The sequence below is a fragment of the Agelaius tricolor genome, unplaced genomic scaffold, assembly GCF_023055355.1.
Source record: "Agelaius tricolor isolate 1412-34295 unplaced genomic scaffold, bAgeTri1.0.p SCAF_4, whole genome shotgun sequence".
Classification (NCBI taxonomy): Eukaryota; Metazoa; Chordata; class Aves; order Passeriformes; family Icteridae; genus Agelaius; species Agelaius tricolor.
The window spans coordinates 10,681,210-10,742,157 of record NW_027269264.1 but is presented as its reverse complement, the minus strand read 5'-3'; the positions used below and the strand labels follow the sequence as shown (position 1 = coordinate 10,742,157).

The 60,948-nt window shown below is 39.8% G+C and overlaps 2 long non-coding RNA genes across 2 annotated transcripts in view; both read left to right on the top strand.

Moving 5' to 3' along the window:
- Positions 1–648: 648 nt before the first annotated feature.
- On the top strand, positions 649–24,522 carry LOC139588828 (uncharacterized). Its single transcript, XR_011678833.1, has 3 exons — positions 649–968; positions 2,664–2,925; positions 21,865–24,522. It is a non-coding gene; the product is annotated as an uncharacterized lncRNA (long non-coding RNA).
- Positions 24,523–44,953: 20,431 nt separating this feature from the next.
- LOC139589471 (uncharacterized) overlaps positions 44,954–60,948 on the top strand; it is a 22,875-nt gene continuing 6,880 nt past the window's right edge. Inside the window, exons 1-2 of the long non-coding RNA XR_011679023.1 lie at positions 44,954–45,062; positions 60,749–60,798. This is a non-coding gene — a long non-coding RNA (uncharacterized lncRNA). The remainder of the gene's footprint in view (positions 45,063–60,748; positions 60,799–60,948) is intronic.

The following is a 60,948-nucleotide window of genomic DNA, read 5'->3' as shown; positions in this document are numbered from 1 at the left end:
AATGAGAGGATAAACTCAGATGACCTACTTCTTACCCACTGCCTTCAGGCAGTAGTGTTTCTGTGCCTAGAAACCTTGAGGGCAAGCATCCCACAGCAACCCTGGGTTAAGAAAGTGGTGAGGTATTTTGGGGGTTAAACATCCTGATCAGGAAGAGGGCTGCACCTTCTGAAAAGAGGTGTGGGAGGTGGGGTTTCTGGACTTTGCCTGATGTTCCTGGGGAGTTCTGCTGAGGAGTAGCACTTTCAGGAATTTAGAGATGGGAAGGAAAATAGTGTTTTGTCACAGGCATTTGTCACGAAAATAAGTGAATTAAGCCAACACACCTGTACGCACTCTGAGGAGCAGATCCAGAGACCTATTTACTATGGTGGCTTACTTTTGTATCACTCTGTAATTCACCCTGGGGCTCTGAAGGTAATGTAAATGAGCAGCAGTCATGACCATAGCTGTTCTCTGAGCCAGAGGTGGGGGGCAGAGTGCAAACTATCCTGTGTTTCCACTGAGAGGGTTTAAGTATGCTTTTGGCTGCTGCACCAAAGGAGGATGGCAGGAGAAAAGGAGCCTCTCATGGCCTCTGCTCTTTCCCTCTGCATCTACCTCTGTCCATCATGAGGAATAGATAGCAAGAGAGACTGCAGGAGAAGAACTGAGCAGACTGTCTGCTCTTGATCCCATAAATAATACACAGATATGTATAGTTTCAGCTGATAACCCCAAAGTGTGATTATGGTGAGGAACAGGGCAGGAAGGAGGGTGTTTGGTGTCTCACAGTGCTGCAAAACAGACCATGGTTCCTCGTGATGCTGCTAGAAATTTCTGGCTTTGTCTTCAGCAGAAACAGGATCTCACTTTAGAAGAAGAATATCTTCCTTCAAGAAGGATAAAGTTTCATGCCCCAGCACTTGGTAGCAGGTCCTTCACCTACTGTTCCCATTTCTTCACAGGAGTATGAAGAGGAAAAAAAGGTAATTAAAGTTACCATCATTGCTTTTGCTCAAATACAGGAGATGGGGAAAAGCCTCATAGATTCAAAAGCATTTTTCTGCTTGCTTTAAAAGTAGATATTGTCATATTAACCTCACTTTAATTATAAATTGCAACTATTCTGAGGGAAACTGAGGGAAAGATACCAGTAGAGTATCCCTGGATAAATGTATTTTTAAAGGCTCTTTTTAAAGGCTGAAGAACAGCAGTGAAAAGATGATCATATTTCCTTGGCAGGAAATATAACCTACATTTTTTCCATTTTAACCAACATACATCCATAACCTACATTTTTTCAGCTTCTTCAAGTTACTAGGACTATCACTAGTACTAACAAATTGAAATTCATGTGAAGGACCTGGTTTCTTTCCCCCTCTCTGCCCCCATCTCTTCCATTTCCCTCCCTTTTTCCCTTCCCCTTTCTCCCATGTTTCTTTTTTTTCTCCCCCTTCCCTCCTCCTCTCCTGGCTCCTCTCCTCCTCCACCCACCTCTATTTCCTTCCCTTTTACTCTTTATCTTCTGCCCCCTCACCTCTTGCACGTTCTCTGTCCTACCTTTTCTCATAAGAAAACATGTTGGCTGGCAAGAATCTTTCTGAAGAACTAATTCAAGAATAAAGGATAATACTTATCTGGCCACAAGACATTTTCTTTCATTCAATTTGAAATAATAAAACATAATTTATGCAACATAAATAATGTGAGCTTTCAAAATTCTATGGGAGAATTGCAGTGTGTCTTTGCTGAACACAATCTAAAACCTCTTGTGTGAGCTGATCAAATTAAATGAAGCTCCTGTACTGTAAAAGTTCGAATCTACGTGCGTGCCAACATTCATTCTTCAGCTCCATATTTAGCTTTGCAGGCAGACAAGGTCAGCTGTATCTGATTGATTCAGCTTCTGTCTTATAGCAATACCAGACGGTTGTTTCTCTAAGAAAAAGGGTGTTTTCCCCTATTTTCCTCCCACAGCAGAGCAGCTGATTTGGTCTCATTCCACCAGATGGCAAGCTTTAACCAAGGGAAAAAAAAAAGGTTTTTTGCAACTATCCATTTACCTTAGGGGAGAAGGAGAAGCGAGCTGTGCTTAGTGGTTGTTTTTGCTGTTTTTTCCTTCTGTTTTAAAAAATGTTTTTACTATAAGAGGCTCACATCCATCTTCTGGCATGATTTGTAGTGTTAGAAAAATAAATCAATAGAACAGCATTTGCTGTCAGCTATTGAGTAACTGACAGGTGTCATCAAGAGAAGCAAAAAATAGTTTAGAATATGTGCTCCATCCCCAGATTTCACCTAACAGAGACAGAATCAGTGCTCCTAAACAAAAAAATGGGTATAGTAATTCCAGTTAAAAAATGAGATGATATTACTAAGCTCTCAGTGCTGCATAACCAACTCTGAGTTTTGGATATCCCCAAACCCCACATTAATCCCTGCCTTTGACTCCCAGGAAGGAGCTGCTCTGCCCTGTATTTCTGCCGTTATAACCTGTCCTTAATGCATGAACAATGCACAGAGCAGAGAATTCTGCTTGCTCTGCTCAAGCTACATTATCTTTTTGGTCCAGGGCAGCCTATGTCTCAGATCTCCTGGGAATGGAGCTAAAGTCTGCTTGTATTAGTGCAGCAGACTTTATCTGCTGTGTTAAGGTGCTAATTTTCACTCATGTTTTATAGACTGGCTATTCCAGCTTCACGGGGGAAGCAGTTGTGTCACCAGGTTTGGCTTGGCATTGGTGACCCAGCCATGGAGCATTACAGTGGTGTGTGAGGACCAACTCTCCCAAGTCCAAGCTTAGAAATCTGGCCCTGTGGATATGGAGATATCTGCTCTGTCTCCAGCAACAACAACTCCAGGGGACTCTGCAGCCTTCGGATTAGAAAATCTGGCACAGGAAAAATCACAGTTGCAAGTTCCTTCATTAACTACTCTTTTACGGTTTGTGTTTTGTTTTTTCTTTTTCTTTGTTAGCAGTTCTCTCCTCCCTGAGGTCATGGCTCCATCCCCTCTTGGTAACTGGGCTGCAGGTAAGTAGCATGGTGGGAGCCTCCGCAACTCTGGGGGTTGCTGTCCCCATCCCTGCAAGCAGAAAAGTGGTACCCAGTTGTTCAAGAAGACAGATACGATTGGCTAGCATCATGAAAATCTTAAAGAGTAGAGGGGAAATCAAACATACATTTCAGCTGCTGACCTAATGACTGGAGAAAAAGAGTTCCCATTTTTTCCTGTAGGTTCTTTTCAAGTAAATTACTCTTCCACTATAAACAGGTTTATAAGTTTGAAAATAGCTTTGCCTGTGTCTTTATATCTATTTCTTAGCTCTTTCTAAAGAATAAACTTCTAAAAAGTAAATCAATGCCATAGACATTTGTAGGATTATGCCAGATGAGCCTGAGGAAAATTTATGCAACAAACACAATTATGTGGCAGTTTGTGGAGTAGTCAAAACTTGTGAGCTTCAGTTCTGAGACTGAAAAATAAATACATACATTTTAGCTATTTTTGCAATTCCTTCATAATTCATGGTTTTAATCTTTTTCTCAACATCATGCGAGGTTGGAAGCCTTTGTTTTTCCAAAAGTGGGAACTCATTCTTCTGTTCTGACTCCTAGAACTGAGGCTTTACAAAAGGCTCAGGATTGATTATACTATAATGATTGGAGAGCTGCAGCAGTGCAGTGAAATGGAACAGCTAAGGAGTACAGGCTGTAGGTGTTTGGCTCTGTATGTATGCTATAAGGTCTTAGCTTGTGCTTCATTTCTCTCAGGGAGAGGATTATGTGCTTTGGAGTTTTGTACTGTGCCTGCAATTTGTGTAGGTTTTAGATTTTTTTTTTTCCTTTTGGATAAAGCTCTGCAATTTCATGCAGTGCCTCTGCCAGAGTTCCAGGCATGCCTGGGGAAGTCATGAATACCCTCTGTGACTCGGGCACCCATGACACACACATCTCCTCTCTCTGGAAACAAGCAATATCTCTCCAAAGCCATGTAGGTTTGACCAAGAGCACTACCCATGTCACCTTGCTTTGCTGTCACTCGCCTTACTCTCCACTTACTTTTCTGAATTAAGGGAGCTTTTGAAAGCATCACACCAAGGTGACAGAAGTGTAGCCAGGTAACAACTGTTTGGTGCTTCCATAGGCAGTTTGTCCTCTGAGAGATATGGGAGCCTCCTGCCCTTCCCAAGCTGCTCTCAGCAGAGCAGTAGTGTGCCAGCTTGGCATGCTTCTAGGTGTAAGGACAGCAAGGTCGTTTTTGAGCTGGGCCTCCCTTCTCTGCTGCTACTAAAAATGCCACTGCAGTGGTATACAGAGTCACAAGAAGATTTTTTTTTATTTCTGCTCTTGCTGTGGGCTTTGGCTCTGTGAACTTTGCTTTGGTTTTCCCAGTGTGAATTAATTTAGAGATCACTTGTTTTTGAGACAGAATGCAAGGGGATGAGACCAGTGTGATGATTTTGGAACAAGACCACAAAACCCAGGCCAAAATTGCCCAGAAAGAGAAGTATTTTTCCTTAATCACATCCAGGAAGTCTGAATACTATACTAAAGTGAAAGTCCCCCAAAACCTTGAATGTATTAATGTCTTTTACTTGGTTTTAATTTTAGTATTGGTCCCATATGTGAAACTCCGCTGAGTCTGAATTTCAGCTTTTGTTTTATAATTCAATTGTTGATATACAAACTGAAATAAAATCAGATTCTTTTTCCATATTCATAATGGCTCTGCAGTTCTGAAAGAACTTAACTGTAATAAACCAATGCAAATCAAAATTCTTTTCTCTTCTGCTAAGAAAATTCTGTAATAAAAGTTCAAGTAAATGTAAAGGATTGAACATCCTCACAATACCTTTTCAAGGGTAGGAATAGATTTTGAGGTCATGCATCTTAGTTAAAAAAATGCTTTCAGTTCCTCTCTGAATGACATTTTGCAACCTGTAGGATTTGTTTAAGTACTAATCTGTCAAACATGGAGAGAGCTGAGATCACTGGTCTAAGTAATTTGTGGAGATGAGACAACCCTTCTACCTTAAATAAATCTGAGCTTTCTTTGGAAGAATTGCTTGAATCAGAAGTGCTGGGCTAGCAGGTGGCTGAATCCACATGTGATGTTTGATCTCAGATATGGGGAAACCAGGCCAACAAAGGTATATAAAAGAGGTATCTGCAGTAGGCTCAGAAAGATTCCAGTGCTGCAAATGAAGGTGTGGTTGAGTTTTTGAGGAAAGTGCTGGGTGTATTTGCCTTGTGCTCAGTCTTTTCTGGGATTCAGCTTGCAGTCAGGCTGGAGTCAGGGTCCTGAAGTAGATGAACCTTTGGTATGAAATGTATGGCTTCTCTCATGTTATGTGATTGCAAACTTTTTCTATGTTGTTATCTGTTGACAATATTCTGAAATCTCTTATTTTACTTACCGAGATAAAAAACTTTTGCTACTGATGGCAGGCTCCTACTCAGTCTTTCTTCTTCAAATAAATGTTGTTTTGTTGTTACTGCCTCTCTCTGCCAGTGCTAAAATAAATCAGAATCCCCATCTCAATGCCTGTAGAGACAGGAACATTTAATTTATAGCAATTTCCTTTTCTCTTCATGGTTTCTACTAAACAGAACACGCTGGGTCTCAACCTGCATTTGCATTCATGCTAAATTACAAGCAGAACAATCAATACAAGTCCCAGCTCATGCTGCCCACAGCTGAACAGCAGCAAAAAAAGAAAACTGCCAAGGAAATCTTTTCCACCCAGCCAGCTTGTTACTTGTTTCTTGTTAATTTACTTTAACAGATGGCAATTAGCCATCTATTTATTTATCACGGTGGTCTTGGAGCACCTCCCAAGAGTTGTGGAGATGAAAAGAGTAGCTAATCCCTAGACACCTTGTGAAGGCAGTAAGGCAGTCCCAGATATCCACTTCTCAGGGCAGGTCAGACAGGCAGAGAGGGTGTCTGGGCACTATCTCCCCTCTGAGTGCCCAAATAGATGAAGACAGGACCTCCCTTCACACAGGACTGGTACTGGTGGGACCTCCACTGGGGTGGTTATTGCAAGCATTCATCCCTGACAACTGCAGTCCCCCTTGGTATGTGTGCGCCTGCTCTGCCCCTCAAGGACGAGTGAGCAGGCCCAGAGTGACTGGCTACAGGAGTGATCCTAGTGCTGGGAGGCTGCTGACCCTGCGTCCTGCTGTGACCACTCCAGCCCCTGAGTGACATCCCCTGTGTCCTGCCACCCACCTGCTGTGCTGCTGCTCGTGTGGCTGAAGGCCCTGCTAGATCTCTGCCAGCCCTCCTTGCAGAGCACACGGGGAAGGTGTTTGCAGCTTTTGCCTTGGGACCCATGCTGAACTTAAAACGAGCAGAAGAGCATCTCTGTAATCCTGCAGATAGCAGCCATATCCTGCAGAGCCACAGAGACTGACTGAATTGACAGGATTAATGTGACTCCAGGGGGTGTCCCTGCAGCTAATCAGAAGATGTTGGTCCTAATGAATGAAGCACAGTGGAGACAACTGGTATGCTAAAGGCAGTGAATGTCCCCTTTATTGTAGTTACAGTGCTAGTGATTAACGCATTACTCTGTGGGATGCAGCTAACTCTCATGCTAATTCTCGAGTTGAAGCAGGAGCAGCTCATAAAATGTCAGCTGCAAATGTAATGGCAATCACTGCTCAGGACACTTGTATTTTTTGATCAAGGGTCGTGCTGTAATTGATGCAGGTTTTGGGGACTATGACTCCAGCTCCTGCCTGTCTCCCATGCAGCTTCTACTCAGAGCCTGCTCCACGTCTCAGAAACATGCAGGTTCAACAGAAATTAGATGAATTAATCATTTCCCCTCCATAAACTGATGCTTATAATCCTGTCTGTGATTTCCTGTTATGTCTTCCCTTCTGCAGAGAACTTTATTCCCTACTGAGATGAAATAAAATGAACCAAACCATTGTCAAAACAATTCAAAGCGCTCTGCTCCTTTGAGCAGAGGGATCAGCTCTATAGCCTACTTTGCCTGTTAACTCCTCAAACTGCTGAAGAAACAGATGCAGGAAAAATGATAGTATGTCTAATACTATATATTAAATTTAATTGATGCGTTGATTTTGCTGGTTACACAACATGGTGTGCAATACTCCTCTCTGTCCCGGCAAATGCCCCACCTTAGAATAAATCAAAATCTCTGTGTACCTGCAGATTATTGGCCAGCATCTAAATGAGCTATTGAATAAACATATATGAAATATCACATAAAAGACACACAAAAAATAGCAGCTGTGAAGAATGGGCCCTCAGTCTCTGTTCAGTCACACAGTTAGACCAGTTGCTTAAACCAGTGCCAATCACACTAAAGGTGCAGCACAGCTTCCCAGAAGGCATCAGCCTGGGGTTCTCTGGTCTGATGACACAAAGTGTTTGTGGGTAGGTTTGGGACAGAGCCCCTCATAACACACCTTGATGTAGTGGGTAGCCAACCAGCCAGGGTCCTTGGTCAAACAGCAATCTCATGGTTGCTGAATTATGTATGTATGTAAGACCAGTAAGATTTGTTTATTTTGCACGTAAAGGCTTTTCTTTTTTTAAAAAATTTATTAAGTTGTTTCTTCCTATAGAGCTCCCTTAGCAGCTCCCATTCATCTTTCCCCCAAAATCCACTAAGCCCGTGAAGGAATAGAAAAATCTATAATTTTGAAAAAGGCTAAATATGATAATGGTCATGAATGTGTTTTTAGCAGGGAATAAAATGTTATTATTCATCCCATCTTTAGCAAAACCTACTTTTCTCCTGTCTTGTATTTCTAGGGGTTCTTTCACTCATTATCTATATTATGCTAATTAGTTCCTAACTTCTACTTTCTCTTTTTCCCTCTCTCCTATTTAATTAACATGGTGGATGTTGTCTTTTGTCTTATGGCTACAATGAACAAGGCTCCTGTGAAAATGATGTTTTTTTTAAACCTTTTAAATTGAAATGGCATGAATTCAAAGATTGTCAGGCAGTTCTAGTAATTTTGTCACATGAATGCTGCTTTGGAGACTCTTCCCCTAAAGCACATTTAAAAACCCCCAAACTAGCTTTTTGCTTAGGCAGCAACTGTTGTGTGAAGGAACATATAAAAAGATGAGGAGTTAAAGAATAATTAAATATTTTCTAAATTTTGGCAGTTGCACATAGAATGTTGCATTCAAGTGTGGATGCACTCTATTCACACAAATATCCTTCTTCTAAGGTAGAAAATAAGCCTGAGATACAGCCTGCTTTTAAAGATTGGTGCTAGGTTCCTGTCCAGTGTGTATTTCCATATGTAGTTTCCATAAGTTCTTTCCCCATGCAATGAAATCCTTCTCCTTACTGAGTGGGCTCTAGATATTTTGCTCCTGCAGGTCAAAGCACTATCCTAGTTACCAGGATGAGGAGGTGCTGGGGTGAGCAACCTCTCCAACCCCACTGAAGCTGGATTACTCATCCATGTGGGAAGCAAACTACCGGCTGGGGAGGACAGCAGGGAAATGACAGCCAGATCTCAGCCAAGAGGGGGTGGATGCTGATGGGTTGCTCTCTTACTTTGTTGTTGTGGCTCCTGTGATTGCTCACCCACCTCATTTCAGCTGAAATTTCCATGGCTTTGCCTATTTGTCTATATCAGACATTTTGTTCTCAGAGGCTGCTCCTGCTTCTGTGGCGTTTTCACTTTATTGTCAGAGCCTTCCACCTGTGCATGTGTAGTGCATGACATTGCTGAGGACCTGTGGGGCATAACATTCATGCAGAGTGTGGCTGTCCCTTCATAAAATACATCAGCAATTGTTATTTAAGTTTTCACTGAAAGACAAATCTGAGCAGGTTGCAGTAAGAAGTTTAACAACAGCTTGTAGTAGATGCTTTGATTTTATTTTTTCTCTCTAGCACCCTATAAACAGCTGAAAAACTCATTTAGGCATCTTCTGCTTTAAGTGTTACCTAGCACAGGGTGCTGGCTGCAGAGAGGAGCACCAAACACAGGAGATGAAATGCTGCAGTACGTTTTTCTCCACTTATACTGCTAAAGCAGTTGGGATTTGTTGTGAAAGAGGTCCAGGGTGAATCTCCTCAGTGTGAGCTATAGACCATAACTGCAGAGTTTCATTGATGCTAAAATGTCTGATTTCAAATAATGAGTACTGCCTTTACCAAAAGCACCAACAGCTGCACCAGCCTGCTTCATTTCCCCTTTCCAGAATCCAGGCTGGCAATCCATAAATCTCCTGGGTCTGGTGCTGATACCTTTGTAACAGAATAATAACAGTGGGCAATACTAAATCAAGGCCTCAGTCCAGTCATTATCACAGTTACTCACATTCTGAAAAAGTGTAACATCATGAATATCTATAGTGGTTTTTATCACAGAAAAAGCCATGGAATTTTTCAACTGCAGAGATGCTTTGTGGTAAGTCTAAGATTTGCTCCAGACTTGTTTTACTGCAGACACGCTCTGCAGACTTAACTTAATTTGATTCACTAATAGTCATGCCAGTTATAAAGTGGAGGCATTTAATTACAGTGCCTGCAGCTTGTGAGTTCTTGATTCAAAGCCCACCAAAGACAAAGGATGCTTTAAAGCTGAATGAAACAAATTCAAAGGACAGAATGGATCCCAAAGTAAGCTGTGACTACAAAATCAAGGTTGGAAGAGACCTTTAAGATTATCCAGTCCAATTGTTCACCCTTCACTGCCACTCTAAGCCCTGAGCCACTACACCACATCACCCAGCACCAGATCAAGATGCCTCCTGAACACCTTCAGGCATGGAGATTCCATCACCTCCCTGGGCAACCTATTCCAATATCTATACATTTTCCAAAAAAAGAAAAAAAATTCTGTTAAACAGTGCTTAAGTTTGGAACTGTACTTCTAATAATTTCTATTTAATGGGCTTCTGGCTTCTCCTTCCTTGACATAATTTTTTGTATTACAATATTTGTTCCTTAATATGTAAGTACCTTTAATTTATTCAATAGTGAGAGTGCTCACAAATATTCTACACTGGATATTGGTGGATTTCTTGCAATTCTGAATTTAAACAAGTTGCTCTTAGGAACTGAAAATTTTATTTCATGTATATTCTAATTGAGTTACACTTACTCAGCACTGGAACACAATGGGTATTTGCCTTCTATTCTATTTTATGTTTTTATATTTTATATTTTATGGTTTCTTTTCTCCAGGTTATTGTGTTTCAATAATACAACATGATCATAGAGCAGATTAAAATGCATTGTGAAGGTCTTGTACTTTGCTCTTTTGAACAGATGGCCAGGATATGGGTTAGTGTTTATCAGTGCAAACACAGTGAAACCAGTGGGAAAAGAGCATTTTATAGATACACTTTCTAAATATCTCAGAACTGTGAGATGTGATAAGGCTGGACACTGTTCTTGGTTACATCTGCCTTCTGTAAGCATTTATACTTGAAGAAGGGGCATGCAGGATTTCTACAGGATGCTGCAATTCTGACTGGGTAGAAGGTTTACTCTCTGCTTCTTTTAAAGACAGTGACCTGACCACAAGGTGGCATGAAGTAGACAAGCTTTGACAGCAAAATATTGTGATTCTGGTTAATTTTCCAAATCTTTCCTTATCAGTAAATGAGATAACAATGAGTAAAATGCCACATTAGGGGAGTGGAAAATCCTAGTTTTGACCTTTGCACATGGAGCAGTGATCCATAACTAGGAGAAGTAGGTGCAGAATTGGGTGGTGTAACTCTGAAGAGATTGGTTTTACCCCAGAGATTGGTGTGTTACAGCTGCTCCTTAATGGGCAATTTTTGTAAAAATGGGACTGATCAGCATTCCTTTGGCACACTGAAGGTGCTGTGGGAGAAGAGTCTTCATGGTTTTCCACATTAGAGACCTTCTCTATTTTTTTCTAGTCTGACTACTGTGATATCCTCAACATTTCTCCAGTACTATTACTGCTCTGATATTTTTTGAATTGTGTATTGAGTTACTGCTAATCAGATGGAGGCACAGAATTCATCAAATAACCCAAGCTTCTTTAAAAAGTTATGCTAATTGTTAATGCTACCACAGTAAGGAACCACTGTACCTTGGACTCACCCTTGAAGGTATGAAGAACTTCCTTTAATGTTGGAAGCCAGTACATCAACTTAACTGAAGTTATTTTGTCTTTTTTTATCTATGGGTTAGTAATAGCAAGTAAGTTCCTGCTGATTATTTAAGAAGTTGGAACTCTCATGATGTATCTTTAAACAAGTTTTTGCTTGGGCTTACACAATTAAAGCTTATACTTTGATTTGTGCAATGCAATTCTGCACAGTCCCAAAAGCTGGAAAGACTTTTGTATCTAGTACCTCTTTACTCTGTGAGCTGATCTGCCTGTGCTCTCTGGATGGGGAAGGGGAACTTGGAAAATCAGGAGACAAGTCTGTAGATCATCGCCACATATTTAGCTAGTGTACTCTTCTGGGAGTGGAAGGAAGTGCTTGATGAAGCTAAATTTGTTAAATTTAATTTGAAAGATCTCATGTTTGTAGAAGTTATTTACATTTTCCATGTTTTAGAAGTAGTTCTGCTATCTTTCATACCTAAAGCCTTAGCAATTGTACTGTGTTTGAGTTCTGTAACTTAAATCATGGCAGAGATACTGTGAGTTATCACCTATTTTGCAAGGATTGCAGTTAGCTATTTTTTTATAGTAAAATAAAGCAAAAGTTACTCTATATTTGTCTGTAACACTACCTTTTAGACAGTCTGTTTCATAGGCAGTTACTGTGGCCCAGTTCCTTTCAGTGTCAAGACATGTACTTAGCATGAGTGACGTAATGGAGCCATCAACTTTCACATCATGAAACTTACTTTTTTTTATCAATACTGCCAAGGGTGAGAGAAAGTTCAGTGATTTACATTGAGTCTGGTATCAATAGAGCTGTTTTTTTCAGAGATGTGCCTGTTCCTGTAGCTCTTTTAGGAAGTGGGAGCATGAAGAAGTTGTGCTCTGCTTGATTTCATCAAAACAGCATTTGATTGAGGATTGGACCTCACACTGTTTTGATAGGTGTCACTGCAGCTGAGACAATCTGGCTGTGGAGGGATCAGAGCTGTGAAATTAGTTTCTGCCTATTGATTGAGATTGTTCTGAATGCCACTAACACCCTTAAGATAAATAAATTCTCTAACACTGTGAAAAAAGGGAACAAGCATTGCTCTCAAATTTTTAATAATTCTTGATGTTTCCAATATTCACATCATTGACTTACAGGATGGATTGTAAAAAGGGAAGAAACTACCCTCAATATAATGAAGAGCAACTAAGAACTGCAGAAGTCTTAGAGTAGTACTTCCTACCTGTTCTCTGCTACAAGAAAGATCTGAAATTAGGAAAAGATAGGGCAATATAGCAGTACAGCTTGACTGAGACATTGAAGTGTTCCTTTTCATTTAGAAGTTGAATGAAATTATAAGGATTAATGTAGCTTCAGGTGTAATTAACCTGATGCTGTTTCATAAACATTAACTCCATTAATCTTTGGACTGGAATTAACAAATGTTTGGGCTTGTAATAAAACAAAAAAAAATTATCTCAGTTTTATGTCAAGATAATTTTAAGCAGACAAAGATTACACTGTTTCCTGGTACATGAGCTGTAAGAACACAGGTTGGAATGTTCTAAGAAAGAAATTGAGTGGTATACTCAAAAAAATGGGATAATTGCAATCCAGGGAAGAAGTTCCCTGTAAAATTGAAACTGCATTCAGTCAAGCAAAGTAAGCAATGACATCTCCATAAAAACACTCATATCCAAACTGATGTTAGAAAGCTGAGTATCTATATCCCATTTCCTGAACCAGACTGTTGCAGTGAAGCAGCAATGCAGAAGCATGCCCTTGGTACAGCATTCAAGTTCTTACATCAGTCCTTGAGCAAGATGAGCCCCATTACAATTTTTTTCCTGCTAGGCCATTTCACTTCCTTGGAATGTTGGATGAATATCTATGAACAGAGCATTAGGAAAAGATGTGCTGTTCATACTTGCATCTCCACAGATCTAGGTTTGCAATAACCAAAGGGAACTTTTAAAACATACTTTCTCATGTGGCCTGTTCATGCAAGAAATGACAGATGGGCTTGGTTACTAAGAGGAAAACCAGAGAATTGTGAGGAAACGTGCATGCAGACAGGTTGGGCTTACTATGATGTGTGGCAGGTGTATTGGGACCAGTACCTCTGGAGAGGAAATTTGGAGAGGAGGCCCGTAGTGAAAGGAGAAAGAAGCCATCATGAATGGACATTTATTGACCCCAAAGTCAGAAGCAGGAGTTATGAAGGTGATGATCTAAGCTGGGACTTCCCCTGCTCACAACAGAGCATGCTTGTATCAGCTCCGCTTGTCATCACAACTAGTGGCAAAGCGAGCACTCTGGAGACAGCAAGGATGAGAACGAGAAAGGCACCACTGCTTGAGAGCCTAATTTGGGGACTCATGAGATGTATTTTTCACAACACTAGAAAAGAAAAACTTGTGCTAAAAATAGCTAAGCAAAAATGAAAGATCCGTAGTAGTTTGTATGTGTAGTAAGAAAACATATATGTTTGGTATCAGTTTGGTATCACTGTGCTATGTCTGGCTGGCACAAACTTATTAGAGTCAGGGAGTTTAGGGGTTCTTTGCCTGCTTCTTCTCTGCTCCCGGATGCAAAACAGCACCTCCACACCATGATAAGTCATACTGCTTGACTGGCCACCAGGTCCTGAGGGAAGCAGTGCCTGGCTCATTAACATAGTGGCATTTTCCTTGAAAATATCCAAACTTAAGACATGTTGCAATTTTTTGGCAAAGTACTATTTGCTAATACATTGAACTCTGGAAGAAAAAAGCAGGCTTTTCCTACAAGCAGCTCTCTGTCTGTGGAGTTCTTTTGGAAAACTGCCTTGATGAAAGCTGGGAAAATCTGGCTCAGTCCCCTCTGTCATTGATGCAAAAAGCAAATTTCTTCCATGTACCTGGTTGTTACAGAGACCAATGACAAATGTTGTGCTTACTCAGACAGCCTGGGTTAGGTCTTTTCAACTGTGCACAGCTCTCTTCTGTCTCCCCTGAATCTGATGAACTGCAGTGATAACACATCTCATTTCTTCCTGTTGGTGCAAGGCTGAAAGATTAAACTGGGCTAAATGCATAATCAGCCCCATGACCTAATGGCAGCTTCTTGCATTTTAGGGTGAATATATATGGATGTGATTTGTTTGCTCAGGGAAAGCACTCACAGGTTTCAGCCTATGGACTCCCCTTCAGATAGACTGGAATGGGAATTTCCATGAGTAGAAACAGCTGGATCAAACTCTCTGTAAGTAATTAACACACAGGAGAGACAGTTGCGCTTGCACTTTATCAAGCCTCTTGGTAAGATTATGTACTCCAGATAATTAATCATTACATTTCCCTATACACATAATTACCTCTACTTTCTTGCTCTCCCACCTCCACACATATAAACAATTCATATGCATGTATTTACAGAGTAATTACAGAGTGCATATGCTGTGATTAAAGGCAATATAAACTGTGTATCCCTAATTACAAGAAAAAAACAACAACAAAAAATACCCAAACAAATGAAAGCTCAAGCAGGAAACCACACCACTTCTTTAACTGGATCAAATCCTTTTCTCTTCAGACTAATACAAAGAAAAAAAGAAACTCAAATATTCTGTGCTATGAGCCTGGCAAAAAGATGAGTGTCAGCCAGCCCAGCAGGTCCCTTGGTTGTAAATTATTTAATATATGGGACATAAATCAGAAAGCAATGTTACTTGGGACAAGATGAAAGAAATTCTGCATCTCAAAGTTAGAACACCATTTGGGTTTAGTTCCCTTCCACCAAATAAGAGAAGATCCTGCAGGTATAGCTTTGGTGGAAAACATCTGCATCCCACATGAAGTGAATACAGGCATGTTTGCCTTCTGAAAACCTTTGCTGGCTGTGTTTACATGAGGTGATCTGATGTGGCTCTTATAAAATGAGCAGCACTGCTCTCTCCTGCTGAAGTCTCACATTCCCTCATGATATTTTGTCTATGACCTGTGTGTTTTCCATGGCAGACTGCTCAGATTTCCCTTCAGAGATTTTGGGCCCAAAGCACTCCAGACTACTGGCAAATGAAGTAATTCTGTGGCATGGGGAGAGCAGGATCAAATGGATTAATTCTGTATTTTCTTGGAAAATACCCTTTGGTACCTGGTGTGACTCTTGAGGATCATCCTGCTGAGGGTCAGGACTTTGACTTGATGATCCTTGTGGGTCCCTTTCAACTCAGTGTATTCTGTAATTCTGTAATCCTTTTTGTCTGGGCTTCATGAGGCAGGATAGTAGGAGTAGTCAACAACAAAGAAAGAAGGAGATATTGAAAAGACAAATTGCTTAGATTTGTTTCATCTGGCACAAAATACAAGCTATTGTAAGCTATGCCTGAAGAGGTCCTGGATACCAACTCCAGGAGTAGGTCAACTTGCTTTCTGGCACAAGAGGAGGACTAGGATCCATTGTCTCTATGGATGTCAATGAAATTGTTCTCTGCTATTCATACTGGGATACCACACTTATTGCTGTGGGCATTCTCTGGACCTGTCTTTGTAGAAGTGGATGCATTGCCTTGTGTTTTGAAGTGCTTCCTGTGCTAACATCCAGGAGAATTTTAGTGTGGTTAATGGAAGTCTTAATGCTGACAGACAAAATGAAGTAGATGTGGGACATAGCAGAGGAGGATCAGAAGCACAAAATCCTAGGGCTGTTAAAGAAAAAGAATGCCACAGCAGAAGATTGGCAAGGAAGACAAAGATACCAGACAAAGAAAGAACAGAAATTAAGATGAACAGAGACAGTCTGCTGGCACAGGAGTAGGGATGGCTTTGAGCAATTGCAATGTGCTTATTGCTAGAGACCATAAAAAACCTTAGAGTCCCAGCATCCCCGTTGTGTCAAGCAACAGGGAGTTAAACACCCTGGTGTCTTACAGCAGCTAGCTGATGTTGATGGCAGAGCCTGCTACAGACACCATCTTGCGTTTTATCAAACTGAGTTTGGGCAATAACTCTCCACACCTTCACACTGCCTGTAACACTGCTCCTGGGGTGTGGGGGCCTCTGTAGCAACCCAGTGAATGACTGTGAGATTAAGTCATACCCTTCCTTCTTACCAGAATACTTTGCAGCTAGTGGCAGGAAGTTAGGGCTAATTCTCTGACCTTATTCTGGCATGTACTTTGTCTCTGAAGCCTTTTAAGTTAGTTTAAAGTAGTCATTACAACACCATTTCCTGTCTGTTTAAGAAGATAAAAAATATCTCCCTGGTTGCCTGAAATTCAGAGCCTGATTCAACTTTCCTGCAGACCATGCAGCTTTGGATCACCACAGTGCCAGCCCCAACTCTTCAGTGTCTGGCCTGAGTAACACTGTCTCATTAATTAATACACAAGCTGTGAAACGGGATTGGAGCCAAGTGGCTTGAAATTCTGCAGCCTTTGAGGGGAAATTCTGCACTGTGTAAGGCTGAATATGCTGATGATCCCAGCAGAAGAGAAAGTGAAGGTGTCTGTCTCCAGTTGAAACTATGCCTGGGATGAAACTCTTCTGTTTGAGCCAGGGAGGTAATTTAAGGTGATTTAAGAGTGCCATTACCTGAAGTGCAATTTAGCCAGGAAACAAACCTCCACTTAGAAAAAGCACTTGATGGTCTTTAATTATAACAGCAGGTCTGGACCTCAGCTTTCAATCTCATCAGGTGAGTGTTTGCCCTCTGATATCAGGCTGAGTCACTGGCTGAATGAAGAGGTCAGAAGAAGGAGAAGGTTTGTGCAATGTCAAAAGACAGAACATCTTCTTACAGACATCCTCTGTCTGAAGGGAGATTGGGACCATTCACAAACAGTAGTCTGCATCCCTTGAAATAAAATTCATTGGTCCTGTAGGGTCACTTGTAGCATTTGTGATGCTTTCAAAGTATTCAATAATTGCTTATTTGTTCACCAAGTAAATACATATTGGACATTGTATATATTGTTCTGTATATTTCTTTGCTAAGTCCTGTGTTACAACACAGAGTTTTATTTGAAAAATTTTAATAAAGCTCTTGTGTTCCTCAGTGCATAGGAAAAGTCTCCTGCATACCAATACCTTGTATAATAAATTCGTAGTGAGTAAATTTAAAAGGAAGCAAGGTCACCTTCTGGCTTGCTACGGTATCTGGAGTGAACACTGTGCAGAATTTGTGTTTCAGGGCCTTTGCTGAGGCGGTGTGATCTTTTGCCAAATGGGTCACAGTGTGACAAAGGCCCAGGCTCTTTAGATCACATGTAGCCTGGGTCTTGCTGGGGCACTAGAGCAGGCTCAAGGTTAACAGACTTGGTTTGCAGAAGGAGCAAGAGCCTCAGGTGTCAGCCTGCCCAAATAGATATCTTGTGCTCACAGCTATCCTCGTTGTCTAAATTAAACATGCATTCCACAAACCCACATATACTAACTGGGAATTATGTCAGCTGCAGACAAAGCAATTAGGCTAATTTTCTCAGTGCATATGGCATGTCAGCAGCTGGCAAACTGTTTGCAGGAGGGCTCCTAAAAGTGCTACCATTAGCCAAATTATTGTCATGGATAATCAGAGATCAGTTTCCTTACATTGCCAATGTAATGCACAGTTTGGTTTGGCTTTGAGATGGGAAATTTAATTGCAGCAAGAAACCTTTCTTATTTTACAGGGATACAGTAATAAAATAGTTTACCTATGATTGATCAAGGACTCCCTTACCTGTGTTAAATCTGATATCTGGACATAATAGCTAGAATTTATTTTACTGGTAGCAGTTCTCTAATCCCTTCATTTCTTCTGCAAAATATAATTTGCTCACTGTTCTGTCACCTAAACTGTGTGACTAATGTTCTAGATTAAAACACTGCCCTGTTATTCTAACAGCCAAAAATTTCATTACAGTTATAAGTGTGACGCCAGAGGACTAAAGTTAAAAATATCCCTTTCTTTCTCTTTCCTCTGAGACCTTCAATCCACAGGGATTGTATCCCATTAGACAAAAGGCGCTGGGCTCAGCCTCATTGAATCAAAAGGGAGAGAAAGGGAAACGGGGATGGGAGGCATAGCTGCCTGAGCTGCCTGTATTATGTGTGTTGTACTATTAAGTTTGAAATGCATTGCTGTGGAAAAGAGGACATTTGTTACTTGGAGTACGAGTCTTGGTCAGTTAATGAATGTGACTGGGGCTGAGGGAGCAGTGAGGAATACTTCTGGAAGGGTGCTGAGCAGCACTGAGTCACAGGAGCAAGGAGCGAAGAGAGGATTCTGCCTTGCTTCATCCCGAAATGCTTTTTGGGTGCTATCTTCAGGTCAGCCCTTCCTCCTTTGGCTTTCAAATGTGGTGTCCAGTGCTGCAGCTGTGACTCAGTCCAAGCAGCAAACAGTTCTCACCTGGTGCTGTGTCTTTACTGGCATTGAAAATTGCAGACCCGTGCATTCACAATGCAGAATAGGCAGGCTGAACTCCTCAGTGTCTGTTTGATGGCATAACACTCCCTACATTTTGGGTGATGACCTGCTAGTCAGCTTACCACCTCTTGTGTAGTATTGTGTAACATTCTCACATGTGGGCTCTTGTTACATGATGGGGCGACATACAACGAGGCATCCTGGCAAGCCCCAGCTGAAGAAGGCTGCATAAATTACTGCTTTGAGTCCAGGCAGGGAGAGATCATAAAACACAAGCTCAGAAAAGCTCAGGTTGTGCCTGTAAGAGCAAGATAACATTGATAGAGTAGGATTTGTGCATAGTTTTAAAGGACTTCTCCTTTTTTACACACTGGACTGAATTCAGCTCTAGCATGCCAGTGATCTCAGTGCCACTCTTACATGATAATAATTGCTTGGGCTCCTTGAAATGGATTTGGGGAAGAAAAAAAAATGCCACTAGGTTCAGCAGGTGTGCATTCAGCTACAACACTGTATTTGAAAATGTTGGTTTGTTTGTCATCCTGGCCCCTAGTTTTCTCATGGTTATTTTGATCTTCAAGGGACTTTACAGTTATTGATTAATCTCAGAGTAGACCTGTAAAATAGTTGCAGTGAGTAACTATCACTTCTGCTGTAGAGGCTGCAAAACTGAAACAAAGGAGTTTCAAGTGCACAAGAAGCTGAATTGGCCACTGTAAGATCTTGGCTATCTACCCTGGCCTCACATCTCTTGATCATATCTCTGTCAAATAAGTATTCTACTCTTTCCTCCCCTAGCAAATATTTCTTTTGGATTAATTCTTGATCCCATGGGACACTGAATCCAATATCAATCTATTTTTAGTAGAAGAATTAACATCTGGAGTTAGCTCAGAGTGACTGGCTAAAGTCACCTGAACCAGATTACATTGTTCCTTCTCTATTTACAAGGAGAAGGGGTGTGGGAGGGCACATGCATAACCAAACAGAAACTGATGAGGTTTATTTGGGCATTTAAATTCATCTGCCAGCACCTTCTTTACTGGATATAAAATAAAATTCTCTGTACAAAGTTGTGAATTATACACAGAATATTGTATTGCACTGAACTGTGCAAGCAGTGTGTTGGGACAGTTAATGAGAAACACTATGAAGCTGATGTGTGATTTGGTAAAGAACCACAAAAAATTTGCAGGCAGCTGTCTTTTGTTGAGAAGCAGTTTTGCAGTGACCTCAACTGATTAAAAATCTTTTATGGGATGAAGATATGGGGAAGTAAAAAAACTAGGAAAAGGAGCAGAAAAGTCAGTGTTTGGAATTGACATTTTGGAAGAGGTGCTGGTTTCAAAACATAGCTAGATTTTACTTAAAAAAGGAAAACCCTGTCAAAATGACTCATCTGTGGCTTCTTTATTGTTCCCTGGAGAATTCTGCTACCTATATGTTAGGCTTTCTGTTGTGGGGAAGTCATGAGGACATCTCACTTTGGAGGTTTTGATGTTACAGAATGAAAAACTTGAAGATGCCAAGAGGTATCTTCCAAGAAGAACTTTTAGCTGGTAACAAACTTAGCTTCTTTGACAATAACAAAACTTAGCTTCTTTGACAAATAACAATCCAGCTCCAAAGAGTTCTGGTAGTTGGCAGTTCTGGTGTAGGTGGTGTTTAAAAGTGATATTTCTTAAACTGATGCACCCTACAGATGTTTATAATTTCATCTTTCACCTAAGCTAATGCCCAGAGAAAGCTAGTACAAACCTTTCCTCTGAGTTCCCTTTTCAAGGTTCAGATGAGTAGTTTGCATTAGGTGATGATGAGTGATCTTTTGCAGCCAGCATACTACATTGAGTATTTAATTTTAATGTAGTATGAGTATCATTAGTAATCATGCTAATTATGGCACTACAGAATTACTTAAAGCTAACATTAAGGAAACACTTATATTTTAAAATAATTGGGGTAAATCCTGATTGGACTGATAATGGTGGAGAAATCTCTCAATAAGTGAGATTTGGTGGTTTGATTAAAAACAGTTTTCTGTAATCCGTGAAACCCTTTGAAGTCAGAATTAGAAAAATCTAGATTTAAGCTACAAGTAATCCTATAAGTCTTTTCAGGTTTTATAACTCACGGTAGTCTGTGAGGTTTTTGACCGTATTTACAGAAAATGAATTTGTTTGCAGGATATTGTAAAACTAAAAATATTTAAGGTTGGCAGCCTAATACATTCATTCAGATATGGTGATGAGATCTCTGGATTTAATAATTACATTCCCAGCAATCACAATTTTAAAATTATGAATATTATGCTTGGAGATAATAATGTGAGGCAGATATATTCTCTGTTGCTACCTGAATTTCAACTGGCTCTGTATCATTAAAGTCAAAAAATATTAATTAAATGCCTTTCCCTAACATTAATTTCTCTGAATACATTTTTGTCTCCATTTTTCTTCTCTTTTTTAGGAATTATCAAATGAAATATATTAATAAATTCAGAAATAAGTGTTTTATTAAGGGTATTAGGGATGTATCTGAAGAGTGGATATTAAGAGTGTAGCTGAATATAGTACCACAGGGAAAAAAAAAAAGAAAACCAGGTTTTTAATTTAGAAAAAAAGAGAACATTTTTTCTTTATTTTTTTTCCTAGAAAAAGAAAGGTTTTTCCCTAAAGGGAAATATTGTCAAAGGATCCATGCATTAAAATAGGCTTTTTAGATTATGAAAGGGAAGAAACTACTCAGAGAGCTGCTTAAAAAAGATGATGATATATTGGTAAAATGGAATTAAATGTATCTTTTCTTTTAGTGCCTATTCTCTTGTTTCTCAAAAGAGTAAGAAATGTGTGGATTTTCAAAAATGGTTTCCTGCATTTGAATCAGAGCACATGCATCAACTTCCTTCAAGGATCTAGTGAACTAAAAGGGCCACTCTGCAGCAAATAGCATCTCATTTTTTTTCAGAACTGATGGATGTTTGATTCATCCAGGATGTCACAGAAAGCTAGTGCTAGAGTCCAGTTGCTGTAATAATTTGTAGGCAATTAAGGAAGTGTAAATAAGCAGCATATTAAAATAACCTTTCAGTATGATTTAGTAACCTCTGGTATTGCATCCCTCTCAGCAGTGCCACTCACATACTTCACTTGATATTAAGTGAATTGCTGATGCTGAAATTTCAGTGGGTAGAGATGTTAATTAACTACAAAACCAGGGATGCAGTGAGGCAGGCACGGGTAAAGAAGACCTGTAGCTCTTGGAGCTCACAGGAGCTCCTTAGAGTGACATCTTTCTTGGACAATGTTTCTCACTTATTCTCTACTATCCATCTTACTAACCATATTTGTTTTCTCTGGTTTTTTCCCCCCCCCTTTTTTTTTTTCCTCCAATCAGAGGCTGCACTTGTGGGTCCAAAATGACAAGATAAAGAACAAATACTGTGACTCTCAGAAAAAAAGACCTTAATCCAAACTCCCCAGCTATTGCAACCAGCAGAAATTTCCTGTTGGTATAGAAAGCTCTTTATCTGATAGCATTTTGTTTTTTCTGCTGGGACTCATTTCAGTATCTAACTCAAGTTTAAAGTAAAGAAGAAGCTTCCCTCATTCATCTCAGGAGAAGACTGCAACATTTTTAAACCAAAACTACCACAAATTTGAAAGGATATTTCTCTCTACGTTCATTCTTCGACACTTGGTGTTTGGCCCCAGATGGAAACTGATTCTGTGCTCACTACTTGGTTGCTAAGTGACCCATGCAAAATCTCTGAGTTGATTTTCCTTCTCCTGTGTTTTGACCATGAATGAGAGAACCAGGTAGTCAAAAGATGAATTTCATTCATATTCAAGATTTCTCAAAAAACATGAGAATCTTTTGCTATACTGCTTTCAGGGCTGCAAGGGAGAGTAGCAACCTGGCTTCAAAATAGGGCTGATAATGTGACAAAGATAACCAGTCCTCACCTTCAGTGGTCTAACTAAATTTCAGAGGAGAGACAGGATAATAAAACTTGGAGGACAGTCAAAGCCCTACATTCTCTTTCTGGAGGGATAGCTGATTGATAAATGGCTGCTGATTTTGCCCATGTGTGTCTGATTTTTAAATAAAGCCTTGCTCTAGGGATAGCTGCCGAGTCATTTGCTAATTAGGTTCAGCAAATGACTTTAAGAATTGATTTGAGGCAGAAAAAGTGGGTAAGGATATCAACTGCCATTGTACAATCTAGTATTTTTCTTCAGAGTGGCTTTGACCTGTCTCTTTCGTCTTTAAGAATTTCATTTGAGCAGGAAAGCAATGACACAGAGAAGGAGTGGCAGAGGGGCAGCAACCTGTGGACACACTTGCAGCCAGGAGATGATGTGTATTCACAGCCTCAAACCACGCTGAATGGCCTGTAGCTCTCAAGCCAGCTGTTTGCAATGTTATGCTCCAGTAGGACCTGAGGATTAAAGAATCATCTGCAATGCAGATCAGATTGTCTTTCAGGGAACAGAAGAAGTCACAAAGTACAAGCAGGTGCAAGGTCCAGTCAAGAGGGCTCTTCTGTGGTCTGGATATGAGAAACAAGACTGCCACCCGAGTTAACTCACTAAGCAGATCTATCACTACTATTTTACCCTCTATTTTATTAAAAAGGGCAATGAAGCAAAACACTGCCAAAATGCGCTGTATTAACAGAACATTGCCACAGCATTACCTTATAATGGGAATCAAAATTGGAGCCAAAGCACTATGTTTTTCTTCAATAATACATTGCCATCAGTACTTTTCCCTGCAGAGAAGCTGCATCTTCGTGCCTCCCATGACAAAGAAGATTGTTTGGCACAGAGACAGTGTCATTCTTACCCTGAATCACACAGACCCTTTTAACCAACAGGAAAAAAAGCTGGATTACTTTGTTTTTGTTCTTTTTAGATGTGGGGCACAGCTGTGTACATTTTAGGCAACAACTGCCTGCTCTGATGCAGCATCCTGCACAGCAAGAAAACTAAACAATGTTGCTTCTCTCCTTCATTTTGAACATTGGCCTGTGCATTGGGAGCATCAGTGTGCATCTGCCTGCTTGTGAAACACTCACTGGATCACGATGCAAGTCTAGCAGTAGCCCTGTGAAAGGGTTTGGACTTGTGATTTACGATTGATATCATTCACTACCAAATCCCTGGACACTGCATGTCTTTAAATTAAGACACAAAAATAATCACTAGTTCTGGAGGGGAAGCAACTTTTCAGCTTAAAAGGTTTATTGTCGCTATGGCTTTGATGCTGCTGTCTGGCAGAGCCTGAATGACTATAGATTACTATGAGCCAGTTAGTACCTAACAGCCTTCACTGACCAGGTGTCTCGGTGTAAATGTCTGTCTGAAGGTGGCAGAATGAGGCAGTGCTGCAGGGTGACAGATCCAGGCTTCATTCAATTCCCAAAGGAGGTCTATAGGTGAATTTGGCAGTCAACAGTACACTACAAAATACAGTTTCATGTCAAAGAACTGTTCCAAGGAAGCAAAGAAAATTCTGTTGGTTTTCTTTTTTCCATGCTGCAAATTCTCTAGATGTATTTCTGATTATATGAAGTCCAGTGAAAGTGGAACCTTGATCCTTACTAGAAAAAGAAAGGATCACACTGTGACAAAGGATTTGACAAAATTTCTAGACCGATATTAAGATAGAATTTCTAACATCACCTCACTTGTGTTTTCTTGCATATGGATTATGGTTTTCATTTAAATTGACATAACATTTTTTCATTTGGATTCAAATCAGTACAGTAAGAGCCAATCTCCCTAAGTATGAATGAACTTCAAAGAAATCAATTGAAGCAAAGAACCAACATACTACTAAGGTTTTGGGTGTTAGATTTTGCCCTGCAGTGTCTTGAGATGTTTATACAGGTGTGGAACATCAGAGAAACAGACTAGTGGTGTACTAATTTTCATGAACAACAACGAAAGAAATATTTATTATTGAAAATCTATTTACAGGCCTCTGAAGTCAAGAATTGAAAAACAATGGCAAAAATATGTATATAAAATACAAAAAATATAAAACAGGTTCAGCTGAAGGCAAAGTGCATGAGAAATTTCAATGACAGTTGCAACTTCAAATAAATAAAAAAATAAATAAAAATTCAACAATGTTTGTGGATTCCTTCCTCTCTCTCTCTCTCTCTACTTTTGAATCCAAGCTATATAACACAGTGTTTGTTACAATTAAATGAATATTAGTATTTAATAGTTTCATATATGTTATAAACAAAAAGTCTGCCAATTTTTTTGGGAAAAAAAGAGTTGCAAAACCAGTCAGACTAGTTGCTGGCAAGGTGAAGTTCTACCTGTTTGTAATTGTAATGACCGGTGGTTTTCACTAATCCCCCCTTTTGTATTGGTAAAGCCTGCCTGGAGCTAAATTGTACTTCTCCCCAGACAGTGAGGGGAGGGGATGTGGGAGGGGGGCATCAGAGAGAATGCAAAATAACCTCGGGACCAGCATGCCATGGGAACCTCATCAAACTTACCAAAAGACCCCAAAAACAACGAGCCAATACAGAATTAAGAGATTAGAGTGATGTCTAGACATGAGGAACAGAGTGCTGAGCCTGCAGAGATGCTGAGAACCTTTGTTCCCCCTCACGCTGAGCACAGACCTCATCTGAAACCAAGGCCATGAGCTAGGAGCCTCTGGAAAATTGTAAAATCGTGGTTATGCTCAAGGCTCCCATGAGAACAGGACCTTCAGCTCTGCCCCCTAAGAGACAAAGCTGCACATTCCTCCTCCTCCTCCTCCTCCTCCTCCTCCTTGTCACCCTGGGAGAGACTCACCCTGGGAGAGACTGCAGACCCATCGAGCTTCCCAATCTTGAGCTGATCATTTTTAATAAAGGCATTGAAAGGAGAAAAAGGCTCCTACCCTGTTTATTTCATACATATATATATAAAATAAAATATGTATATAGAAATCATTGCTGCACTATCTCTCAGGCTTGTTTACATAATTTTGTCCACAGGCAGAAAGTGTGGCAGTCACAGGAGGCAGCTGAAAGGCAGCTGGGTTTAATGTCCAGCCTGAACACACATTTGTTTGGTCCAGCTGAGGATGGCGAAGTGTTCTGCCCTGTGCTGTTGTTAGGTAGGAGCTAAGAGCACCCAACAACACGCCAGGGATGGGGAAGGGAACTGGGACAGCTGTCAACACCCCTCTCTCCTGTAAGAGTCTTGAAATGGGAATGTTTTTTCGCATCCCCTCAACAGCTCCTCTCCATTCCCAAAGTGGGTTCCAGAGGTACTTTTTACAAGAAGAGTAAAATGACCCCACCAGTGGGGCAACTGGATGAAAAGCTGCCTAAACCAGTGCTCCAGCATGGAAAGATCCAACAAAAGCCCTCTAGTGCTCTTGGGTGTTTACTTGGCAGGAAGCTGTGGAGGATGTTAAGCAATCACCACTGCGGATACATGCATTATAAATGCAGAGTATTCAGAGCACTGCCTGGGATGCCAGATGTTCACAGCTCTTCTCTGTATTTTTCAGTAAGGGTTTTCCATGCTGTACAACTGTTTATGGGCTTTGCTCCCTTGGTGTTTGGGGGTTCCTGCTGTGCCTAAATTCTGCTAAGGCATCAGGACATCAGTTTGTTGATGCCAGCAGATACCTTCCCAGTGCTCATAATAAGAGAAAGAAAGTTAATAAAAAAAAAAAGTGAATTAACACTTTCTAAATTCAAAAATATTTTGATCACAGAAAAATCTGAGATCCTGTGGAATTAGAAAGCCTTATTTTCAAAAGAGTAAAGAAAAGCTGAAGAAAATTTGTGGCACTAACTGTAAGCACAGAAATGGGGAGCTTGGAGCTTATCTCACCTCAGCCTTTCCCTTCCTATCTTTCACTCTGTGTAGAGCAGTGTGGATGCTGATTTGGCATAATTTCTGTACTCACTGGGTACGAGTGGGGGCAGCCTTCCACGCATCACATTGATTCGGCAGGGTCAGGCACCTCTTTCTTCTCGTCAGAGATTGAGAAATCCTTAGAGGGAGGTGGGCAGAGAAGGTTGAAGCTCTTTCTGTAGCAAAGACACTACAGAAAACAAGCAGCTTCACTATTGTGTTTTGCTGACTATCAGATTTGTGTCAGCTTCAAAAGCAGCTTCTGCTGAAAGGGACTATTCAGCAGGTGGGAAAGACTGAGAGGGCGTAGGTGTGAGTGATTTGTGCTAAATTTATATTTAGCCCTTTAGCTTAACAAGCTTTCTAGTGTTAATTAAGCCTGTGAATTTTTTTGTGTGACAGGATTCGACAGCCATTCTCACTTCATGTGGGGGCAAGCATCACAGGGAGGTAAAGACACCCAGTCATTAAACTACTGAAGTAAATAATTTTGTTTTCAAGGGTGCCATTGCCTGTTGTGTGAAAGCCAAGCTGTTCTTTCTTTTCGTGTTATTTACCTCTCCTCCCCCCAATATATAAATAAAATAATGATCTTATGTATATTTCCTGACAGCTTTGACAACTCAGCCTGGGATATGAAGGTCAAGCCTGGTACAACATGGCTTGCATTATGTGTTTTGTCTTCTCACAGGCCACCATACAGGGATAGGCAGATTACACATACAAGGCCAGAACAAAGCTAAGGTTAAGCTGCTGAATTTTATTTAGCAATTTTCTAGCTTTCACAAGTTTTGTTTACTCACTAATTAGACTATTTTATCAGCATTTTAATTTAAATTTAAATATTTTTGTAAAGTCTTACATAAATATTTTATATGAGAATATTTTTTATGTCTATGTCTTGGGTATTTAAGAGGATAGAAATTCTGTTGATAGTAAATAAATGCATGTCTGGGCAATTCAGAGCAGTTTTAGGTTTTCAGAGGGAACTTATGTAGAATAAGAAGCTATTGTTATAAAATGCAGTCCCAGGTATGTACCACAAAAACCAAAATTCAAATTACCAGTGTGAATGGAAACTCTGGGCATCATTACCACATGCATCCCTGTAAGGCAGGGTTAACTCTGTTGCAGCAAATAAAATCTCATTGGATGTAAAATGGATATGTTGGGCTGGTAACTTCTGTGTAGGCAAATAACAGAGCTCAGCTTGCTATGATGCTGCTACCTGGGTCAGCTCAGGGTGCTCATTTTGATAAAGGCAAGAACCAATATTTTTCATGATTCATAAACAAATAACTTTACTGGGTGCAGACAAGATGTAAGAGAGATGTAATTGCAGCTATTTACAGTACTTCTACAATACTGCTATTCCTGGTTAGGACTGGTATTACAGCTATGCCTGCAAGAGTTTTCAACTCTGTCATCTACTAGAAGGAATGAAACAGATCCATTCATTCAGATTTGGGCCCAGAATTTTTCTCTGTGAGAACTGTGAAAACTATATCCAGTGTTTTGTTGTATCATCATATCTCTGGCTTGCCACAGACATTAATGGCACAGGGAACGAGGTGGCAGAGGAGCAGACTCAGAGAAGTGGCTGGAACAATTAAGCACACCTAGAAAAATTATCAACTTTCTTTCTTTCTTTCTTTCTTTCTTTCTTTCTTTCTTTCTTTCTTTCTTTCTTTCTTTCTTTCTTTCTTTCTTTCTTTCTTTCTTTCTTTCTTTCTTTCTTTCTTTCTTTCTTTCTTTCTTTCTTTCTTTCTTTCTTTTTCTTTTCTTTCTTTTCTTTCTTTTCTTTCTTCTACCCCTCTGTTCATCCCAGTTTGTTTTCTGCCTGCAGTGAGTGCTTCTCATCCAGGGAACTGTGGGAAAATCAGTGATTGCCTGGTTAAACTGCCTGGAACCAGTGTTTCTGAAACAAGGTAAAGTGCTATCCCAGACATTGTCTGTAGGCATTAAATGGAAGGGAAATACAAGAATAATATGCTTTCTTCTGCTTACAAGATTTATAATAGCTCAAGATCTTAGCTTGCAGAAGCAAAAGTCAAAAAAGCCAGGCTTAGTGAAGAAAGCTTGTTATTTAGGGTAAAGGGATTTAGTTATAACATTACAGATGTTGTGATGGTTTTGCTCTCTGATCCTTTCATCTTTTACCAAAGGATGTTGGAATGAACTAGATTCTAGAAAGATTTCTCGCAGAATGCAGAAATTCCAACAAAGCGAGATTTCCTTTCAAAGATGCAGTGTCCCAGTTTAGCAGAACAACAAATATATTTTCAGTAATGGGTGCTGTCTTGAACATTAATGTCAGATTTAGAGTTTAGTTTTGATGCTTCTGTTATTCAGCTCTATCCATAACGGATGCTCTGTAGGTGGTGTTTTTTTTTTCTCCTTCTTTCTTTACCCTTTTCTTTTTGTTTTAAAATAAATTGTCAGTCTTGTCAGAAGTTTTTTCATCTGTTCTTCAGATAGGAATGCTCTTTGTCAACAGCAAATCCAGAGGTCCTTTCTGACCCCAGGCTTCTGAGCAAAAGAATGCCTTTTCATCTCCAGGGCAAGTTAAGGCTGGTGACCCTGCTGCAGTCAAACAATCCTAGACAGCACTAAATGAAATGCTGAATTGCCTTGCCACATTCCTTTCATCTTCTTGGATATCATCCATTCACAAGTTCATTCCCACGCCTGGAGGTGTACATGTGGCACGAGGATGTCAAGGTGTCTCACTCAGAGTCACTCTCTCCACACCTCCAAGAAGAAGTGCAGAAGGTCTTCCAAGTGTTCCTGCAAACCTGCTAAACTATGTGTCCTATGGGCTCAGCCCATCCTGTTCCCAGGGGAGCACTAATGGCCCTAATGGACTTGAAGTGGTCTTAGAGGTTTCTACCTGTTAAGAAAAAATCCAGGATTTTGTACTGGCTGCCTGAGTTTTCTCTCTGGGATCAGGTGGTATGCACGACTGGACCCATTTTCTAAGGATACAGGCTTATTGATACACTCATTGTAGGAGTCAGGACTCCATTTTGGGGCAGCCAGCCCTGATGTCTGGCAACCAGATATCAAGCTGACAGAAACTGCTGATTGCCAAATAAAACTATTTTGAGAGAAAGCCCATGAACATGGAGAGACAATTAATTACATCCCCTTTTATCTATTCTGAGATTCCCTCATTGGTCCTAGAAGTCTTGAAGACATTTAGCTTATGGACAGTCAAGGCCATAGCTGTCAACACCTGGTGGAACACTTAATCATTAGAAACTTATCATTAATCATTAGAAACTAATGATTAATTAGGTAAAATTAGGTAAAATTCATTCATACACAACTTCTAGAGTAAGGAAATTGGAACAGGTTACCCTTTAACCAACTAATTGTGGTTTTCACTGATGTTTGGAAGCAGAGGAAGTATTCTTATTTTTCTCCAGTATAATTGCATCTCATTCATGACTGTTGAATAGTTTATAAAAATAAGAGTAAAAAAGCCTCCTTAAAATTGATGCTTCAGTAAAAAACAACAACAACAACAAAACAACCAAGCAAAAAAGCCCAAGAAATTAGGAAGAGACACAAATCTGCAATTCAAATATCTCAGCATGCCAGAAATATGATCAGCTGCATACAAGGGTTGCATCTGCTCTGCTTCATTCCCACAGACAGCAAGCTGCCCACAGAGACCACACATCCTCCCACTACTTCTCCTGTTTAAGTTGCTGAAATGCTGCCCAAAACCAACAATACAAAATTTGACTGAAGCACTTTTTCAGTGTGGCCCCATTACTCACTTCAAAAAGGGCATTTGTTTCCACCTGGTTGTGGATTGCAGGACATCAGCAGCAGTATCTCTGGTTGTTTAACTGGTTTGTTGGCCGGGCAGAACATTCCCAAGGCAGCTGGCAGCACCATCATCACAGAGCTCTTTTGTAGTTTGATCCCTCTCAGCCCTGTGATGAATGCAGATTAGAAACGAATTAAAGAGCTCCTGCATGGCCAGGAAAACCACTCTTGTTTATAGGAGGTTTGTTTTCATTGGTCCTGAAAAATCTATTACTTCTCTCTTTTAAGTAACCTTTCTGCAGAGATGCAATTTTAACAAAGCCCTGCAAAATGGCTGCAGCTAGAGGGAAAAGTATGTATGTGAAGGGGGCTTCAAAGGGAAATGCTTTTATTATAAGCCTTCCCTGGTCTCCCTCTGATTTAATTTTCTTTTCTGCTCTGGGTCACTCTTGGTTTATTTCTAAATTTATTGTCTTCCCCTCCTCCTCAGCTGAAAATAAATGTAATGCAGAATCCAATTTGTTTTGAAACCGATTGTTTCAAGTGAAATCTGAACACAAATACTTCATACTGCAGCCTGTTTTGTGGATGAAGGTGAATGCACATGGGATGAAACTCTTCCGATGTGAACCAATACCACACAGACTGAGAGGTTCATTCTGCTCTTCTACCAGCCTTTTTTTAACACTGTTAATATCTATCAGTGTGACACACTATCACAGGGTGTCTTTCAAGGGAGGTCCTCCTGTGCACCCATGAGTTAGAAAATGAGTGACTGTGAGAGACATCTTCCTCAGCAGTTGCATGAAGCAGGGAGTGGGCCCTGAACCTGATACGTGTTTGGTCCTCCATGTGTTGAGCCAGGGGGGACTGGACAATCTTGGGTTCCTATGATCTCAGATTTAGATCTCTGCACCATGGTGCAAGAGCCAGCCATGCTGAAGCAGACAGGGTGATAGCAGAAGAAGAAACAAAAATGAAGTCATCTTTCAAGGAGTCTTCCTCCTTGAAGTGCTCTTCTAAGGAGTTTGTGTCTCCTTACAGAGTTGTGCTGATGCCCTTTGCTGAATATGGAGAGCCTGAAATAAGAGTGGATGTGCTGATGGAGTTACTTATCTTTTGTCACCGTAAAAAGATCACCTCTGGCTCCATGGTGGCCCCTGTCTTAATTCTCCTGCTAGTCACGATGCTGTGATCAATCTCTCCTTTGGCCAGAAATCTGTCATCATCAGGAAGCATGTCGGCAGCCTTTATTCAATGGTGGAGAGTGGAGGGAGGGATTAGCTACAGGGAAGCTCTGTGTTTTGCTGAGCATTTTGAGCTTCCCATCCAGGAGAAATCAAAATGACAGCCTTTGCTCTACCCAGGTGGAAGGCTCTTAGCATTTTTATGCTGCCTGCAGGAAAAAAGAAGCTGTAACCAGAGCCAAAAAATCTGATCTGGCTCTCCTGCTACTCTACATTTCTCCCTTCATGGAAAGAGGATTTCACCAAATTTTCTCCTAAATTTGATAGAAGTGGGAATAACAACATTTCTGTTTGTGAAATGATTGCCAGACTTATCTGCTGTCTGCAGTGCATGTGCTGCACCTCCTGGACTGCTCATTTCAAGGAGATCCCAGGACAGGCTGAGGGGCTGGCAGTGGCCATAGGGGAGCACATGCACCTCTTACACACTTGAAGCAGCTTAGTGAGCCGGTCATTGCAGCCTGTCAGACTGTTTCAGAGGCCTGATGTGCCATGGTAAACATATATTTAGGCTATGAAATTTGGAATTGATGTATAACTTAATTTGCATCTTGGTCAAACCCGAGTTTTATTCCATTTACTTCCCAGATTTTTGTGCATACTTCATTCAAAAAAGTTGACTCTTCCTTGCAAATAAAAATCTAGACCAGAGACAATGGGTTGTGTTGTCTGAATCTGTAATTCAAATTTCTGTTAAGGCATGGAAATGTCACAGTTCTTTTGGACAAACCATGTCTGCTCTGAGTTAGTCCCATCAAGACCCAGCTATTCATAAAGCTGTTCTCTTCTCAGCCTGTGGGAATACAAGAAAGACTGACAAAAATAAGGCAAATATCATCTCCAAGGAACTGCAAAGCATTTAGAAGTGGAGTTTGCTTTCTGAACAGCTAACATGAAACATTTCAGAGCACTAGTACAAGGCAGAACTTTGCAATGGAAGTTGTTGAGGCCAAACACTTAATGACCATGCATCCAGCTGCCTACAAGTGGGATTGGGATAAGCATCCCCCATGGTGCCTCCCACAAGCTGCAAAAGTTCAGGAGGGGTTAGGCTTAACTTCTGAGATTTAAATGGCTTTTTTCTTTTCATAAACATGAGGATTAGCAACTGCAATGTTTATACAGGGTTTTAGTAAGTAAAAAATAACTGGTTCTGTTTGTGAAGCCAAATACCATGAGCTGGGAGAGCAGTGGCAGCAAAACCAAGAAGAAGCCACAAATGTGCCTTTCTGATTCTGATTCTGATTCTCCAGCTATTGAAATGCAACTGGACAAAGACAGAAACCAGACACAATTCATATTTCTTCTGTTTCATTCAGGAATATCAGCCTGTTCACAGATGCAGTAGGTGGGAAATACCTCAGGACACAACACTGGTGGCATCCCAGCAGATCTATGCAGTACAAGGCCTAGGTAGAAGGGACACCGGTGGATGCCATGTTGGAGAAGCCTGAAGATGAGAACAGGAATAAAGATAGGACCTTGAAATACGAATCAGAAGCCTAGCGGTGAAACTGAGGAAGAGATGAGTTTTGGAGCTGCTATGAGGGAAAAAAAAATAGCCTACATGCACATGGAAGGTCTGTGGATAAGTGCTGTATGATGTGGGAATCATTCATTTATTTTTTAGCCCAGATAAATAGTGCCCTTTTTTGATTCCATTAACTGGCTTCCCTACCTGTAAGTCTGGACCACGACTCTTTGCCTCACAACAATTTCAAATGCAATTTTCTTGAGACAGCAGAAATTTGTTTCTATTTACTTGTGATTGTGAGAGTAATCTGTAGAGAATTAACTTGAACAAATGATGCAAAAGTAGCTGAAATTTTTGTCCATTGGTAGTTGACAGCATTCAGTGGATTCTCCAGGATATCCCAGAAGCTGCCACAGCAACTAAGGTGTTGGTCAAGGGGACCTTGGCTGAATGTAGAGAACCACCATCCTTAAATCAAGCACTACAGGGACATGCATTTTAGTTGTGGTCATCGTGTTCACCAAGAAGTGACTATTTGTCTTTTGCAGAATAAACAAAGCAAGCTGCTCGGTTCCCTGTGCCTTCACACCTATATTTAGTATTTAGAGTATTATGGCAAAAAGAAAACAATTATTTGTTTCAAATAGTGAAGAAATTAAGAAAAAGAACTTATTCTAGTTTCCAACACATTATTTGTAACATTTGTCTGTCAAAACCAGTAAAATGGGTCTAGACTTTAATTTTATGCCTTTCAAAATATTCATGGCAAAACATACTGATCAAACATATGAACATACATCTTTCTCTCATTTGCCTTCTCTCATTTGTGACTTCTGTGCACAAATAGATAATTACCATTGTCTCATTCTCCTCTTAGCTCAATCATCTTATTTTTATTATGCATACATACCTACAAGTGTGTATATGCTTTTAAATAAAAACCACTTTTCCTGAGCATCCACCCTTTCTCCTTTCCTAAGCATGTTTCCATGATTTCCTCTCAGGTAATTAACAGGTTTTCTCTAGGTTTTCACTTTCTCATAGGAAGGTCTCTCTGTCTCAGAGATGTTTTCTTCCAGCAAAAATGAGCCAAATTCTTTGCAGGACTTCAAGTCTCTGTGGCTTACCTAGAAAGGCCAGGGAGGTGACCCTGTTAGCTCCTGGGGAGGCACCTGAAGGCACTTGCAGCTTTGGCTTACCCAGCTGTATCTGCAGGGGATGTGCATCCATGGATTTTTAACCCTGTGCCTTCACACCTTTGTCTTTTTGGCTGTTTTTCCACAAGGCTGTGATGTTATGAGGACTCTTCTGTATGCTTATTCTCATCCCAAGCCCATCAAGGTATTTTACTACAATGAGAATAAAATAGCACAGGCATGAGCAAGTCCTATAGCAGGGGCTCAGTGCCAATTTGAAGGTAATTATCTACATACATATGCATACCAATAAATTTCCGAAGCACTTTGTAAAATTTTCTCGTAGAAGTCCCACTTCTCAGTTTTACCTTGATGCATTTCAGCCTGTGTAATAAATTTCCTACACTCATTCCTTGTAAGTTATTTAGTCCAGGATGCTATCTTCTCATTATTTTGCATTTACAACTGCTATTCACCACACAATTCATTCAGGCTGTTCTCAGCTTCCTTTAGGAAATCAGTTCTATGGTCTTTTAAAATTTATTTATTTTTGTGAAAGCACGGTGAGGATCAGCACTCTTCCTGCCTAACTGCCAGAGAATGCAGACATTTTCTTTAGCTATGAACATGGTGTCTCAAAAATATACATAGACCTAACTTAATTATATTTCCCTTAGGCTATTCAGAAAATGCAAAATGAATACTAATCCCTTTTCTCTCTCTTCACCCATCTCCACAGTCTAATCAAACAATTTTGTTCTAACACTGAGTTAGTATTCTCTCAACAAGATACATGCTATGTTCTAATGCCCTGGGTGTCATTAAGGCTTCTTGCAAAATGCCAAAATGTGAAGCCATCCTTCTAATGCTTTTTAATTATCTCATGTGTCATCTGAACTTGCCCAGCACTGAGCTCTATGAAAGCTCCAAACCCAGATTAACCTGGCTGATCCTGCAACCCCTCACAGTCTAGTCATGCAGTGATTGTTGTCTCCCATTGACTTTGTATTTTAATTGGTATGTTGTTATTAACAACTGACAGTGCAATGTGCTGACATCAAGGAATATACTAGATGGCAAATATTTATTCATGTAAGAGGGGAAAGGAAAAATAACTTAATCCCCAGACTTTGTCTGACATCCCTATTATCTCACAGTTTCTTACATTTTTTTATATAAATATAAAGAAATTAACCTTTAAAAAAAGAATAGCTTTGGATATCCAAATCTTTAAACTTTACATTTTTCTTTTCTTTTCTTTTCTTTTCTTTTCTTTTCTTTTCTTTTCTTTTCTTTTCTTTTCTTTTCTTTTCTTTTCTTTTCTTTTCTTTTCTTTTCTTTTTTTCTTTTCTTCTTTTCAATTAGGAGGCTCTTTTAGAAGTTAGTAATAGAAGTTAGAAACTAGTAAAAATAGTATGAAGAGGTGATGATATTCCAAAGACTTGTGTTTTATGGTTTTTTGTTTGCTTTTCTTTTGCTTTGTTTTGTTTTGCATTTGGTTTTTAATTTTGGTTGGGTATTTTGTTTCTTTTTATTTTGTTTTCATTTATGTTTTGGCTCCAGATTGTATTTTTATTAACTTAAATGCTTCTTAGAAATCTTGAAGAAAGATGAATGAATTTCCTTGTTTCACCCAATGGTTCTACGTGCAAAATATGATCACCTCACATTTACAAAACTTTTAAAAACGTTTCACATTGACAGAAATGTCCAGATGAACTTAGATCACATGAAGAACAACAGGGTAAGGAAGAGAGCTGTTTTTTTCATAGCATGTCCAAATAGAGTAAATTCTTACCACATTTATAATATGTTTCTAAAGATGTTGTCCACAGAATTATAATTTTTAACATTATTAATGAATGAATGAATGAATGAAGGGTTTTATCAAAAGTTACTGATCCTATCTAGGCCTGAGGATTTTGTGGCATATTAGAAAGTGTTGTCCTAATGAATTTATGGCTGACTAGGTGTGAGCCATGCAGTGCGTGAAGGCACCTTCCTCAGAATTACTCCAATAAAACACTGACATAGATAATGGATTGATGAGAAAGTCTTCAGTCTGAATAGTCATTGTGTTGCAGCAATTTAATCTCAGGCATTTTTTTTATTTATACTTACACTACAAAATAAGTTCAGTTGAGGTGGTTTGTTTTTTATTCTGCAAATATGTATAATGAGCTTTTTGTCCATCCTTTCCCCAGAAACCTTAGACTCATTAAGGAACTTTGAATTGACAGATACATGATGGTACCAAAGAAAATGTCTTCCTTAAGAAACAGAAAATAAGAAAACAAACTTTTAGGTGGAGATTGCACCTATAGGGGCAAGTGCAGTGTAGCAACCCATAATAACACAAGGTTTAACCTAATTCTCAATTCATTAGGCTATTAGTATGCTCATAAAAGAACATAAAGTACTAACATACTCAGAAGAGGCCATGCTTTGGCCCTCTGCATGGATGGCAATCAGCCATGCAAGGCTGAGCTATCTGTATCTGTTTAATGATGCTGTTTTGGTTTTTACCTCTTTTTATTTAGTATATCTTCTCCTTATTCTTTACATATATATTTGTAACCTATTGTATTAGTGTCTACTTTTCCCAGGCCCTTTCCCTGGGCAGAAAGACAAAACATATTCCAAAGCTCCTATTCTATCTTGGTTCTTCCTGGCTAACAAGGCCAAAAAACACCTCTTTGAGACACATATTTTTCATCAACAAAATACAATCCCATCTAAGGGGGGAGAATTTAGAAGGGGCTTGGACTGGGGGGAGAAAATTTCATCACCACTTGTGCTCCTAAATTTTTGCTTGTCTTTCAATTATGCTAATTTACCCAACTTATGAAATTGTATGCACACCCCATGGAGGAGTGGGTTTTGTGGACATTTTTCCATAACTGCCCTTGGAGGCCTTCAATGAAGATCTGCTTTTATATTTCCTGCCATACCAATATTATCTCGGAAATGTGTGTTGTTTCATTCCTAGGTTGAAAAAGGCATCACTACTTTAAGTGGTTTTCTCACCTTAGATTTCCCATTCTGCTGTGCGAATAAGAGCATATGGTGCTCTCTTCTGCTTTGTGTGATGAGTTCAGCGTGAAAACAGAAATCTTGAGCTTCACAGCTGCCTTTGTAAGTGAACATGTTAAGGGGTATGCAAGAGGCAGCTATGAAGGTACACCTTGCCAGAGGGGAAAAACACCAGTGGAATGCTGGGGAAAGTCAGTGGCGCTTTCTACAAGCTGTCCATGTATAAGCAGAGGTGGTACTGAGAATCTTAAATGCGTGTTAGAGAAGGAGATCATCTGCTGTGGGAACTGAAAGGTTTCTGCCTGACTGGCTGTCAGGCCAGAGGTTCTATGTAACTGTCAGAAAATTTGAGCTAACAAAAAGTCTAGTGATATTTAAATTTTTCTTGCTCTTCTACTTAAACCTTTCATTTCTTAGAGGAATAGGAATGGAAATGAGCTTTTTCTCTGTATTTGTTGAACCTGTCTCTCCTTACCCTTTTTTTCTTCATAGCTTTTCTCCTTCTGTTAGCATTCAAAAACACATAATCACATAAGCGGTTCTATGCGGTGCTTTTTATTTAAGAGCTCTGGGAATCAGGGTTGTTTCCACCCAAATCTGATTCCGACCATGCATTCGAGGTGAACGTGTTTTATACTCTATCGTTATATAACTTTCATGTTAATTATTAAACTTATATTGTTCTATTGTATACAGAGATTTCAGCTAAACATAGCCCCCTTTAAATTTCCAACATAGTTTCTCACGATTCTTCTTATGGTTATATAATAATTATATTTAATTACTAAACAATCATCACATCTAACAATTATATCTTTTATCATACTGCTTACGCAGGTGCAGTGATCTGAGAAAACACAAAGCCTAATATTTTCAAATACTATTTTTAACATTTTCCAGGGCCCCACTATCACTTCCTCTATCTCCTTTCCCCCTCTTCAGGATCTTTCTCCAAAGCTGATGTTGCTTTGAGGGAGCTAAACAAGATGCCCTCCAGAGATCCCTTCCCATCCAGCTCGTTTGATGGCTTTGTTATTCAGTGTCTGTGTGGTTCTGAGATCAGAGTGGCTGGGCACACTGGGAAGAAACCTGGGAAAGATGGAGATGGCTACTGAGCACCAGCCAAATACTTTCATGTGTTTGTAGCAGTGGGAGTAGTGAAAGCCTTTCATTTAGGCATTGTAGAAGGCAGCTTCCAGGGAGTGATGGAAAAGGAATTTCCTATCTGAAATTATAGTGCTTTTTTTTTTTTTGGTAGAGAGCTTCAGGGAATTGTGAGAGACTTAAAACATGAGCCTTGTGGTGGTCAAACTCATGTGTGTGCTGGGAACACTCAACAGATCGAGGGGACTGGCTGGAATGGCCACCATGATGTGAATCAGATACTGCTAAATTCTCTCCCAGAGAGAGAGACTGGTGCATTCTCCCATCCCCTGGGCTGGAAATATCACTGACCTCCACATGAAAGTAGCAGAGCAGACTTCTCACTCTGCAAAGAGCGGGATGGCTTCATTTTTCATATAAAGCGACTAGGGGTTAATGTGACTAAGAACAAGAGAGCAGTATTGAGAGATATCACCTCTGATGTGTCATATGAAATGATGGGAATGCGGGCACAGTCATACAGAAATGGACATCTTCTTTCATGTTACTGGAAACTTGACATAGCGACCTTGGGGATCTTATAATACCAACTTTAGTTATTTTAACCTTACTAACACTGAAACATGGGCTGAAATCCATATTGCATGGAAACCCTAGCAATGTCCTTAGCAGTGAATTGCAAAACTCTTACAATAGTTACATATTCATAGTGAATGCTACCTTTCACTACAGCAACTTTATGGGTGGGAAAATACAGAAACCACTTTCCTTCTATTTCATGTTCATCTTGTCATTAGTAACATATTAATCTTAAGTTGTGGACTACATTCATTTCAGAGAATATCTATGGAATATTTAAGTTGGAACAATGCTGGCATTTGTGGAAAATTCCCTGCTTCCTAGCACAATGATTTTCCCACCCAGTGGTTAATTCAATGGAAATTGCTACTGCACAGAATGCTAATACTTTCTTACTGATGTAATTTATAGATATAGAAAGATTTGCACCAATAAGACTTTTATTTCAGAAGCAATAATAGAAAATTCCATTGATAGATCTTAAGAAATGGTTATGCTTTATGAAATTTCACGGTTATGGTTCAGAGCATCACAGACAAAATTTCCACATTCGTTCCAAATATGTAAAGAGCTGAAAAACAGGATTTAATTTCTCTGACCTGTTAGTAACCTCATTGAAGCTTTTGCAGGGTGTGTAACTATGTCTAGAGGGCAAATAGATGGATCGCTTCTGTATTCTGGTGAATGAACAGGCCCTGAGTAAATGGGCAGAAGGTCATACAAAAGAGGGATACATTGGGTAACATACACTGGATTAGTCACCAGATTAGTCACCACTAGCTGGCATGTTCCTGAAGCTGATGCTCTCACCAGGTCTTCTGCATTTCCTTGACTCTGTCCAGAGGACACTGGTTTGTGCTGAGACTGGGCTGTGAAGGGTGGAACCCAAAACTGATGTGCAAACCTGATATTTTCCTGTACTAAACCATAGAGGTGCTACTCGATAGGTGTCAATGTCTTCCTTTCATGTTTTTCCATGAAGCAGCCTTCAATTTATACTTATATGTTATGGGGGAAATGGAAAAGAGGAAAAAATCCTACAACTTAGTTAAAAAAACCTCAAACACTTAATCACTCTGCATGTTTATTCTGCAGCAAACTCTTGGCACTGTAGTTGTGAGCAGTTTTGTTTGCTCACCTTTGAGACTGCAGAGGGCTCTCTACAAGTAGATGAACTTACACCTGCTCAGACCTGTGATCCTTTGTTGGAAGGGAGGAAGAAAGGAATAGCAATGGGGAGCTATAAACTCTAAAGTTCTTAACCTAATGTCTTTGAGGGAAAAAATCCACAGATTCCTTAGTGTTTATTTTCCCCTCCCTCTTCTTTGAGTATAGTATAGCAAGAGATGCTTTGAATTGTGTCTCTGAATATTTGCTTTTATTTTCACTCAAGGACCCCTCTGTGACATGGCAGTATTCCTGTGTTGGACACTGGCCTAATGTTCCCTGAAGCACTGGAAATAATTTTCACAAAAATTCAGACTCTAGGAGGTGGCTGCAAACCACACTGATGCATGCTGTGTGATATCAGAGTGAGAAAGCCTGGCGGCTTTGCTGTAGCAATGAATTGTTATTCCAATATAATTTATGATCAGGCTGGCGAAACCAGTTTGGGAGGGAGCTGCTTCTAAGTACTTCTTCTAATGCTCAAACTTGTTTGTGAACTGAGATGAGGAAAGATCATGTGTAACATTATGCTGTAGCTCTGAGGTGGCAGTAGCCTGTGACGTGTAGGAGGGACAAGCAGATGAGGAAAAACTGCTTTACCTAGACCAGCTGTGCCATATCCAGTGCACCAGACTGTGACAATTAATTCTTTCAGGGGTGTCTGGGAACTTCTTGGGAAAATCATGTTACTCTGACATCTGCTTGCACTACATGAAAAGCTTTCAACCTCACCTGCTTTAAAAAACTACCTTGTCTTTCATATGTGTGTTTTCACCGGCCCCCATCCCTCCCCAGCAGTACGTTTCTTTCACTCTGTGGTTATGAGGAGAGATCTTTGTTGTTAGCAAGAATAGCAACTGCTGATGTGGAGTCTTTCTGAAGGGATAGAATCTTAATTGCTCATTCTAAGTTTGTCTTTTCCAGGTACAAAATAAATCAATCTCAAGCTGTGTAGCTATTGAGAGGAGACATTTCAGTGTAATGCAGAATGCAACTTTATGTGTGAAAATGGCATACCTTGAAAATCAATTTCAAGTCAAAATGGGGTGTTGATTATTTTCACTTATTATATTTATGAGGCACTAAAGGGCAAGCCACAGTATGTAATTTGGTCAATACTGGTCTATTGCATGTGCATATAGCCAGTTAATTATACATTGTACTTTGCAATGCTAAATGTACCGCTCAGGTCACATAACTGCTGATAGATTGTATTGTAGGCTGAAGAATGGATCTTGTATTACAAGATTAAGATTAATCCACAGAATTAAGACAGATTCAGAACTGTGGCAATTGGTTTTGAAATGATTAATGGAGAATGTTATATGTCATTTTCCTCAATAATGACATTGTACTTACTTCCTTTGCTGCATAAAACATTTCAGGATGTGGATGTGTGAGGGGATTTATTTCATTCCTCTGCAGAATATCTTAAATAAGAGTGGAAAAAGCATACTGAGACCATTATGCTTTTGGTTGTCAGGCTGTGCAACCATTTGGTACACAAGAAAAAAGGAGCCACATTCTTGGTATGTTTGAGGAAGAGGATAGAGCTGTGCATTGAGCTCTTCATAGAAAAAGTTTGATCTCCCTGTCTCCTGGAAGAGGAGTATGGCTCACTATCAGGTACCTGGAGTACTTCATGTCACCCACTTGATAGTCAAGTGGCCCTGCTTAGTCTTTTCTGGAGCACAAGGATACCCAAAGAATTATGGCAGGTTTGGGCCATACTATGAACTCCCTTGTAGACTCCTTGCTTGACCCTGGGCAGGTGACACAGGCTCTGTCTAGTATTGTACAGTGCATTCATGGGGTGTTTTTCTCCTGTGGCTGCATTCCAAACAGCTTGATTAGACCATGGCTGTGATCAATGAATTCCTACCTCCATGAAACCCTTCTGCCCCATAAAGTAACCATAGTTTTTTCATCTAATTTTTAGTGCACTTTGGGTTCCATCAGGAAGCAAAACCTATTCATAGTGCAACTTTCTGCAGTCCTGGCAGATTGATAGCTGTTGACTGGCTCTGTACTCTTAACTCCCTGCTAAAAGGAGGTGAAAATATGTACTTTAGAGGTATATGCTGTTTGTCACTGCAGTGCTTTCTCTGTCTTGCCTGCAGATATTCATCATTTCACAAGGCTAGAAGCCTCAAACTTATGTCTTTAGAATATTAATGTGAAAAAATCTCAGAGAACTCCTTGGGATTCACTGAGTTTCAGTCTGCAGGTTTCTATTTCAGTCTGTTCTTATTTTCTCTGTTGAATTTTATTTGGCCCTGGTGATTTATCTTTTTGTAATTACTGTTTGGGCTTCTTGAAGTGTGAGTTTTTTTCAGAAAATCTGTTTGTGATGCTTATTCCTGAAGGTGTGGCAGTGTGCAACAGCAGCATACCTGGTTGTCTCTCTTGCTCTGTTCCTCACCACTCTGACCTCCTTCCAACAGCAACTCTGTTCCTTTTAAGATTGGGGAAATTATGTTTTTTTTTCAATCCCTATTACTACTACAACTTGCTGATGCTCTGAGAGAGTTGATGTGTACTTTTTCTGGGTAAATAAAGCCTATACTGACTATAAAAGCCAGAGATCCCACAGAGCATGAAATCCCCTTCTCCATTTTTTCTTCAATGTTATTTGCACAGCTGAGTTTCACAGAAGAGCACTGCACCTGGGGAAGGTGGTGGTGTTTTTTTTTTGAAGGGGTGGGGTTTGGTTTTTTGTTGGTCCATATTAGGACAGGTGATACTTTGAATGTAGACCAAGTCTGATAAATGTTATGATGAGCCTTACCATAAATTCACATATGCCTGCTCCCTTTCATGCATGGACAAGATTTTAGTAGGACTTCTTTCAGCCCCTGTAAATTTAAACATATTTTGCACCCAGTCATCCTTGTGTTTCTTCTGGTGTCTTTGAGTCGGATAAATTATCATTGTTGGAATCTCTTCTCTTGGAATCATTACATGGGAGTACAAAAGATGCAGAGATGGTTCTTCAGAAAATAATGAGTGACTGTCCTTCTCTACCCAGAAAAAAATTCTTGGGGAGGTGCTAGACATCTCTGCTGTCAGCTGACATTATCACTTTAAATCAAGTGAAGCAGACATTGCAGATAATGTCTTACTGCCACAGAGCAGGTAACCTTGACAAACCTAGAGGTAACAATTTTAAGTCAGGACTGAGACACACACTGGCAAGTCCTGTAGTAAAGGGAGTCTGGTCTTGCAGCTGTCACCTGTGGCTACAGGCATTTGGACATGTGTCTCCAGCCTGTGAATTGAATGACAGCCTCCATGAATACAAAATTCTCCTTTCAAGTTTTGGGACACTATTGATGTAGAGCAGTTTCAAAGCACTTCTCCTGTTTTCTTTGTTCTTCTCCCTCCCACAGCAGTAAGTAAGTCTCCCCACAATAGCCTTCAGCCTGTCCCTTGCCCTTATAGACTCCTTTTGGGGGTCTCCCAGCATCTCTGGGAAGAAGCTTGCTAGTGTCAATTAAAAGTGACATTCACTGCCTGATTTATTCTATTTCCTTGTGAAAGGATTTGGAATACAGTGTGTTAAAAGCTGAAAGAAATCTGGACAAACACAGAGGAAAGTTGGAACTAAGAGGATTATGAAATTCACTTACTTTCTGAAATGAAATTGGCAGATTGGTATGTTTTTTGACATAATTGCAACACCAAACTTACAAATCACACTCATAACAGACTTCTGAGGCTTTCAGATGTTCCACATTCTAACAGTCCAAGCTATCATCCTCTGTATGCCTTTGGAAAGTGCAGTCATTGCAATGGAGAGTCGCATTGGCACAGTCTTGAGCAATGCCCCCTTGTAGGATTTATCTATTACAGTCCTGATCTGGAAAGATGGGGTTAACCTTCTGGAAGACAGAGTGTCCACACAATACATGGATTACAAAAGGAGTACTTCATACCACTCACTTCATCCACTAGTGGCCCTTTTCACCCCCTTTTTGAGCTGAAGAATACTCGAAGAGCTGTTGTAGGTCTGAGTCATGATATGAGCTCCATTGTTGACTTCTTTCTTGACCCTGGGCTTGTCAGAGATCACAGTCAAATTGTGGGATGTATGCCTGTCCACAATAACTTCCTGGCCATGAACATGAATCAGTTGGAATGAAACTGATCCTTTTCCACTAATTTGAGCCTAAAAGGCCTTCTGGCTTCCACGTGCTCACAGCAAGCACTTGACTAGTTAGTACCACAGAATAGCAGCAGCATGTTTGGGCATTGAAGGCCTGAACTGTTTGCTCTCCCCACAGCTCAGAAAAGGACAATAGCAGTATCACACCTTAGAAATGTGTTGCTGTGTTGATGGGGAAAAAGTCAGTCAATTTCACTTTCATAGATGTGTAAGAATGCCATATACAACCCACATAATAATTTACCTCCTATGCCCCATTTCATGTATTGACTGCTACCAGGAGTCAATTGGTGTTAATTTACCTAGAGGAGAATACCCTTCCTAAACATGCTGTGGTTTAAGCTATCACCAAATGAAGGGATTTGAATAGCAAAGAAGCCAAACCTGTTGATGAAAAGACTACTGCAAGTAGCTTGAGACAGTTGGGCAACATGATGGTAAATTACATTCATTGTTACTGGCTGCAAGGGAATACAAATCAGATGGAACAAATTAATCTCCTTATATACATCAATGGCTTCTGAATTAGTTGTCACCTCCCAGGGAAAAAAAACTAAGCTATGGTTTGCATTGTGGGAAGTTCAATGAAGATATCTGCTCAATTTTCAGCATCAGTCAGAAATTAATAAGCTGTTCAACACCTTTAAACAGAGGCTAGGGAACAGCACAGCAGCAATGTTCTGCACTACATATTTTCTGCTTTGCGTACATGTATATTTTAGACTCCTCTCATTGCCCTCTTAAAAACAGAAAAAGTAAAACTCCTGAAAAGACATCAAGGAGACATGCCTGGACAAGCACAAAACTGGGCAAAATTGTTAATTGCTATTCAAGGAATAGTTGTGCAGGGGCCATTTTTTCCAAAAAGTCAAGGAAGGAGCTGCATATCTTCAGACTGTAGTCAGCTTTGGATTGTTGTGATTTGCCTTGTGACAATCAGACTCATGGCTGAAGTAAACACCCCTGCCCAACTCTACATTTTCAGTTATGAGAAACATACTTGGTTTAAGCTATAATATCAGAAAGAAAAAAGTGAGTAAAATTCCTTTTCTTTTAATTTTTTTTTATTTAATGAAAGCCTTTACTGTTACCTTTTTCTAAAAAGATTCTTAAAATTGTTTCCTGTTATCTGTTTGAATCTCTTAGTTTTATTGTTATTTTATGGTAAAGAGTGCTGACCAGCGGTTAGATGAGGTGCATTCCTTGTTAAAAAATAAGTGCATATTTTGTTGTAGGATAATGTTTCACTCCCCCTTAAGCAGTGTTCTTTGGTTCTCTCTAGTGGGAGACATTTTGACAATTTTGTATTTCTATTTTCTTAATAAACAAAAAATTCTTATGTTTCTATGAACTGCGACTTAATTACAGTCTCTCTGGGAAACTGATGGGCTTTCATACAGGATGTTTTCTTCCTGCTCTTGATGTTCTTTCAAAAAATCTTGTTTTTTGGCTGTCAACCAAAATACATGAATGAATTGGGTTTTTTTCAGCTTTATTTTATTTAAACCCAGAGAACATAAGGTATCAGAGAAGAAATTATGAGATCCTAAAGATTAAAGGTTGAAGTATTCCCACAATGTATTAAAGATTACAAGATGATGACAGTCCAGTGGCAGTCTAAGAAGAGGGAAAGTTAATGGACTGTGAGATTAAATTATGCATCTAGAGAGTGCTCAGCTTATTACTGATAGGTATTGCTTTCAGAAATAATTGTTCATTTTTAAAGGTGTTTCTCTGCTTTGTACTGAACTGATCAGACCCCTGGAAGTGGTCATTTAAGGGCTTCAGCATATGAGTTACTTTTTTGCATATAGAAGATTAGTGATGTAATAGGATAGTTGGTTTTTATAGATTTTTAGTGAACAGTAATTGGGTAGAATGGCAGCTTTGCTATCAGACATATTTTGACGTTATGTTAAATAAGAATTGAATTTTGTGACTGATATCAAGAAGGCTCAATGCTCTCAAATCCATGGGGCTTCAGGATGCTCATTCAACGCTCTTTAGGGAGAAGCTTTCAGTGCTTTTCATAAAAACATAGAGTTGTGGAAAGTAATCTCTGAAGGTCCACAGTATAGCCTTCTGCTCCAAGTGGGATTTCTGTCAGCATGTCTGTGTCTTTGCCTTGTCAAGCTGCTTTCTACTATCATTTTTCTTTGGAAGGATTGGACAAAATCAATAGGACTCATTCAAAAAGAGGGGACTATGTCTGCAATTTAACTCCTCTTTTGCTTGTTTTGGATATATAGATTAATTTTCTAGGCAGGCATATTGATTTGTTCAGTTAATTCCTTTTAGGTACAAATCATGTTGCTTGAGCTTTTTGTTCTCACATTAGGCTCTATTACCTTTTAGCAGGGGTTTTTGTTCATGAATAATGCAGAAATTGAGCACCTAGTACAGGCAGCATCTGGATTATTATCCTTACATATCTGTGTTTTGTAGAAAACGCAGAAATAAGAAATACAAAAGCCCTGCCCCTTATAAAGATCTGTAGTGATGCTGACTCATACTTAGCATGCAGAAAGACCTGCAATAAATGCACCTTTTCCATTCAATAAATTTTAAGCTTCTCTTGAATAGGTGACAAAGATTTACCTCTGTGCTTTGAATTGCTCTGAGAATGGGATGAGGCCATGCAAATTACTGTGGTACTTGGTGATTATGGGGAAATCTCAAGGAGTGTTCTCCTGAGGTGGTCTTGTTGGACATGGTTTGTCTGTTTCAAAGGAGACTGCATTCCAGCACCTTGCAGGTCCCCTGACGTTTAAGGATGTGCTGGAAGTCCGGGCCACCTGTATGCCCTTGCTGCAGAGATGCTGGTGGCGCAAACCTGCAGCAGATGCTGTGGTACAGGGACCATGCAGGTGCATTCTCTGTTGGTGCATCCACCTTCACTGCTTGCCACTTGCTTGGGGCAGATGGGGCAGGTGCTTCCTCCTCTCCGATTTAGTGTGTCACTCTGTCCCTGCATAAAAGCACCATCCCTCTTATTTTCTCCTCTTTGTCGTCTTCCTTGACTTTTGGTGTAGATACATCCAGGTAATAATCTTTCCAGCATTGCTGCTGTGTTAGCAGCATGAGACAGAGGGAAGAGGCAGATACAGAGCTGCAATCCTGCCTCTTCTTCCCTGCTCCTGGGAAGATGCATCTGGGCAGTGATACAGGGGCCTGATCATCTTCCCCTTTTAGATTTTCCTTCCCTGGATTTCACAATAGACCTCTAATGAAAGTGCTTATACAGCCCATCTAGCCAATCTGATGTATTTTTCACTCCCACCTCCTCAATTGCAATGTTTCTTAATGATCCTCCAAAGGCCTCTGCAGTGATAGCGTCATTTACTGGGACACCACCATGGCCTTTTTAATGTACAAAACCAGGTGATTGACATGAGGGGGAAACCAGCAAAGCAGGTAATACACCAGCTCTTCTGAACCCTCTGCAGCCCTGCCTGAGGAAAATAATCCCTCAGCTGTGTCAGGCACTGTGGAGACAGATAAAGTCTGCATGGGTGAGCCTCTAAAGGGACTCCCTCCAGAAAGACAGATGAGGAATGTCTAGGGGTGGGAGTAAAGTGTGGCAGCTGTATTTACTCTAGTTTGCTCTCAGTATTAGTTTTATGACTTGAAATTACAGGGCAATACTGCTGTGAGGAGGAGACGTCTGAAAAGCTAAGCGAGGCTCTTTTCAAAAACAGCTAACAGCAGGGGATGTTCATTGCTCTGTGCCTCTGTGTTTTCACTGAAGATAAATTAGATATTCTGAAACTCTCAGACTAGGGGACACAGTTGCATTTTTAATAATTTTACACAAATATACGCACATACACACATATATATGTATATATATATATATATAAACATGCATTTAAAGCTTTGCTTCTGCTCTCAAGATCATTCCCACTTCAGAGTGACAGTGATGTGCAAAGGCATGTGAAGGCTCGAGGGCAAAATTCTCTGCAATTAAGATGTGCTAACATTGCTGTCATCTCTCCTTTTCTCCAGCTTCCCCATTACATTTTTATAACTTTTCTGCTTCAGAAGTCAACCGTGGTTGTACCTCCTGGCGGAGAAAGGCACTGGGTAGATCTGACAAGTTCTGCTCTCAGGGAGGAGGAGACTGGAGGGCATCTCACTGCAATGAGATCCCTCCCCTGCCCAGGAAGCCCCTGCTGGTACATCATTACTGTACTTTGTTGTGTTGGTATATCCTTCCCATACTCTCTGGAGTGGCTGCGCCCCAATTCCCTATGGAAGAGACCGTGCCAGCCTTGTCTGTGTGTGCCTCCTCTGCAATCTGCAGTCTGGCCCAGGGCACTTTGCTGTGTTTTACTGCCTGGCAAAATTTGCCCTGATAAGGTACTGAGATTGCAGTTTCATGGATTCAGCTAATTGGAAGAGGACAACATTGCATCCACTGCAACTGATAACAGCTTGATATTGACTTCTTTTTGGGAAGACTGAGAATGAAATGTCTAAAATGCAGAAAAGATGACCAGAGACAAACTTCTTAGTAGGTTTCAAAATTACCTTGTTTTAAACCATGTCTTTCAGAACTTAAAATGGGGGAGGTCCTTGAAACATTTAAGAGGACATTTTGTCATTTTGCCCAACGTGGTAGAATACCTTCTTTCCTAGCATTTTTGAATTCATATTTGTGGAAAAGATAATTTCCTAAATAAATCTTCTGTCTGCATTTTTTCAGATGTGGTATAGGAAGGTTAGCCCAAATATAAACTGGTATAAATAATTTAAATATTTCTTTAGCAGCCTTTCAAAAATCCTATTGAGAACTCTGCAGATTCAGCTACTACAGTCACAAGCTCAGGAAATGTTAACATTAAAACTATGACGGAGCTGGTATTGACTTCAGTGGAAAAGGTCTGGATGAATACAGTTTTAGTCAGCCAGCTCTTTTTTGAGGTTTACTATATGACATTATTTTCCACCAAGCAAAGCCTCTAGAGGTTTCTGAAAACCTATCTTCACTGGTTTCCATTTTGTCATCATTCTTATTTTACAGGCAGAGAGTTGAGACAGACCAGACAGGTGAACTAGAACTATCTGGTAGACAGTGGCAGGTTTGGGACTTATCTCTCCCATGTTGCCCCTCATACTTTGGTCCAGAATTCCATTAGGATGGCTGATGAAATCATGGCCCATTTACCAAATCTTGGCCTCTTCTTGGTTGGACAGAGTTGTTCCTTGGAAAATACCATGGATGACAAAATCTTAGTAAGTGAACAGAGGAGAAGCAGTTCCAAGAAACATAAGCAAAAGAAAATCAAGAATGTAAGTAATTGTGAACTGGTTATTGGTGAAGGATGAGCTTGAGGCAAAAGCAAAGGAGAATTCTTTGTCCTGCTCATTAATTTATGAAAGGTGAGTCGTTGTTACACAAAGAAGTTCAGTGAATTTGGGTAGGTTTTTTTGGTGTGTGTTGAAGTGTTTGCTTTTAATTTCTTGCACAACCAGGCACAGTCTCAGCATGAGCCACTTCATCATAGTAAATTGTAAACTTGCCTCCCTGGGACTTTGTGCAGGGCTGGGTACAATGGTGTGCCTAAGGGAAGCATGAAACAGGGCAGCTTGCAACTTTACATGGATTCCCCTTCTTAAGAGAAGCAATTTCATTGTGGACTGAAGAATGTCAAGAGAAAAATGAATACAAACAACAAACCCCATGCCAAAATGAAGCACTTGCTAAAGTCAGGGCTCTCTGCAATGATCCTGATATTCTTCCAACTTCTTTTATATCACTGAATCTTTACTGATTTCAATGTCATTAATTCTGATTTATAGCACCAGTGTAGGCACAGGGAATGGCATTATCGGTTTGCAATATCAGGCTGCTCCCTGAATTTGCACCCATAATTATGTTTTTAGAAGCAAGTTAAAGTTTCCTATTATATCCACAGCAAGATCCATTTAAGAGATAGCAGTTGCACATAAAGAAAATTTATACCGCTGAGGAGTGAATCAGCTTGGAAAAAAGATAGAGAAGATCTGTATCTCTTTACATCCTCACAACTCACAGAGACAATTTTCAGGTTCCAACAATGCTAAGAGCTTGATTTTTCTTTCTCCCTTCACATAAGAAAATCCCTCACTTTTGTTCTGTATCCCAATTCTGAAACATGGTGTCCTGGAGCGTGATATTCTACGTGCCTTGCAGAATACTGTGGACCTAATCTTATCAGATAAAATCCCCATGAGCTCCAGTGGAATTCAGGATTAGAGTAGAAGCAGGTGGAACAGAAGGAAGTGTGAGCTGGTGTGTGTGTATGTGTGTGTGTATTAGCCATCACACAGGATTTTTATGTGATAGCTGATGCTGGTAGAGGGGCAGGTAAACAGGGTACCCCAACTTTCCTTACGTCACCTGATAAATCTGCTTTGGAAAGGGTTCACAGAGAATCTGAAAATATGCTGACTTCCCCAAATTTCAAACCACAATGTTACTGTTGGGATAAAAAAAGCTTTTACTGCTATTTTGATGATTTCCTTGAGATTTCTTTTTGCTGGAAACAAGCTCAAACACCTTTCTCCCATTTCAGCTGTTATCATTCTTCTTTCCTAAAATTGCCCATCACTTGCACCTTTTTTCGTCCAGCAAAATGTGAATGCTTAAAAGTTTTGGGCCGTTTAGTCTTTAATGATATTCTAGTTTGGAAATATTTTTATGAAACAGCCAGTGTAATTTCTATCTTTTTCATGTAGGAAAAACTCTTTTCAGCTCATTTGGTCTGGAAAAGAGAGGAATTTGTAATGTATGTCACAGATAGCTTTGTGCTAAGACCATATGTGTTTGAGCAATAATCTCAAAAATTCAGCTCAAGTTCTTTCTAAAGACAGAGAAACAGTTTGTAGATGAGGCAGTCTCTCCCAAAGATTACTGGTGCTGAAATATCATTACATGATCCCTATAGCCTCATAGGCTGACATTTTCCAGAGGAGAATTTATTTTAAGGTTTTCTGTCTGGTAGTGCTTTAACATGCAGTTGTCTGACTTACGACTTCAGGATTACTTTTATTTTATATGAATCTGTAAAAATTAAGAGGTCCTAAGTAGAGCAGTCTGGCAAAGGAATGCTCTCACTTCTAGGAAAATTCAGCTGACCTGTGTTCTCCTGATCCCTGTTCACCTACCAGGAATGACAGTCCCTGCTGTGGTGACAGGGGCTGTCTGAACAGCAAGGCCCATCTCTGTGCCTCTCTGCCCTCCTCAGGGCCTGCAAGCTTTGGAAACCTCTGTGTGCACAGCCTGAATGTATCCCACTGTCCCACCAGTGGCTGGAGCTGTCAGGGGGTCAGCTGCTGGGTACAAGCCTCCCTGGCTCCTGCAGATGCCAGCTGGGTTTCAGTGCTGCTCTGTGGATTTGGCCTATGGTTCAGTAGTTGCATCACAGGATCAGCAGGAAGACACAAGCTCTTTCACTGTCCTTAATATTCAAAAGAAACCTGATGATTAGCCAATCCTTTTTTTGATGTTCACTTGTGGGACACATATCAGCTCACAACAGGGACCTTCTTCATGTGCTTTTATCCCTTGGCTGATGCTCCAGGGATTCTGATCTGAATCTGTCTACATATAAAAGCAGGAAGGGAAGAGAGAGAGTGAATCCCTAGCTCCCATCACAGATGGCTGGTAATTAGTGTACTGGTTCCATCTCCTTAAAAACATAGCAAAGACAGTTATCTAGTGACAGTGTGATTGACTTCAAGCTGTTTTGCATCATAGTAATCCTCTTTGAAAAACACAGAAAGAATTTCTACCTCTGAATTAAAAAAAACAACACTTGAAAGTTTATTTTTACTTATTTATACTGGGTCAAATATTACATGCCCTTCAAATTTATTACATGGGAAATTTTGTCTGAGTGGGATCTGCAGACTTATGGAAATGGAGATATATTAGTAATAACAGTCTAATCTTTTAGACACAAATATCATAACAGACCTTAAAAGTAAATATATGTTAAATTAAAAGCCATAGATGGCTGAACTATGACCCAGTTTAAGATTCTGGTTTAACACTCTCATCTTAACACATGCTCTGCTCTCAGTCAGGAATCACATTCTACTGTGGTGTCTCCTCGTTTGGTTGATTCAATCCCGTGGCTCCAGATGTGCATGGTCCATCCCACCACAACCCTCACGGATACAGCAGTGCTACTCACAGGCAATGCAAGGTGTGCAATCTTCTAATGGATAAACTGTTACCCATTCTCAAGTATCTACCTTGACCTTCAATACTTCCCAGACAAAAAAAATCCCCAAGCAGTCTATGGTTTACAAAGTTTTGTGGATAGCACCAAGTTATCCAGTGAGGCAGGACATAGGGCCCCATTCCATGGAGTCCTGTTTTCCTTTGCAGTGCCAGTCTTGATCACATCCTTCAGCCTACACTCTTCCTGTCATCATCTCTCCCCACGTTAAAAATGATGTCTTTTATTTATTTTTCTGCCTCACTTTGTTAATTACATTTCTGCTAAAGGGAAATGGGGACCTTCTATCACCAATAGCTTTGATGAAGGATGAGGCCAAGGCCAGATCCTTTTACCACTTCTTAAGCCAGCATCTGACTGTTGGGAATTATCCTTTTCCTCGCTGCAGCTCAGTTGAAGAAGTTAAACAAAAGAAGTTAAACAACTACTTGGATGAAAATGCTGTTAAACTGGTCTTCAGTACGGTCAAGAGTTATCTAGATGTTACTGTAGTTCTAAGTAAAATCTAAAATTTGCTGTGAAAGCTTAATTTTAGTTAAATATCTGTGGGACAGATTCTGACTTCGCATCTATTAAGAGATCAGCTAATGCCAACTGAGATTAAAAACTGTCAGCCTGGTCTCCCTCAGTGAAGATAAGATGAAAAATAACCAGACTATGCTGCTTCTGGGACCTGTGCATAAATCCTGCAACCTCAGCAATGAGGCATAGACTGGTGCTGTATGTTGTGTAGACAGCACAAAACACAGTCTAATCATGCCAGAAGCAGCCCTGGATTTGACCTCACTTGGTAAAGATCATCTGTGTGCCTTTGGGCATGTGTGTGTCTCTGGGTTTAATGCATTACCTGAACAATCCAAAAAGGCTTGTACTGAGGATTGAGTAATATGCTTTGATCCTGTTGTTGTGCTTTAAACTCAGATGGAAAACTAAGCACCATGCAGTATTTTGCTCAGCACTCCATTATCACTTCCACCCCACAGTGAATGGGGAGGAGAATCAAAAGTGAAACTTGTAGTTTGAGATAAGAACAGTTTAATATTTAAAATCAATTTAAAATATTTAAAATCAAAGTAAAATACAATAAAAATGGTAAATAATAGATGATGTAATAATAATAATAATATTGGGAAAGGAAAAGATCCAAACAAGTGATGGACAAGATAATTTCTCTTCCTGCTCTGACTAATGCCAGATCCTATTCCCAAATCCAGAATGGCCACCCTCTGGGTAACTCCCTCAATTTATATAGTGGACATGATGTCCCATGGTGTGAAATATCCCTTCAATCAGTTTAGGTCATCTGTCCCAGCTATGCTCCTTTCTGATTTTGTTTGAGATAGGGAAAAAAGAAGTCCTTGATTTAGGATTAACATGGCCCAGCAAAACCCAAAATATCAGTGTTATCAACACCAATCTCATTCTGAATCCAAAACACAGCAATGGAACAGTTACTGAGGGGAAATTAATGCTACCCTGACTGAAACCAGGACACCTGTACATGTGTTGAGTAGGACTGAGATGTGATCAGATTTTCTCAATGAAAGAGCTATTGCCATAACAATTTTCTGCAGTGTCTTCTTTTTTTCAGCTCTTTATAATTTGTGACAAGTGCAATTGATGTCAGTTAAAAACCTTCTTTTTATTGACTTAATATTGTCCTAAAGTGCCTCTAATTCATTGTGGTCCAATTTTTAAAGCCTTCCATGAATGTGAAGTTTTAGTAACTAAGGAGTACTGTCATCATCATCAGATTTTGGAATTGAAAATCTCTGCAGTTATAGATGGAAGCCAGTGAGTGACTCCCCAGTCTCTACATGTTATGACATTTGCTTCCAGGCACTTATAATACATCAGACCAAGGTACAGGCTTTTGCTTCTCTGGAGTTAGAAAGGAATGGCTCTCAAAAAGGAAAAAACAGTCTCTTGGTACACCTATGTAACAGTTTACTGGCAGTCTCAAAATCTTTTAATCTTGTTCATTTATGTGTTTAAAATCATGCTATTATTAATTTAGTTGGCTAATGTTTCTGCCCATTATTTTTGGTAAATTACCATATGGGGAAAATACATATATGGGAGAAAAACTCCTTGCCAAGTTGAGCTGAATTCACTGGATGCTACCAAAACATGAACCAAACAATTAAAGCAGTGCTTGGAAAAGATTTTGGGAGACAGATTTCTGGAGTGCCCATACTTTTGGAAATGCAATGAGGCAGTGGACTGAACAGAGAATGTTACTGAAGAAGGTGCTTTCTCAGTGTGGGCGTATATGGTTGTTTCTCTCCCAGAACAATCAGCGTTTAGCAAACTGCCTCCAGCTGGGGAAATATCTGTGTAGCTCCAATGTGGCCCTCTTCTGGAAGTCTGAATGGGCTGCTTCAGATCACAGTCAAAGAATGCAGCAAACACTGAGCTTGTTGTATATAAGAAGACTTTTTCCTGTCTTTGATTTTTTTGTTTTGATTTAGGCACGTGACAAACAAGTGTCAGACTGAAAATTTTTGATTTCTTTTATTTATTTTTTAAGCTGGTCATTTTGGATGGTTCTTGCAAATAGATGCAGGGAAATAACAATTTGCATACTCATTTTGAGCAAGGATGTTTAGCAGACGGCATGCAAGTGAGATTTGTTCAGTCAGAGCAGTTTGAGAACAAAGGGAGGGTTCACTGTCAGGCATTAAATATCCCAGCTGCTTGCCTTTGAAATCACATAAGGCACCTTCTAAGCATTTTTGTCATTATCAACTTACACTCATTGCATTGGACAGGAACCGAAGAGATTGAAGTAAATCATACTGTTGGAGTAAAAATAAGGAGCTGTCACGTGATCCATTTCCAGCTCCCAGTTTATGGACCTGTCTGTTCCCGAGGACGTAATATATGTTTTGTGATGCAGCATCCTGAAGCTCCGCTTCTCTCAGTGGAAAAAGGATCATTTTCTCCTGGGCAGATAATTTCAAGCGGGTATAAGTGCTTTTTACTGTGCAGCTTTTCCACTCAGGTATAACTTAAGCCCATTGGTTTAATGCAGCTCTTGGAAGACAACTGGCTCATCTTCTGCCAGACCTGAGTCTCTGCAGAATGAGCCCTCCATCAGCTGCAGCAGGTGGAATTGGCATGACGAGCTGTTTTTGAGGTGACAGTGCAGATTTTTGTCTTGTAGTGCCTGATAGGAAGGCTGCAAAGCCTCCCATTTCCTTGCCATGTCCCTCAAGGCTCCTGCAGGCCCTGTGCCACCGGCAAATAAAGCCTGAAACTGCAGTGCAGCTCTGCAGTCAGACCTTTTAGAGGTATTGGCCCACCATTAAGGACTCTGCAGTGTATTTGAATCTTTCCTCTGGAATGAAGGAAATGAAAAGAAAGGAAATGAAAGGCAATGAAAGGTAATGAAAGGAAAGAGTCACCTTTAGCTGACTTGAAAGCAGTAGATGAAAACTGGCTCAGTTTTTCAAAAACTGTAACTGTGACATTCTGCATGGAAAGTTCCACTCGCAAAGATGAATGTTTCATTAATTTTTAAGGATGTGAATCTGTACTGGAACATTAACTAGAGCTTTTGCTGTCTAGCCAATGCACTAATACCATGCAACAGTCATATTATTTTACTCTGTTAAAATAGTCATCAAAAACTTAGCTAAACTTAAAATGGTGAAACATCAAAGTGCAGTTTTATTCATATGAGTGATTACTTAGAAGAAATTGCTAGTTTTCTTGCTGAAAAATGACTGTGAACTCTTCCTCAAAAAACCCTTGAATAATGTAAATCTCAATCTAAGATGCTGCCTAAAAGAGATAGAGTAAATTATATTATTCATAAACAGTGCTCTGTCTCTGGAAATTAATTATCTCTAAACCTCATTTTTCTCTATTACTACTCAGTACTCTGTTAGCAGACAAACAACACCTGGTGGCTACTTCTGACCACTGTAATGATGCAGTGGTTTCCTCTCTTTCTCTGAAACAAGTTTCTAAAATAATGCTGGAAATAACAGGAGGAAAGAGACCTGATTGTCTTTTCCCTTACTTGAGGTGTTGTGTAGTCATCCATATAGGCTAAAAAATGCATTAAACTGTCTGACCTTAGGGAAGTGATTATATAAGGCAGGAAGCAGCCAAAAATAGTATTTGTAAAGTTGGCTGGGAGCTTGTTATCTTTGAAAGCTTGCTGAGCGTATCTGGTTTCACTAACAACAATTTTCCTAAATTTTTCCTGTGGTTTTCAGTTTTTCAGTTAGTGTGTATCGTCTCCTGGCCCAGTTTTTGCCAGAGAAAGGCAAAGGAACTTGGCAAACCAAGAATGCAGAGTACTGTTGATATATCCAGGAGAAAACACCACTGAAGAATTTTGGGGAAGGATTCCTACCTTATACTTGGGAAAATTTTCTATTAAAACAAAGCTTGTGTTACTTTAATTTTGGTATTCAGCTCCTTTCTAGAGTCTTAAAAAGGAAGAACCATACATGATTTCCATAAGGACACTTGGAGTAGGATGGAAGTAGCACATTCCTAAAAGGTATATTTTATCAGCTGAACGCCAGTGCAAAAAGCATTTTGGGTTTATGTTATACCCTTGCATCTTGGGTGCTGCAGAGACCAACTTAAGTATTAACTCATTCTGTTATGCATAATGATCCCAAGAACATTAAGGCAAGCATTAAAAAAATCCAACAAACGAACAATAAAGCAGCCCAAACCAACACAGAACTGATGCCTTTCATCTCCAGGTTTGTGGAATCCAGGTGTGATATACTGCACACTGTAATCCAAGCATGAAAGTTAGAAATGTTTCTGGGAAAGACCAGAGGATGATGTGGTTTTTGTGTGCCAAGGTACAGTATCTAAGTGTCATGCAAAACTAATTCAAGAATGTTTTTTAAATCAGGAAATATCACAAAAGAGACACCATCTAATCTGCCATCAGAGGGAATTTTTTTCAACCAATCTACAGCATCCTCAGCACTGCATAAAATATCTTCTGTTCCCTTAGTACATTCTATTTTTTAATTGTGACATTATTTGTTAGCCTCTTTTGTACTTATTGGCAGGTAGAAATCAAAATTGATTAGACTTTCAGAAAGCTAGATTTTTTTATTCTGTTTATCCTTCCAAATACAAGAATGCAGCCCGTGCAGAAGGAAAGAGTACAGCTGCACTGCAGGAAGATATGAAATGCACTTATGAAAGGTATAATGCTACTTCATCCAAACCTACTCATATTTTCCTGCCTTCCGATTACTTTCTGCATTTTAAATATATGTTATCCCTTTTCCAGAAGAACATTCTGGTGGTATTCTGAAATCCTCTCTTATTGAAATAGAAACCTTGGAAGAAATCTTTGTTGTTGAAACATATTTTCTGGTTGGCTTATGATGTTATAAAATTTTCTGACCTCTAGTATGAGCATTGCAAATTCTCCAAAATACATTCTGTCACTGAAAAGTTGCTAAGCAACTAATCCTGTCTGATCTATTGTAGTTCAAATAAATGAAATAGACATATAGAAGAGAGTTTATAAACCTAATGGGTTGTAAAAACAAACAAACATAAACCCATAAACAAATAGATGTATGATGTATTTAAAAGCAAAATAAATAACTGAAGGAAAACAAAAAAAAAAAAAAAAAAAACCTGCCAAAATCCCCCAGCTCATAAGAAGTATTTGAAGACATTTTAAGCAAAAGCAGAAAAGGGTCAGCATTGTCACTTCATAGGTCCAGATTAGCCGTCACTTCTGTCTGCTCTTTGGCATCCTTAATAGTTGTTTAATGTCCTTTTTGCTGGGTATTTTTCCTTGCATGATATAAAAAAGTGTTCCTTAGATAATTAAAAACAAGCTGTTATTTGTCTTTCAGATGAGCTGTCATGATTTTTTTTTTTTTAATTTAGCTCTAGAGTCAGGGGGAAGATTTTCTGTGCTTCCATAATTTGCTTCCCATTGTCCTCTTGTTGCAATCTGGCCTCTAGATCTGGGCAGTTAAATCCAGAAGAAGGAGGAGATGCAGCTCCTAGCTGAAATGTAGAGGAGGTGCCATTGACCTGGGGGAGCCCTCCAGACACCCATCATGTTTGCAGCCAAATAGCTTTTCCTGTTTGGGGCAAACTACACACATTTTTCATCAGCTTGGGTGATCATGAGGGTTTCTTTTTCTATCTTGCTTTGCCTCCTGCAGGTTCATAGGGTTGGATGGATAAAACTTTAGCTTTTATTTTGGGGCCAGGGCCATACTTTTCTGCCCTAATTACCTGTGCCTGTGATTTTGAGTCTCAAACTTCTGTAATTTATAGTAATCACTGTAAGGTTATCCCTATCACTATAACCCCTTAGATGCTTTCACCTCTACAAGCCATTGTGGATTCTTCCTTTCCATGACCAGGACTTCAGTGCAAGATAATTGTCATAAAATTTATTGCATATTCTTAAGGAAAAGGAAGCTTTTCATTATACTGAATTTTCTTTTGGTTTGATTTCAGGTCTTTCAGGCTCTCACACTCACAAGTGCCAAGATGTCTGTGGTCTGGTTGTGGTACTTGGTTGAAGCACAAGATTAGGGGGTTCTGTCTGCATCTTTTGGCTACTGCTTGGCTGGTAACAACAAAGGTGTTTTGGACACATGTTTTACATCCAATAGGAAACATCAGCTATAATGTTCTAATGCTTTGTCTCAGTTCATGCTTTCTTCACTTTTCTTAAATCCTGTGTCAGGTTGCTGTCTGTTGACTTTTCTCCCTCATTTTATATATATGAGACATGTCTATAGCCCTGTCCTGTTGGTCCTACAGGCAAAAAAGAGGTATAAGGGATACATAACAGCCTTTTAGCAATTCTGCTAGTGTGAGGATGGCAGGTCTTCTGCTGATGGACTGTCTGGCCTGTGGGCTTATCTGCCATAAACAGGATTCATACCAACTCTAATTCTACAAACTGTTGCATATTTCTGCACTGATTTATGATCAGAGGCATAGCTCTTTACTTACAGACTGTAGGTCTGGGAGGTGTCTTTGAAGTGAAATGCTGGTAATATGAAATCAGAAAATAAACCTCGTAGCTGTACAGTGAAGTTGTGTATTTATTTATATGCTGCAAAAACTACATTGGAGGTCTTAAAGTCATTATAGAAAGACAGAAGAAAACTTAAAAGTGAAAATAATAATTTTAAGAAAAGTTACTGGAACACAAAAAATCCCAGTAGCCTTCTTTCACCATACCCAGTAAGATGTTGGTCTTTTTCAGACCTGACTAAAAGCTAGGACTTTTCCAATGACTTGTTTGGGCCAAGCCTCTGTTTTATTTCAGTGTAAAAACTACTTGATCTAAGGTAATATGTAAGTCAGGGCAATACATAAGTCAGAATTAAATAGCCACCTCAAATCACATTCTTTTCTCATTATGATTCACTTGAGAAACAACTTCTTTTCCAGCCTTGTTAAGTTGTTTGACAGAGAAATCAGTCACTCCTCAGAAAAAAAGGAATGGAAATGAGTTATTTCTATTTTCTCCTGGTGTTTATGCAAGTTTCCCCTTAAGCACTTACCAGAATGAAAGCTTTTCATCTAACACTTTAATTCTGTACACCTTTTCCCTGGGACCAAGAAAATAAAATAATAGCGGCACTTGATGAAAGGGAAAAAGTAATCACTGGAGAGGAAACACTCCAGGAGCAGATAACTCTCACAACTTATTGAATACAGTCAGCATAATTATTAGACCATTTTAATGACTATCATTGCATGTAGACTCTAATAATGGAAATTCCAGGTGTTCATCTGGAAAGAGTTTCTCTCACAGTGCAGGGAGAAGGAATAGGGATTTGCAAAGTGTGTTTTTTAAACAAGTTTTCTCTCAGCATGCCAAATTTTATCATTTTAAGGAGATCTTGGGAGTGAAGAGCTGGGCTGAAACTCAGATATGTATGAAATTCTTATGCTTTGCAGATACTATGTCTTTCAGTATCTTAAAGAAACTTTTTAGTCTGCCAGGTATTTCACTTACCAAACATGTGTCTCACTGATTTCTCCTCTAGCGCTGATCATTCTGGGCTATTCAGTTTGCCACTACTTTGGGAAAGTACATGGCACCTTTCATTTTCCTTGCAGAAATCCTCATCCCTCTGATGCCTTCAGATTTGATCTCACAAAATGTTGTTCAAAGACCAGTGAGGAAAGGGTCCCCATTTGTGCAGCATCTGTGTGAGGCTCCGCAGGGAGCTGAAACACATGCTGGGGTTAGTATGGGGGGTCCTTACAGCCTCTCTCATGTTATGCCTGCAAACTGTGTCACCACACTTCTTGCCAGCAGTGCTCATGAGGATTGTTCTTCCTGTGATGGGGAGATCATAGCCTGCTTGAAAAGTAATCTCTTGAAGCCAAATGAGTTGAAGATGTATGCCAACATACTTTTGCTTTTTTCTCCCCTTGTCTAGCTATTGCTTCCTCTCCTTTCATAATATCCACTGCACCGGTGTTCATTATTTTCTTGATGCCTTTCAGATCCATTTGTTCACCTTCATCCAGAAGAAGGAACGTAGCCTGCCCCTACAGTAAGCAAACACATTATGCTTTCTGCCTTCTTTTAAGCTTCTGCTTTACTCAAATCTGTAGCCTAGTAGGCTTTCATTTCCTGAAGCCTTGCAAATGACAGCAAATGACAAACCAGCAGAACTTGTTTGAAGAAAATTTACCAATGCAAG